Below are 72,089 nucleotides of genomic sequence, written 5' to 3' on the forward strand. Positions count from 1 at the left end.
GAGTCCTGTGTTTGAATGCTAGTAAGTTGCACTCATTCCCCAAAACCAGTAAAATGTTGCCACTGGTGCTTAGTCTAAATATTTCTGCTTCAGCTGCCATAAATTTTGCCTGTTTTGGAAAGAGGCATCTTTTTTTTTCCCAGCTGTATTTACATATGGAAGCCATAATATGAAAATAAATATGTATCATGGTCTTTGCATCAGAAATTATTTTTCTACCTTCTGCACTTATTCATTGCATTTTTAGTTAGTGTAACAACACACAGTGGGAGAAAAATGCATAGTCTTCATAGCAGCTTCTTCTGAAGGGATGTCCCGTCGTTTTAGTAAACCAGATTCTTTTCCAGAAATACATAAAGATATTTTGTAAAAATATGCAAAAAAAGAGAGTTTATGGCTTTTGGAAGAAGGGACAGGCAACTCAGGAGGACTACAAGGATTTCATGAGGTTATGAAGGAACAAAATTAGAAGGGCTAAAGCCCAACTAAAACTTATTTTGGATACTACCATAACAGACAAGAAAAAATGCTTCTGTAAATACATCAGCAACAAAAGGGGGGCTAAGGAGAATCACCATCGTTCGCTGAATGCAGAAGGAAACATAGTGACAAACAATGATGAAAAGACTGAGGTACTTAATGCCTTTGATGCCTCAGGCTTTAGTAGTAAGACCAGTTGTTCTCTGTGTACCAGCCCCCTGAACTGCATGCCTGGAACAGGAAGCAGAATGAACCCCCAGTCCAAGGCAAAACAGTCAGCAACCTGCCACATCACTTCATCACTTAGACACACACACAAGCGGCTGTGGCTAGATGGGATCTATCCAAGGGTACTGAGGGAGCTGGTGGAAGGGCTCACTGAGCCACTTTCAAACATTTACCAGCAGTCGTGGCTAACTGGGGAGGTTCTAGCTGACTGGAGATTAACAGATGCGATGCCCGTCTACAACAAGGGCCAGAAGGCGCATCCAGGGAACTACAGGCCTGTCAGAATGACCTTGGTGCTATGGAAGGTTATGAAGCAAATCATCTTGAGTGCCATCACGTACAGGACAACCAGGGGTCAGGCCCAGTCAGCATGGGTTTATGAAAGGCCGGTCCTGCTTGACAAACCTCACCTCCTTCTGTGACAAGATGACCCACTTAGTTGATGAGGGAAAGGCTGTGGAAGTTGTCTACCTAGACTTTAGTAAAGTCTTTGACACCATTTCTCACAACATTCTTCTGTATAAGCTGGCTTGGATGGGTGTACTCTCTGCTGGCCGAGCCCTAAGAGTGAATGGAGTTAAATTCAGTTGGCAACTGGTCACAAATGGTGTTCCCTAGGACTCAGTATTGGTGAAAGTTCTGTTCAATATCTTTATCAAAGATCTGGATGAGGGGAGTGAGTGCACCATCAGTAAGTCTGCAGGTGACATTGAGTCGGCTGGAAGTGTTTACCTGCTTGAGGGTAGGAAAGATCTACAGAGGGATCTGGACAAGCTGGATCAATGGGCTGAGGCCAGTTGTATAAGGTTCAACAAGAAGAAGTGCTAGGTCCTGCATTTGGGTGACAACAACCTCATGCAGTGCTACAAGCTTGAGAGGGAGTGGCTGTAAAGCTGGGTGGCAGAAAAGGATCTGGAGGTGTCGGTGGACAGTGGGTTTATAATAAGCCAGCTTGTGCCCGGGGAGCCCAGAAAGCCAGCAGCATCCTGGCTTCTATCAGGAATAGTGTGGCCAGCAGGGCCCCGGCAGTGATCATCCCCTTGTACTTTGCACTGGTGAGGCTGCACCTCAAATCCTTTGTTCAGTTCTGGACCTCTCTGTAAGAAAGACATTGAGGTGCTGGTGCGTGTCCAAGGAAAAGGGCAACAAAGCTGATGAAGGGTCCAGAGCGCCAGTCTGATGAGGAACAGCTGAGGGAACTGGGGTTGTTTAGTCTGGAGAAGGCTCAGGAGGGACCTTATCACTTTCTTCAGCTACCTGAAAGGAGGTTGTAGTGAGGTGGGGGCCAGTTTCTTCTCCCAAGTAACAAGTGATAGGACAAGAGGTAACGGCCTCAAGCTGTGCCAAGAGAGGTTTAGATTGGATATTAGGAAAAATTTCTTCATCGAGAGGGTGATCAGGCATTGGCACAGGCTGCCCAGGGAAGTGGTAAAATCACATCCCTGGAAGTATTAAAAAAACATGCAGATGGGGGCCCTCAGTGACATGCTTTAGTGGTGGACTTGACAGTGCTAGGTCTACAGTTGGACTTGATCTTAAAAGTCTTTTTCAACCTGGTTGATTCTATGATTTTCAAGATATAAAAAGAATTGATTTGGGAATCTAGCTCCCTATATCCCCTAGCTTTTCAGAAATAGGACTCTACCACGTTTTAAAATGTTACATATGTAAAAACTGTTTGAAATACTGACCAGGCTAGGATGTGTGTGGGTCGGGTGGGGATGGGACCATTCTAAACTAGAATGAAGCTCAAGGGATTAAATCTTCACTAGTCAATGTTACTAAAGTAGAAATCTGTACTGCTACCTTTGCCTAACAGCAAAGCAGCTCTGTTCTGAGCTGTCCAAGAGCAAATGTTTTTTTCCATCCTGTTTCTCAACAGAGAAAAGACTACTCGGAACACCCAACACGTATTTGGCACCTTGTCAAAATGTGAAAAGATGGAGATCTAACTGCAACTCTTAGTTTTGAATTGAAAATGATGAAAAATTTCAGAGCTTACAGAAATGTACCAAGACATCTTTAGCACCTCTATGAAATAAAGAATGAAATGGCGAGATGGCTTTTTGAGCATTGCAGTCTTCTCTCTTGACACTGCGGTGCTAATGCAATATATACTTATGCAAGTGAAGACAAAACTGGAGTAACATGTTTCAGTTACCCCTGAACTACTGCACCTTTATATTGCTCAAAATCTCCTGACCTAAAGAAACCAAACTATAAATCCTGAGTACTGTACTGTGCAGTACAATATTGATACAGGGGATCAATTACAAAAAGTACCACAGTAACCTTACTGATCTCTCTCTGTGCTACACACTTGCAAAGCTACTTGTTGGTTGTACAGCTTATCCCACGTAACGCTACAAATGAAAAAATAAAGTGTAATTATCATACAGCTTAGTGGAGCCATTTTCAATTTTATTTTTACATTGTCTTGCAACAGATTTTAGTATTCTTTTTCTTGTGTCTTCTTTTATAAACACGACATTTCCTAATACATTTCAAAAAGCTGAAAAATGATCAAACATTTTTTTCTCTGAACAGTAATTTTTCACTTATTGATGCACAAACATCTATTGCCTGATTAGCTTTTTGTTTGTAACAAATTCTACCACCCTCATGTATTAGGCAGCTGAAAATTAAATATTTTTTTTACTTCTTAGCCTTTCTATACATCTACTTAATGTTTGTTAGCATGAATAAAAAGTGCAGTGCAAGCTCCTTAAGAAGAGAACAACTGACATTTTGCAATCTGAGACTGCTTATTACAAGGCTAAAGAAATGAAGCAATTTATTCACTGGGTATTAAGATCATACGTAAGGGTAGTTTATTTATAATGTGAATTGAATGGGCACTGTATGTATCGCCCATCTGCTCTGCGCTCTGCTACCAGTGGTGCAGTACTGTGTAACTCTGATCAGATTTTGCATGGTCACCCTCCCAGAGCTATTATGGTTCTAATGGAGTTTAATGTGGAAATGGTATGTAATTTTTTTACGGGTTTCACAACTGCCAAGACATTTGGCCAAATGACCGTCATGCATGGCAACAGCTGTTACTCCACAGCCTTACAAAACTGGGAGTGCATTGGGTGTGTGTGGGGTGTAACAAGCCTTCAATGCACACAGCATATTTAGGACACATTGAATGAAATGCATCTCCTTCGAAAAGCAGAAACAGTAAGATAAGCTTTGGGAAAAGGAAGTTCAAAAATATAAACTCTATTTTTCTCTCCAGAAATGTGCATATCTTTTTTCTTTGCTGATGCAGGTATCTTCCCCCTGCCCCATACTTTTCTGTTTTGTGAACAGCTGGGTTCCCACAGAAACATGAGGCAAATCAGAGAGGGCTGGACAAGCATTGATTTCCCACCTTTAACACACAAGTCTGGAGGAAACAAACTAGCACTTGGTCCTTGCACCACCTGTGGAGCTCCCCAGTATTCTCCCCACCTCCAAAGCCACATCTGCAGTCAGGGCACTAGGCTGCTCTTCCCGTGATGTCAGAGCCTCTTGCTCCCCAGGCAGCATTGGCTCTTGGAACATTTCTAAAGTAGTGGTGTCAGTACATTAAGTGCCTGATCCTATTTCCACTGAGGTCCGTGCTGGCCTTTTGCATTCATTTAAATTAACCTTGGATCAGGCCTTAATGTAGCAACATTCCTATGTGGGATCTCTAGGAGAGACCTGAAAATAAATAAAAAAAAAAAAAAAAAACAACAAAAAAAACTATTTCTACTGTGATTTTTTTTTTTTTTATTAAGTCTATGAGCAGGCTCTTCACTGAAGGCCCTTAATCTCCTGGGTACAAAATAGGTACAAAATAGCAGTACATACCTATAAACATAGATGACTTGGTAAATTTAAATATCTGACTTCTCAAGTCTGTTTTATTAGCAATCTACTTGAAAAATACAGTACAATATTTCCAAATTGTATTAAAACAGGTTTCCCAAAGTTTATTACAAAACGGAAAGCGCTATCGCTTCAAAACTTGCCTCAAAACCATTGTTCTTCTCTCTGATTTTCTTCCCAAATATAGCAGTGCCTACAAGCGTATGCCAGAACTTGTGAGAGTATGAGGGAAAACCAAAGATCCTTCTAAAAGCTACCCCCACCATTTTTAGCACCACCTACATCTTGATTAAGTTCCTTTGCTGCACTGTTAATTTGGGCACTATCCTGGATAACTGTTTGCCATGTTAAAAAATATTAAGAGTTACAAAAAGTACTGTTCTGCATTGCTGTTGGCTGCGGAATTATGTTGTGCCTATATTGAAAATTTGTCTGGAGTACTAAGAAGACACTCCTTGCTTTGGGTCTGAAAAAGCTCCCTTTGTTGGGACAGAATATTTCAGTATAAATGTTCGTTGGGGGAAAAATGACAACTATGGCATTTCAGCAAGGAGTGAACAAAGTCATCAGCGTTCCTCAAGAAATTCGTAACATCTCTTCTGTGGTCACAGGTAAAGCAGAGACATAAACTCTCAGCAGAAGATCGAGATGCAAGACTGTCACTCTCATAAATAAAAATCATCCCCACGGTGAAACAGTTACTGCTATGATACATCAGCCTAATAAGGTTCCCTGAGAAACAGTTTGACTAAAAAGCTGGCACCGCTTCACTGAAATCACTGACAGTTAACTAAGGCAAGTTCCCAGGAGCCAGAACAGATTCTCAGTGGAATTTCCATATAAAACCTCTTCCCAGGGCCACAGGTAGAAGAGACAAATGAACTCAAGCTAGCTGGTGCATGAAATGCAGTTTTGTTTCTAAAGGATAAAGCCAAGACCTTACTAGCGCGACTTCTCCATAGTGGAGGACCTTTCAGATATAAGGGTGAAGTGGTCTCCTAAAACAGGAGCCTTCAACACAAAGACCCTGTATAAGAATTATAAGCTTTCAACAATGAATTTTCCAAAATCTCTGAATTTGGAACAAAACTGTCACAGAACATCTTGCAGCTAAATCATTATGGCATTCTTCTAAGAGGCAAACTCCACAGTCAGGAGGGTGAGATCCAGCTGGATATTCTAGCTGCACACTGCAGATGAGAAGTGGATGCCATGCTGCTGCCCAAACACATCACCCTGCTGGTGTTTCCTGGAAACACTAACCTGGCATAGTCACTCAATATCATATTTCATGACTAAGAGACTCAGATGAATGAAAATGTGTCTTTTAGACTGCAGCTGGGTGCTAAATACCTCCACTGAGGTTAACAGTTGCTACTGCTATGACCCTTTACTACTTTGGCTTAGGAGAGGTGCTTTATTGTTTGACATGGTGACTTTTCCTAAACTCATTTTTAGATGCTCCTGGCCTTGTAATATTCATCCTGACATAAGGCAGCATTGTAGAATTAAGCTTGCAATCTCCCTCATATGCCTAGTCTAAGTACTCGCAACCTTATTAAAAAAAAATTGGTTATTAAAGCCAAAGTTGCATTTTTATCTGGCAACTTGTAAAAGAGATTGTTGCATGTGAAACTCAAAAACTTACCTGAGAAATAGAAGTCCACAGACGTTTTTTTTGAAACACCAAATAGACATATGAAACAAAAAGCTATTTTTAGAATACATTACAGAATACTGGCATGTTATAAAAATGTAATTAACCCATTGAAATTTAAACTAAGTTACATTCAAGGCACCTTATTTATAAATAGTTTTTTTTTAATGTTCATTCTACATTCACAGTAGTTTAACCATGTAAACAAGTCTGTGAAAGCTCAGATTAAGGTCACTTTCAGATCTGTGTGCCAAATAGTTCAGAAAAATATCATATTACATTGCAAAACTCAATAAAATAAGACAGGTCCATCTGCTGCCCAAACAATTCAATAGATGTTAAGGGGTACATTTTTAACAAGATTAAGCCTAAAAGAGGTTTTAAAAAATGAAAGATAAGTAACATACAATGCATTAACATTTGACTATCACTTGAAAGTCTACATAAATGCTGAAAAAATGCAAGCCACTATTCCTAGTGCTATTCTAATTTTAAAGGGCAAATCTTTGGAAACAGTGTTACTGGAAGTTTAAAAATATCCTCCATCTTTTTTTCCCCCACATTTGATCTTACAATACTCTAGTACATACTTTCTCCACAAGGAAAATGTATAAAATTAATCTTACAATATAAACACTATAAACAACTCCCTTGAGACATCTTCCGGACTCAGAATTCCTGTAAAGATTTAAGTATAACAATTCTAGGATAATTATGTGAAAATATGTACATTCATTCCAATGTCCTAGACCCAAGAAGAAACCCAAGTAAGCTCTACAAAAGTTGCCCACCAGTCTTGTCCAGTTAAGATTATACACAGCTTTGCTACTCTTGCTGTACTTCAACATAATCAACAAAAGTTTTACTTGTTTTTGTGTAGGAAATTCCCAAACTTTTGCATAAATCCTCTCAGCTTATTTTCATTAGGCTGCAATGGATGGTAAGCGGTTGAGTTGTAGCTGACCATGTGATTGCTCCTGCCGTAATTATTCCCTAAGGTCTTGCTTTTGATATCTGAGAGATGTAAACTACTGTTGGGTACATTTCCTGCAGGTTGGCTAGAATTTTCCAACTTACAGAATGGCTCAAAGCGACTATAAACACGCCTTTCACTCAAACGAGATCTTAGCTCCTCTTGGCATTTTGAGCTTGCCAGCTGCGGTGTCACTGAACTTGCTCTTTGAAGAGCAGAGACAGGAGCACTTTCAGGAGTAGTATTTGTGGTGGTTTCTTTTACATCTTGATACTGAATCTGTTCTGTATTAAATCTTGGGGTAGATGGATCTCCTGCAGTTTCTATGAACTTACTTTCAAGGGGGCACAAGAGAGGACACTTTTTATTGCTTTCATCAGATGGAGTTTTTTGAGGTTTTGGTGACTTTGGAGACTTTGGAGACTTTGTTGGGCTCCCGGTAACATCTTCTTTACTTCTGTTCAAGCTACCTTGAGAATTTGATGATGTGTTTCTCTTTCTCCTTGGGGAAGAATCTGTCTTATTCTCAGACATCTTTGGTTTTTGATTCTCTTCTTCAGAAACCAATGTATCAGAACTACTACACATTCTATAAAATGCAGGACCTTTGTTTTTTGACAAGTTTTCCTTCTTGTCTGGTGTGAGATTAAGAAGTGACCGCAGTTTCTGGGATCCTTTCTTTAGAAAACTTGGGGAACTCTTACTTTCTTTCTTTGATGTGCAGTCCTTACTAGACTCCTCCTTGCTAGGATCAGTGAGAGCAGCCATAGAGACTGCCTTGCTAGCAGTTGGGCTCTTTAGCTCTTCTTTGAGGTTTTTTTCCTCCTGTGGCAAGTGGTTTGTCATACTGTGCAAACTTTTAGCGCTCTTCAGCATGTCTTCTGGAAGTTTTGGACTAACTGGCTGCTTAAGTCTATGCCTAGTTAATGTGCTGTAAACATAATTGGATGCATGTTTGTTGGCACCAGGGTCTAAAATGGACTTTGAATTAAACATGGGAAAACTTCTCCGTTTCAGCATATTTTCATTTTGAAGGTTCTTCAAGTTTTCAGCATGTTTGTCTGCACACAGTGTAGTGTACAAGTAGACAGATGAGTCACCTGCTGCATTTGAATTTACACTAGGTTTTGTGTAGTCTGCAATATGAATTCTGGGGGGTATTGATGTATCTGATTTAGGTGGAATGTTTGTGCTAGGCTCTTCTGAAATATTATCTGTCCCATTTTCCACACTTGGAGCATGATTAGATGTCCCTTTAGGTGTTGCACTTCCCTCTGACCCAATTATAGTTGAATTTGAAGAACTTGCACAGCTGCTTACTTCCTGCTGTTCAGGTAAAGTTGGCTGAAATACCAATGATGATCGTAAACGAGAATGAGAATACAGTGCATGAGCTTTAATATTTTCAGGTGTGTCATAGCTATCATATCTGTCACCCAAGGCTGACCCATTAGACTCTACTGGATAATCTGACTGATCATTCAAATATGACTTAATTCGCCAGTTACGTAGGAATGATTTTGTTGTGTGTTCGAGGGTTGGCATCCTTTGCTGCAGATGGCGTATATGGTTATCTGTCCCATTAAAAGACCTCCGTACAATTGAGTTTCTTTCTGCAAGATTTACCTTTGGTCGTGAAAACTGATCAGCAAAACTTTGCTGGGGTGTATTGTAGTTATTTGCATACCCTCCTCGTAATGAAGAAACAATACTAAGGCTATCAGATGCCATTTTCCAAGTATTTGATGGATTGTTGGCTCTATTAATAGCTCTGTTGAGCAATAGGTAAGGTGTTCTTTCTGGTTTCTCCCCAGCATAACTGTGTCTCTTCCAGTGCTCATTTTTTTCACTAGGTTGATACTGCTGGATTGGATTTTGCATATTGAAACCTGGATGGAATGGCTGTTTATTATAGGACTGATTTCTCAAACCATATTTATCTATTTCATTTACTGCATATCTTCCACGAGTTTTCCAACAAACAGGATCTATCTTGTGAACTTTGTCTTGCCTACCAAAAAGGTTTCTTTGGCTAGAAACTGAAGCCAAGGAAGACACTGAGTGTTGGTATGTATCACTATCCCAAAGTGTCCTGCGACTGTTTACCCGCACTAATTCTGGGGCAAATGAACTAGGAACAGAAGAACGAGCGTATAGTGTTCTGAACTCTTCATCAAAGGATTCAACCAGCTGTCCTGTGATAACCTGAACCATACTGAGGTTGGTTTTTTCAAATGACCACATAAAGCTGAAAGAAGAACAAATGACCATTAGAAACAGTTCTCTTGAACTAAAGTGTTACACTGGTCCTTCTTGAGAAGAAAGCTTTCACTTCAGTGGAGGTATTTAGGCACCTAACTTTCAAAGACCTGTTTTTTTTTTTCAAATACTTCTAAATAAATAAATAAATTGTGGTCATGATTCATGTCATTTGGATTTTGAAGGTCTAATTGAACACCAAATTCAGCTGGAGACTTTCCACTGCTTTCTGTGAGAGCAAAAATGAGTCTCTAACTACTTAATTGCCCTTAAAAAAGTGGATATTGCAAAAACGTATTCACAAACGTAGAACAGTGGAGTACAAATACCTAATGGAGCAAAATTATGTCTACAAAAACTAAGCCATGATTTACTAGACCCACTGTATTTACTCCTGAGTCAGAAAATGCTACTGTGTGATTGTTGTGAAAAAAAAAATTGAAATTGAAATAATATCCAGAACTGCTTCAAGAGCTCTGAATGTACTTACATTTTCAGTAAGATGCACCTCAGAATTGTCAAGAAGTTTACATTTTTTACTATGCACACCAGATTGGCTATGAACATTTCTTTTAATTGCAATAATGATATTCTGATGAAGGAAATTTTCGTATTTTCTATTGTACTTAGAAAGGCTGAACACATGCTCAAAGCTAAGTAGCTATAGCTACTTTACAGCTACAAAATGAGATAAAATAGACTAACATGTATATAAGGGGTGTTTCAACAAGCCTAATATCATGGTGACAAAAACCATAGAATTTTTATATTACAATGAAAAAACCCACCCTATTTTGCAATACTCTATTCATGAAAAAAAAAAAGTGAAAAAAATTAAATCAATGATCTTGTTTTATTTGCATCTGTCTTCTGGATGTTAGAAAATAGGTTTGTTGTATTCATGTAAATGGCCTGCTAAATTTGTTAGTTTTGTATTTTTCAGGAAATAATGGTGTCCTGAGATTGAATCATGTTGCATAAGTTTTTTTATATTAATTTACACAATTAATAATAATATACTTTGTAATATTTGAAAAAAAAACCTAAACTTTAAGTTGAGTTGAGAGAGCAAGATTTCCGAAAGAGTCATCGTTCTTGTTATAATCACTATATTCTTTCAGAAAGCAAGTTTAATTGCTACAGAAACTGGTGATTCCAGTCCCTGGGGTGCTAGGTCTTAGAGTGATGTTATTTTTCAAAATGAAATGAGAAAAACTATCACATTCTCTACCACTGTGTGTGGATATCAAAACAGGCAGACTCTCCCTGGACTCTTTTATACTTGTTCATTTATGAACTTGTCACTTACCTCACTATCATTTATATACATCAGTTGGAATTTGGGGCTGGCTGAATCTCAGAGGAAATAAAAAGCCAGATTTTCAAAAGCTTACAGTGGTGGAAATCTGTGAAAGTCAGTGGCTGTGGATCTGGCATCGAGGCAGTGCACTAGCAGAAACTATTTCAGTAGGCCAGAGAAGAAAAGTGTAGTATGAAAAGAACAAAAATATTTCAGAATGTGTGAGATAAAACTGTCTGTGCTTTAACTTAGGTGTTTTTTCCAGCTCTGCAAAGCTGTAAGTTCTTCCAGCCTATGCTTTGCACACATACACTGGAAATAAATGGAAAGCAGAATAAAGAAACTTAGCAAAATATAAAGAGAAACTATGTCAACTTAACTTTGGCAATTCTGAATTTGACCATGATATACTACAGAGTGCCACAGAAGAGGTCTATGTAAGCTTTAGAATATTATTATAAGGAGGAACTATCCAAGAAAGCTTATGAAATAATTTTGGCAGCCATTTCCACAGTGAATGTTAAACAAGAATAATTCAAACAATACAAGACAACACAGGATTTTTCCCTCTTAGCAAATCTCCAGCTATGGCAAAAGCTGTATCTTTCATTTCTTGTTTGTGAAAAACTAACAGAGGATCTCAGAATTTGGCTCTGTGTTAGGCTAGTTAGTAATAAGTATCTATGACATCTTGTTAAACTGCAGAAAATATAATTAAATTTGCCCACAGAGTTCTCTGGAAGAATATTCATAAACATTAGAAAAAAAGAATTTGCAGTAGGAGAGGTACTGAGATAACAGATTTTCTGTGGACACCACAGCGACTGATCTTACCTGTAAGAACCATATATGACTTTCTTACAGTCAACAAGAATAAATTTTTGTTCCATTTTTCCATGGAATTTTGCTCCTGTTTTAGAATAGTAGTCTTGTCCTTTCACTGTCCGCACCCTCATGTTCTGAAAAAAAAATTGAAATGCTTTAGTTGGTATTTATAGAAAAAATAAAATTTATATTCAATGCAAAACAACCTACAGCATATATCTCATTTGTCTCTGGGATACAAAATGCTTCACAAGACATAAAAATTGTTTGGAATACAGCTGTGAATAATCACAGTATTTACTTCAGTTTCTAGCCTTGCAATACTTGTTCTAGCAATGTTAATATGTCGTAATTTACAAGTATTGCAGTGGGAGTGAAATCCATAGTTTAGCATTGGCAGAGAGAGAACAGAATCTGTATGATTATTACATAGATTGTATATATGGAAATAGGGCAATATAAGGCTTGTGAATACAGAGGAATGTTTTGCTTCATGGGACTGCTACAGTGACAGGTTGAAAATCACAGCAGGTATGTGCTCTGTAAAGGTCAAGGTAGATGGATTAGGGCTGTTCATGAAGCAAAATGGATTAGATTGTGTACAAGGTAAATTCAGCAAAAAAACCCAGGAGAATAAAGGGAAGGGAAGGGAAGGGAAGGGAAGGGAAGGGAAGGGAAGGGAAGGGAAGGGAAGGGAAGGGAAGGGAAGGGAAGGGAAGGGAAGGGAAGGGAAGGGAAGGGAAGGGAAGGGAGGAGAAAGGAAGTGGGAAGGGGAAGTGGGAAGGGGGAAGGGGCAGGAGGAAGGGGCAGGGGGAGAGAAGGGAAGGAGAAGGGGGAAGGGGAGGGAAGGGGGAAGAGAGAAGGGGGGAGGGGAGGGAAGGGGGAATGGAAGTGGGAAGGGGAAGGGGGAAGGGGAGAGAAGGGAAGGGGAAGGGGGAGGGGGAGGGAAGGGAAGGGGAAGGGAAGGGGAGGGAAGGTGGAAGGGAAAGGGAAAGAGGAAAAGAGGAAAGGGAAGGGGAAAGGGAAGGGGAAAGGGAAGGAGGAAGGGAAGCGAAAGGATGAGTCTATTTCATTTGGAAGGGACCTACAATGATCATCTAGTCCAACTGCCTGAACACCTCAGCGCTGACCAGAAGTTAAAGCATGTTATTAAGCGCATTGTCCAAATGCTTCTTAAAACACTGACAGGTTTGGGGCATTGACCATCTCTCTAGGTAGGCCGTTCCAGCATGTGACCATGCTCTCAGTAAATAAATGTTTCCTAATGTCCAGTCTAAACCTCCCCTGGCATACCTCTGAACCATTCCCACAGGTCCTACCACTGGATATCAAGGAGAAAAGCTCAGCACCTCCCTTCCGCTTCCCCTTCTCAGGAGGCTGTGGAGATGTTTAAGCTTACAAAAGTATTTAAGATTCCAGTCTGTAAAGTATGACTAAGTTTGCAACACAGTTAAATAAACCTTTAACGTCTATGGGGTCATTTATGCATTTACCAAAAACATATGAAGTTCTAATAGCCAGAGGTTGTGGAAATTTTAATCATAGTGTCTACTAAGATCCAATGAACTGTATCTTTCCAAACAGAGAAAATCTCCAAGAAATGAAAACATATTTCCAAGTAACTCATGCTTTCTAAATCAGTATATATTTTCACTGTTGGTTTCTTAAAACTTTTATGAAAAGAAAAATCAAATCAAAGAAGCAAGAGTTACATTTAAAAGCTGCTGACTTGGTAAATTATGGTTTAACTGAAGCTATCCAAGTTCTTTAAATTTTATTTATTAGCTGAGTTTTTACACAGCATTTTTGTCAAGCTGTGTTCAAACAAAAATGCAACTCACCTAAAAGATACAAAGACAGTATTTAAAAATTAGTTTTGTGGACTTTTGTAAATATGGTAGAAACATGAAATTTCTCTCTTAAATAAATAAAAGAAGCAGTGTCTAGAAGCGCTCTAAAATTTTTAAAGTTAAAAATGTTAAAAGTGAAAACACAAGTTGATGCTCATCTATTTTCAAAACAGCTAAAAAAGAATCAGTGACAATAAGAACCCAGTTTGCATTACTGAATGGGAGGGTGACATAATTTTGCATTTCTACCTGCTAAGCACTTTTGGCAATCTAGCACTGTCTTTCAAGTTTTCTGCACTTCAACTAGAAATCTTCTTATCAATGAAAGTCAATTTTCCCACTCTTCCAATCTGATTTTGTTGAACTTTGAATAAGTCAACCCCACTGAAGAAAAGTGTTCTTTCTCCAGCAGCTACCGAAGCTTTAACTAAAAGTATTTACATAAAAAGCTTTTAGTTGTGTGGAGAACAGTGTGGAAAATAGTAATTCCTGAAAAAGAAAAAAAAAAATACAGGAATTTACCCATTCTAAAGATTATCATAATAGTAAACTTTATGTACTATAAAATAATATGTTGTAATTTAGTAATGAAATTTGCATTTACCTAATGACCGTTTTACCCAATTTTATATCCCATATTTGTATGTCAGATTTATATTTAATTATACTAAAATATATGTCATTATAATTTGAAAAAGGTAACTTGAGAGGCAGCTTATACATTTTCAAATAACCGTAACAAGCAATGCTGGCCTAATGACATGACAGTTGAACACATCAAATCTTACTGAGATAAGGTCTGATAGGTATTGGACAGGATATCACTTGGGAATCTCGAATGCTGGAGGCACAAGCAAGGCTAATGGCCTGCAAATTACTATACTATATGAAAAAAAGCTTTGCCTTAGGTACTCATAAATTGAAATATAATTTCAAGTAGGCATATCTAAAAAATAAATTTACATTAAATTTCTGGTTTTTAGAAAAATCATAGTCACTGCTTCCTCTTGTTCTCTTTTTTCTTTTCCTTCTCCTCAGTGTTACTCCTCCTGCAGCTTTTTGATCTTGCTTCCTTAATCCTGTACTCATTCCTTGTCTTGGTAGGTCATCCACTAACAGAAAGGAACATTGCATTACAAAGGCATGTTCCAGTGATCATGTTCCCTTTTTTCACATCACACTTTCTTTTCCTCTGCAGTTAATCTGTCATTCTTCACCTACTTCAAACCCTCTAATAAGGTGCCAGGGATGCATACCTTGAATCATTGCCCAAAATACAGACATTTAAGAATATATAGTAACAACGCGTTCCATTGAGAATCATAGAAGGGTTTGGGTTGGAAGGGACCTTTAAAGCTTATCTAGTCCCACTCACCTTGCAATGAGCTCTGACACCTTCCACTAGACCAGGTTGCTCCTACCTCCCTGGGTAACCTTTTCCAGTGCCTCACTACCCTCACAGTGAAGAATTTCTTCATAACAGCAAATCTAAATCCCCTTTCTGTCAGTTTAAAGCCATTCCCTCTTATCCTGTCACTACATGCCCTTGTAAAAAGCCCCTCTTCCAGCTTTCTTGTAGGCCCCCTTTAGGTATTGGAAGGCTGCTATAAGGTCTCCCCAGGACCTTCTCTACTTCAGGCTGAACACCACCAGCTCTCTCAGCCTGTCTCTATACGAGAGGTGCTCCAGCCCTCTGGACTCACTCCAACAGGTCCACTTCCTTCTTGTGTTGGGGGCTCGAGTGGAGCTCCTCATAAACCAACAGAAGCAGTTTGATTAGAAGCAGTAAATATATACATACTGAACTGCAAGCCCCATTTAGTATGAAATGCTGTGTTTTATCCTGAGGCTATAGGACTTCCCTGCTAATGGTAGTATGTCACTGATCACTGCATCGCTGTGGGTAAAGCAGTAGCTCATTTATGAATCCTGAGAGGAAAATCCTGGGCAAACCAGAAACCAACAAACTCACGCATCATGAAGGAACCAAGGTAGCCTGACAGGACATGCAAACGTAGATACAATCAGCCACAGTGAGTCAACTGGAAAGTCAGTGACTGCTAGGGGATGCATATGGAAGAATACTTTAATCAAGGACTTGATGTTTCAGAGGTTTCTAAAGTCAGACACAGGATCTTCTCCCTCCTCCAAGACAGGCTGTAGGACACTCAGGGACATTGCTGTCTTGGTGCTGCATTCTGCAGACCAAATCTATTTCACAGTTTGCTGCAGCACCTGTCAGTAGCATTAAAAAAAAAAAAAAAAGGCAAAAAAAAAGCGCATTTCGAAAAATTTAGCTATTAGTTTTAGAAAATTCACCTGAAAAATGTCTGAATCTGTAAGGACTCACCATCTACCTATGCAGATGAACTGCTGACCAAACAAGTCAGACAGTGACAAAATCAATCAGAATTCCTACACAGAATTCACAGAATATGTAGTCTACCTGTTTTTTCAGCTATATCTTTCAATAAAGAGGGAAACATGCCCTGATACACAGCCATGCTACAGATGAGGAAAACAGCCTGTACAGATATTTAATGTAGATTTACGAATAAAATCCTCCTTTTTTTCATACAGAATACTACTGAATTGTAAATTTGAATCAAAAAATACAGTTTTTCTCATCACTGCATCTCATTCTTTACTGATTCAAAGGAGCAGAAAAAACACCAGAGAAAGTGTTGAATCAGAAAAGCTTTACAGAAACTCCTTATGAGTGCATGGCATGAGGAACATCTGCCATACTCCTGCAAGATTGAACCAAATCATGCCAGAGAATTACAAGACCAGTGCTGCTGGTGCTACATCTTGAGGAAAAGAAACGGATCCATATATCTCTGTTCTCTTTTTGCTTTCACTGAACAGAAGGGAAAGACTGAAAGCCAAGAGCACAAAAAGCTGAAGATGTTTCTTTGTTTTTGTAAACCTTGGGCTGATGGGAAAAAGGAAAGGGAGAAACATTCTCCAAAGTACTGACTGTTCCCTGATAGTCACCTGCAGTTTCCCTTCATCCTCAATAAAGGCACAAAAGACTTACTATGGTAGGGAGCACTTGGATAAAAAGACCATTAATTTCAAGAGACATACCACAAATCAAATGGAAAACCACCACACAACAGGCATACTGTTTAGCTCTTTGGGATATATTTTTCATGTTCTGATAAAACTTGTAGCATTCTAGGCAAACCTCGCAGAATAAAGATGCATTTCTCCTAACGTTACTGAACAGAAACATATAAAAGATAACTTGACTGTCTTCAGTGGCCAAGTCCAAACTTCTCCAATCCACACTAATTCACACAAAATCCACTTGTATGTATGTTAATTCTTTCAACCACAGTATAAATGCCCATAGGTCTATAAAAGCGTATTAAAAACGCAACTTCAAATCCATCCAAAAGAAGTTAACCTTTTGAAACAGCTATAGACCACATGGAATTACTCTGAAAATGGCATTTTTTGAGCTATCACTTGAAATTCATAGAATCATAGAATAGTTAGGGTTGGAAAGGACCTTAAGATCACCAAGTTCCAACCCCCTGCCATAGGCAGGGTCACCTCACACTAAACCATGTCACCCAAGGCTCTGTCCAGAGTGGTCTTGAACCCCGCCAGGGATGGAGCATTCACAACTTCCCTGGGCAGCCCATTCCAGTGCCTCATCACCCTTACAGTAAAGAACTTCCTCCTCATATACAGTCTAAACCTCCCTTGTTTAAGTTTGAACCTGTTACCCCTTGTCCTATCACTATAGTCCCTAATGAAGAGTCCCTCCCCAGCATCCCTATAGGCCCCCTTCAGATACTGGAAGGCTGCTATGAGATCCCCACGCAGCCTTCTCCAGGCTGAACAGCCCCAACTTTCTCAGCCTATCTTCATATGGGAGGTGCTCCAGTCCCCTGATCATCCTCGTAGCTCTTCTTTGGACTTGTTCCAACAGTTCCATGTCCTTTTTATGTTGAGGACACCAGAACTGCACACAATACTCCAGGTGAGGTCTCACGAGAGCAGAGTAGAGGGGCAGGATCACCTCCTTCGACCTGCTGGTCACGCTCCTTTTGATGCAGCCCAGGATACGGTTGGCTTTCTGGGCTGCAAGGGCACACTGCCGGCTCATGTTCATTTTCTCGTCGACCAGCACCCCGAGGTCCTTTTCCGCAGGGCTGCTCTGAATCTCTTCTCTGCCCAACCTGTAGCTGTGCCTGGGATTGCTCCGACCCAGGTGTAGGACCTTGCACTTGGCATGGTTAAACTTCATAAGGTTGGAATCAGCCCATCTCACAAGCATGTCAAGGTCCCTGCTGATGGAATTCCTTCCCTCCAGCGTATCATCCGAGCCACACAGCTTGGTGTCATCGGCAAACTTGCTGAGGGCGCACTCAATCCCACTGTCCATGTCAGCGACAAAGATGTTGAACAAGACTGGTCTCAACACTGATCCCTGAGGGACACCACTCGTTACTGGTCTCCAGCTGGACACTGAGCCATTGACCACAACTCTGTGTGCAGCCATCCAGCCAGTTCTTTATCCACCAAGTGGTCCATCCATCAAATTGATGCCTCTCCAATTTAAAGACAAAGATGTCGTGTGGGACAGTGTCGAACGCTTTGCACAAGTCCAGGTAGATGATGTCAACTGTTTTACGTCTGTCCATGTTTCTAATTTTTTTTGTTTTAGGAAGGTAAAACTCATGCCATAAAAAGACATATACCATTTTTGGCAACCTCTATGGCATAGCTGACCCAAGTACTCAGCACATGGTGGTATCTCAAGTTCCAGAGTATGGAAATACTGCCAAATACTCACTTCGCGAAGGCAATCACGACCATCTGTTTACAGATCCACAACACGGCTTTGATATTTTCTTTCTGAAAGTCCCTATAGCTCTGCCTATTAGGCCACCAGAGGGCAATCCCACACACACATACACAAGAAACAAGAATGGAAACTGGTATGGGAATACTTTTAAGGACCTAAGTCAACATTCCAGAGCAAAAATTGATATAAAATACAGGTTCGATCAAAAATACTATCAAAACCTGCTTTATCTTTACTAATACACCACATGTCTCTCTGGTTTTTAGACGGGACTCTTAAACTGGATGCTGCTAAGAAGAGCTTTTATAATATTTCTTTTCTTGGTGTGAACATGACCTAACTAGCTACAAGAAACTGCAAACAGAACTATACAGAAGTTCAGCCAAGGCAGCACTCATAGCTTTGCAAAGAGACTCTGGCAGCATCTTTGCAATTTCTTCAGTGCTATCTACAGTACAGTAAATCTAGAAGTATTTATGAAGCATTTACTTTGGGTCAGTGAAGCTCATGGTTTATATTCTAATCCCTGTTAAATATTACAGCAGTACAGGACATCTTGTGAAAAATGTAAGCGTTAGTCTTCTCATTCTTAGAGGATAAAATTACATTTTTCATGTATAAATGTAATACTCTCTAGTGACACGGTTTAGTGGTGGTCTTGGCAGTCCTGGGGTAATGGCTGGACTTGATGACTTAAAGGTTTTTTCCAACCTCGCTGATTCCGTGATTCTATGATGTAGACAGACATGATATTATGGGTTTTCAGGAAAACATTAATAAAATAGAATAAAGTAGAATTGTTGGCCTTTTAAAGTACTTTAATACATAACAGCTTCAAAGAAAAAGATCATGAAGTCTGCAATTTATTAATTTACATAAGCTTTATGCGTCTATTTGCAATCTACTTTAAGAGAAAGCAAAAAAAAAAGCCTAGTTTTTCAAGCAGTGTTCCTAAATACATAATAATTGAAAATTACTTTATAAATAATATACAAAAAAATGTGTAATTCTATTAAATACTCTAGTTTTGACTCATCAAAAAGATAAAAATCTTTCTAAAACATTTGTAGAGAAGGTTCTACTGAGAGCTTACCTAGTTATACCTTATTGTTAATTCAAATAAGCCTATATTTGATAATCACTTTTTAAATAACAGTCCCTGTTCAGTGGGTTGTATAGGAACAAGGAGTGAATATTCATGCACAGGAACACAGGAAGCCTTACCCTGAGCCTCTGAACTTGACAGCCTTGTTTCTCCGTCATTTTCAGAAAGTGACTGAAGTTTGACTCATCAAGCAGGAGATACACTGCAATCCCTCTAGCAGATGCCTCCACAATTTCTCTAAAAATATCCACATCTGTAAACATGTCCATAACAATGGCAATGACCTGAATAAAACAGAGATGACAGAAATTATTATATTGTATAAACACGTAAGTAAAACTCTTCACTGAAGCTTGCACTGGGAAGCTAAAACGAATTTTTTTTTATGCATCCAAAAAGTTCTAATATTTTCCATGTGGTACCAATTAACTTAGAAAGCGTTTCTAGACCATTGGATATTCTTTTTGAGAAGTCAGGTGATCGTGTGTGTGCCATGTACCAAAGCTTGGCAAAAAGTTATGTTGTAGGTATGTATAGCAATTGATTATATGAAGAAAAGGAAAGCCAGCGGAAGAGAAAGGAAGGGGAAACAGCAATGTAAACACATAGTTAAAAAATAAACCATCAAAATATAACTGCAGTGGTGTTCGGTGTGAAAATGTTTTCAGATAACATTTTTGTTCAAGGGGCTTTTTCATCTTTCATCATCTCTAAAGCTACTGGCTCAAAGGCTTGAAGGAGTCAGCAAGCAGTCATTGAAGAGCTGGAGCTGCTGAGGACATCAGGACCCATACTCATTCAGCACTCTTACTGGGATGAAATTTTCTAAGCTGGTGAGAGCTTGAAGAAGATTAGCACGCTGAACACCAGCTACTAATACCATTAAACCTATGGGGATAAGGCATGTATTTCTGACTGGGAAAAACAATGTCTTGATAATGGTATCTTGGAGATGATATACTGTTGATGTTTTGGGCAAGCTATTTGGGAAGAATTAGTTGGAAGCATTAGAGGAGATAACAGAGGGAGAACAGGCATCTGTGTAACTTAAAAATAATATTCTTATCCACTACAGTGTCCATGAAAAGTTTCAGTGAGATGTCTCAGTTGCAAATTCAAATCAGAGGCTCATAGAATAGTTAGGGTTGGAAAGGCCTTAAGATCATCCAGTTCCAACCCCCCTGCCATGGGCAAGGACACCACACACTAAATCATGTCACCAAAGACTCTGTTCAACGTGGCCTTGAACACTTCCAGGGATGAAGCATTTGCAACATCCCTGGGCAGCTCATTCCAGTGCCTCACCACCCTCACAGTGAAGAACTTCCTCCTTATATCTAATCTAAACTTCCCCTGTTTAAGTTTTAACCCATTACCCCTTGTCCTATCACTACAGTTCCTAATGAAGAGTCCCTCCCCAGCATCCTTATAGGCCCCCTTCAGGTACTGGAAAGCTTCTATGACATCTCCATGCAGCTTCTCTTCTCCAGGCTCAACAGCCCAAATAAAGTCTTTCACAGATGTCAGAGCATGCTTGATAGTGAGCTTTACCATTGCCACTAATCTTTAAACTATCTGTACCTTAACCATAATGGAGAAATTGTTAAGTTACAGTCACTCATCTTATTTCAGAATTGAAATACTTACCTCACTCATAAAATTTATTAAATGCTGTTACAAGCGCCCAAGTAAAAGTTATGTCTCCTGTCAGCTGTCGGAACAGTTCAGTTGTTTTTGAATCCTACCTGCTTAGAACTAAAAAAACTCACTTGTGCCAAGCATGTACTTAAAACACTAGAAATATTAATGAAAGCTGACATACATGAAATAAAAGTAAAATAACTATGTCATTAGGAAAGGTAAAAAGCTCCTGAAGTAGCAGAAATGAAAGAATTAAGCCATATTGTAAGAAGTCACCTGGCAATAAAAAGGCTCTTTACAAATCCACAAGTCAGAGAATAACAGAATAGCATGAAATAATTGAATTCTTTCAAATATCTTAGGTAATATGCTCATGCAGCATGTCACTCATTTCACTGACTTTTTGAAAATGAAACCTAAATGTGATTTTTAACAGGACAAATTATATTTCTTTATCTAAATTAGAAAGGGAAGACTGAAACCCTGTTGTGGTTTAAGCCCAACCAGTAACTCAGAACCACGCAGCCGCTCACTCACTCCTCCCCTCTTCTTCCTCCCCCCGCTCCTGGAGAGATGGGGAGGAGAACCAAAAGAATGTAACTCCCACAGGTTGAGATAGGAACAGTCCAGTAACTAAGGTATAACACAAATCACTGCTGCTACCACCAGTAATAATAATGATAGGGGAAATAACAAGGGAAGAGAATACAACTGCTCACCACCCACCAACCAATTACCCAGCTTGACCTGAGCAGTGATCTAGCCCTTCCGGGTAACTGCCTCTAGTTCTACATTCCGGGTATGATATGCTGTGGTATGGAATACCTCTTTGGCTAGTTTGGGTCAGGTGTCCTGTCTCTGCTTCCTTCCCGCTTCCCCTCCTTGCTGGCAGAGCATGAGACTCAAAAGTCCTTGGTCAGAGTAAACATTACTAAGCAGCGACTAAAAACATTGGTGTTATCAGCACTGTTCCCAGGCTGAAAGTCAAAAACACAGCACTGCACCAGCTACTACGAAGGAGAAAAATGACTGCTACTGCTGAACCAGGAGAAACCCACAAAAGTTTCATCTTGACTCTAAGGACACCATCACGTTCAGACTGCACCTTCTGCTTGGCCTTGTATCTGAAACACACAACATTAACTGAACATAGCAATCCTATTTATTCATCTGTCTTGTTTCATTTATGTCTTAGCAGAAATCTGCCAAGACATATCAAGTGTTTTAGGTAAAAGGACCAAAGAAGCAAGTTTGTTCTCAAATACTTCTGTTTCATTACCAGTGTCCTCCTCCCTCTAAATTTCCTAATTTCTTTTTAACCTTTCCTTTAGTTCATATCTCTTAGAAATATGTGTTCATTACAGTCCAGGGTCTATTTAAATGCAAGAGAAAAATCTTGAATGGATTAATTAGCATATGCTGGCATGAATACATGAAATACTCAGAATCAACAGTACAGCCTTCAAAAATCATTCTAGCATTTTCCTAGGGCAGATATCTAAAATGCTAACTTGGTTGCAGCATCTGTGGTTAAAAAAGACTAGATTACTGGAAATCCAAAGAAAAGAAAAAAAAAAAGAATTAGTAACAAAAGCTAAAAACCAACCACAGTGGCCATATCTATCTTTATGAAGAGGGAAGGAGAGAAATAAATAAGAAAGCAGGCCAGTAAATTGGTGGCAAAAGAAGGATGCATGAGCACTACTATGTAGATATCTTGCAACTTGCAAATGAACAGGAAGACTCTCTTTGTCTTCACTAGCAGAATTCTTCTTAAATCATTTACCTCGTTAATTTTGGAGTTAATTCTGCAAAGCATCAAAGCAGCCTTGCAAGAAATAGTAGGTTTCACTTCCAGAGTTGGAATAGGGATTACGTTTTGAAACCTAAGGCATCCACTAGCTGAAAAATCCTCACCAGATTTAAGAACATGTATGGAAAGCCACAGTTGTATCTGACAACCAACTGGACATCTGTTTTTTCATTCCCTGGAAACCAAAGATGACTCTCGTACTTCCTCATTAGCTTGCCCATTCACTCTTAGCAACAATCTATTAATCTAGTCAACACAAATGTAATTAGACTCAATTGCTGGAGGAAGAAGAGTGCCAAATTTGAACCATTCATATGATATACATTCATTAGTAAAAAGTCATTTACAGTGATAAGATCACTTGTGTATACTAATTTCTACAAATTAAGAGTAGTTGTTTGACCACACACTATAGATTTTGATGCAGACAGTGGATTCCATTAATGTCACAGAATATTCTGGCTTTTAAATTAAACTTCCTTCCATATTTTTCTTTTTTCTTGGGGGGGAAGTGGTAGGGTTATGCAGAAAGGGTACATTTCCCCGTGCATTTGCCTACTTTGCAGAAGGGAGTATTGAGCTTGGGGAAGGAAAAAGCCCTATATATGGTATTCAGGGTCCCAAGTTTTGATTATTTAAGGAAAACAAGACTAGGAAGTCACCTCAAAAGAGGTATTCTATAGTGTGTATGTACCTTTCATTAAAGCTGTAGCAAAAGCTGCGGGATTAGTTACTTGCTGCATCACTTTGGAAGAAAAGATTTCACTATTATGTTTTTTACATTTGTTTTTGCAATTGCAAATTGCAATTTGCAATTGCAGACCTGATTTCTACCCTGACACTTACAAGAAGCCACATAACAGTGAAAATCCAGGAGGAAAAAAAGATTATAGAATTCAAATTGCAAAAAATAGGTCAGAAAAATACAGTTTGCAATAGAAAAGTGTCACACTTAACATTTTAAGTACAGGTAGAAAAGTATAATTGTGTTGAATAGGGCTACTTTTATGCAAATATTTTAAAACACTTATTTTTTCCAGTAAGCGGAGTTATTTAATTTGCACAGTATTAAGTGACCTAACATTTTAAAAAAATCATTATCTCTAAACTATATATCATATACATCATTATAATTTGAAGTTCTTTTCATTCTTTAAAAGTTTTTAATAATCTCCAAATTCAGGATATGACTCACTCCTACCTAAAATACTAGTGACAAGATTCATGAAAGACAGACACACATATCTTGAAAGTTAAAATAAACAGCTATAGCTGAGATATCCTGCAAAAACATGCAGATTCTTGCAAAACAGGAGCTTAAGTACATGGTAACATGACACCAGACTGGATAATATGAGACTCTAAATGGAGGCTGATGCTCAGTTCTGTTCAGCTATCATATTACAGGGCCAGTCATTGCTCACGAGTTTGGGCCCATCCACAGGCATTAGATAGGTTTAAATGTTCCTCACCTTTAGAAATTAACTCTATTCAAAGGCTTATATAGAAGAAAGTTGCCAATCCCAACTGTACAAATGCATCTATCACTAAACATCTCCTGAGCATATCCAGAGGAGTGTGACCAAGATGCTCAGAGCTGGAGCACTTGCCCTGTGAAGAGTATGTGAAGGAGCTGAGTTGGTTCACTCCAGAGCAGAGATAGGTTCAGGGAATCTTACAGCAGTCCCCAGTGCTTTACAGGGAAGGTCTTGAGGAGATGAAGCCACTTTCCTCATAGTGGTGGCAGGACAAGAGATAATGGTCAAACTGAAACAACAGCAGTTCTGACTGGATATAGGGAAAAACCCCTTATTCTCTCAAGAACAGCCCAGCAGTAGAGCAGGTTGTCCAGTCTCTATCCTGGGAGGTTTTCAAAACCCAAATGGATAAGGTCCTGAGCAACCTAGTCAGATACTATCAGTCACCCTGCTTTAAGCAGGAGGTTGGACTGGAGACCTCCTGAAGTAGCTTCCAATTGACCAAGTCTGCAATTCAGTGATTCAGAGATCTTCACTCCCATCATTGTCAAAATCCAAATGAATTTTGACATGTTTGGAAGTAATTATAAATTTTGCTGTGGGACTTACAGAAAACAAAAAAAAGACTATAAATGACACTAAGAAGGAAAGCTTTTCTGCTTTACTTCTTCCACTTTGGATAAGAATTTTGGTAAGAAAAATCAAGAGATTGTAACCTTCATAGCTCAGTTTTAGAATATCAAAATCAACCCTTTCAATGGGTGTGTTCTGAAATTAAGGCATGGAAGTAATGAAAGTCCTTTATTGCTAGTGTTCTGTAAACCTATCTTGTGAACTACTGAGAGTTTCATTAATCCCAATATCTTCACTTCTTTCACAGGACTGATTACAATTCCTTAAGGTATATCTTGCAGAATATGTCATTTAACACCTCCTGTGTTATCAACAGTAAAAAAGAGGAATTCTCCAATGCAGGTGTTTTCCTAGGTCAGGCTTCACTAAAAAGACACCTACCATTATATCAATAACCCAGTAGGAAATAATGCTAAAGACCTATCCTACACTGCAAGAGTACTGATTTCTTGTAACCTATGTGAGGCTTACTTTGGGCATGCTGTGACAAATTTCCGTATCACTGTGCAATGCTTTTGAATGCCACTACCCTTCCTCACCCTGAGATCGAAGCAGCACATTTCAGATAGAAATGTTAACTCTATTTTCGTTGACCTTTTCCCTGGCACTCCAGTCAAATTCCTTTTCACAGATCTCTATTTTGCATAGAATCTCCTTATGGCACAAGCTTGGTGTTATCTGAATCTGGCCTTTCTCAGAGAGCAGGCATATCACGATGATTGCAACAGTGCAGGAAGAAGATAGGTACTGCATACCTTGCCATTAGCAACAGGACACAGGAAGAAATTTGACTGGGTGGGTTAAAGCACCATAAAAGAAAGTGAGACAAATTTTGCGATCAATGAAGAGAGCCTTCCCATAGTAAGCTACATTATACATCCCACAAATTATTATGGTTTTTTTTTTATCATGTTATGCTCTTGTTTATGGTTCAGGGTGTAGATTCAGTTTATGCTTGCTGCAATTCCTACTAGCAGAATCCTGATAAATCATCTGATATCCTCACTGTTGCTAACAACAGAGTGATTCTAAAATGATAGTACATTAATTTCATATTAATTTTCAAAATTGAACACAGCCCTGAAATGCTTTGCATAACACATCCTTCCACTGCAAAACATACTTTGAAACCATTGTGATTTGCACCTGAATATCATCTCAGGTCACCTTTGGGCTGGCTGCTATTGCTGAGGTCTCCCACAGAAAATGTAGCAGATCAGAAGTCCTGAAACAAATGACCAAAGAGCAGTATAATGGCGGGAGGCCTTATCTGAAAATAGAGCCTAGATACAATGATAAAAATAGTAATAAAACTTTTGAGTGTGACCCATTCTTCTACAATTTCCGTGGCAATGTAATGGAATAAATACTGAGATGATTTATATCTATGCAACTGCCATGAAGTTAACGTCACTGCTTGTAGTATATTATCACCAAGATTGGCTCCCTGAGATCGTATTTAATTTATTTAACAGGCTTCTGCATTCAAAGAGCAAAAGACCAAAACTATACCGTGTACTTTGAAACACTGTCCCACTATAGCACTCTTTAAAAGCAATTTAATTAACTAAAGGGTGAAGTCTGGCACTTAACTAAAACAGGCAGCTACACTACCTCAGAACCACTGAGGTATGGTTAGGATTAGGGTTAGGGAACCCTAAGGTTTTTAGGTAAACTAAAATCCTAGAAATCTCCTGCAATACAATATGGAAAAAAAACAAAGCAAACTATTCTCAGAAAATAACAAATGCAGGCAACCACATAAAGCACTATATAAATAGTTTAGCCATATAGCCCACATGGCAAAGCCTTATCTGTCAAAAACCTTTAAGAAAGATGTGTGGTAGGAGCTATCAGTAATAAGGAAAAATTTGCTGATTCTAGCAGCACAGAATGATATAGCATTAAAAACAGGAGCTACGAAGAAGGACATGATTTAACTTTGAAATATACCGGGAAGATCAATTTTTTACAATGTACCATCTTCTAACAACTACCTCATGATTTTGCCTTTTGCTCAATTTGGCAGCTTTGGTGCAGTTTACCATGTCTCTGAAAAAGCAGAACAGAATATCAGGATTACCTCTTCTACAAATGAAACTAAAACCAACACAAAATAAAAGTTCTCTGAGATGCAGATAAGATAAAAAGGATGTGGACCTGCTGAAGTGAGTCCAGAGGAGGGCCACAAAGATGCTCAGAGGGCTGGCGCACCTCTGCTATGAAGACAGGCTGAGAGAGTTGGGCTTGTTCAGACTGGGGAAGAGAAGGCTCAGGGGAGACCATACAGCAGCCTTCCAGGGACTAAAGGCGGCCTACAAGAATGCTGGAGAGGGACGTTTTATAAGGGCATATAGTGATAGGACAAGAGGGAAAGGCTTTAAACTGACAGAGGGGAGACTCAGATTTGCTATTTGGAAGAAATTCTTCACTGTGAGGGTGGCGAGATGTTGGAACGGGTTGCTCAGAAAAGTTGCGGATCCTCCATCCCTGGAAGTGTTCAAGGCCAGGTTTGATGGGGTTTTGAGCAACCTGGTCTACATTTCAGAGAGATTGGAACTAAATGGTCTTTAAAGTGCCTTTCAACTGAAACCATACTATGATTCTAAGATTCTATGATTATCTTTCAGAAAGCTACTGCACGCTGAGCTATCAAGTCACACATGTACCACCTTAAAATGACCCCTTCTGGATTACATCTTCAAATTCACCCAACTAAGAATTTTACAGGTGACCATCTTGCAAAACATATGGGAGTGAGCTACATTAATTCTCTAAATGTGATCTGTATCTACGGGTTTTGTAGTTGTTATGCTGGCTGAAGGATTAATGAGAACTCATCTCGAACTGACTGAATTGCAGGAGACACCATATCGCTGTGGCTGGTAGCAGAGGCAATAATTCCTCTGAAGCTTACTTTTGCGCATGCAGAATCAAGTTTAAGCATGTCATGGAGATAAGAGGAGGGAAGGGGATATTCTGGGGATTCTTTGTGGGGACTTTTCAAGAAGCATTTATAAACCTAACCCTTGGAAGAAGGGATCTGCGAAGAGACAGTTGCTGCCCAGCGACTAGCATATCACAAACAAGAAAAGATTTATCTAAATCTGCAAAGAACTGTCATGCAGGGTTAAAGTAACAAGCTTTCAATGCTTAATTTTAACACTTTGCTTTCTGCTTGCAATGCTCGCATCAATGACTACACCAGGTTTGGTATTTAACAAGAAAGCTGCATGCTGTCACTGTGAACCGAAGTGAGCAGAAAATCCTTGGTATGATTGAGGGAACATGACTGGGAGCTTATTCTGCCCTTTCTTCTCTTGCCACTGATGTCGTTGCTCTATTCTCGGTGCCATGTGGACTGCAGCTGGTTGGGTAGCAGGATTTTTATATTTGTATTTAGCTCTTCAGAATGTTCTTACTGTGTTGTTATTTTGGAAAGCTGCCAAGCTTTTCCTGAGAAAAGCCTAAAGAAAGGAAATGCCAGGATTTCTGACAGCCTACGAATCAGCTATACCAAAATGGAAATTCATGGCAAAAATAAAAGGTACTTCTGTAGCCTCTGGCTTTTTGTACGAAGGATTTCAAAGACTTGCTGCTTCAGAAGTGAATTTTATTTAAGTGTACTAGCAGCTTTATATGTGGGTTCTCACTGGATCCCTTAATATTTAGTGAATATTCAGGCTACTTGACTTACTATTATAATGTTATACTTTCTATTTTAAATTTGTTTGTAAGTAGAAGTACTTATTTATTCATGTGTGCATTACTTAGTGACTGCCCAAAACCAAACAATGTACAACCATGTGATAAGCCTTAATTATTTTTGTTGTTTTTAAGTGCCAACATTAATTAGAACTAAACTCTTAATAAACTTTTCTTCTTGATCTACCATGTGAAAACCTCACAGAGCAACCTCAGAGACCAATCTCAGTTCTGAGACTTCCTCCAAATAATTGGAGCACTAGCAAGAGCAGTAGATGCTGTTGGCTAGCTTCTACCTGGTCAAGGAAGCTATGAGTTGACCACTGTACAGTTAAGAACTCTCTCAATATTTGAAACTATGAAGGGCTGCCATAAATTGCGATACACAGTTAAGAATATGGGAAAAGGCCACCTCAAACTATCAGGAGCGGGTAAGCGGCTGGGGTGGAAGAACGCAAAGGAACGAAGACATTATGAAAAATGTGCTAAAATTGTCCATTCCAATTCCTCCTGCTTACAAATATTCTTCATGCCAAGGTAAAGTAGACTGGATGCCAACATTTCTGAGGGCTCTTTCCAAGATTTTCTTCAATAAATCTTAAAATAATTTGCTGCTTATTGAAGAGTCAGAGTAAACGTCTGACATTCTGACATTTCAGCTAACCTGGATAGCAATTCTTGAAAAAATTTTGGGGTTTTGCCACCTTTAAGAGTACATTTTTGGTGAGGTTTCTAAGACTGGGGATGGAATAAAGTTACACACTTCCTGAGAGTTTAGCTTACATACTGAAAAACACTAGGCAATGTATAGAAACCCACAACATTAATGAACACTTACACGCTGTAGCCTTTAAACTATAAAAACAAGCAACATTTCTTTAAAGTAGACAATTTTGTTGGCATTTGTTAATTAGACACTTGGAAACAATGAAAGATTCTCATAGTTGAAGGCTGATTTATAGGAACATGAGATGATTCAGACCCACTTTTCCAGACTGGGAAGAATCACTTTGCTTTTAAGTTTGCTTATACAAGAGCAGTGCACTGTCATCTTTGAGGTCTTCTTGGTAAACATGTTTCTGAACTGAAATGAAATGGGAAAAGCTGAATACCTAATATTCATATTTTATAAATAAACAACATATTTAAAATATCCTGCACAGATTTCAATGTTGCTGCTAGTATACATAGTTCAGACAAAAAAAAAAAATCCAATAAAACATAACTATATTGTTCAATTGTATAACACTGGCAGAAATCCCTTGCAGTTACTTACACGAATGAATATGTAATACAGATACATTGAGCATGTAAGAAAAGAATCAAAAAAGAAAGGCAGGAACTTAAGAAAAAGATGGAAACAGGGCTTCTGTAGTACACCTTGTAAAATAATGGACGTAGATGAAAACAACTGTTTCAAAAGTATGAAACATATTTTCTGTGTTTCTAAGCACATGAAGATTTTGGTGGACCCAAGTCAGCACACAAATCTGATGTATTTGAGTTGCTTATGATTCAGAAAAATGTACTTTTGAACACCTACGTGCAGTATATCAAGCACAGTCCACAGGGATGGCCTATCAATCATTTTTTGTATGTGGAAAAATAAAAACATGCTGTTGTGAAAGACTTGTAAGCCATGTACTGTTAAGTCCATGAGCCTTATACCAGGGTGACCTTGCAGCAAGTAAGAGAACTTAATTAGAAGATTATTGTTTTCTAACATAAAAGACATTACATCCAAGAGAAAACAAATCTATTTTGGATGGCAAGGCCCAATTAAAAAAAAAACAAATTAAACTGTCAGATTTTAAATTAGTGTAAGCCTACAGATCAATCTGCATGACCTGATTATAAATACTGAGATGAGCCCTAATTATATTATTAATTGTCGGAGGTTACTTGTCTGCAGACACTCAAAAAAACTTCTTCTAAAAGCTAGATTTCATAATCCTAAGGAACCTCGCTAGTGCAAATGCCTCAGAGATAAATGTAGAAAAAAAGAAGAAATAAAAAAAAACTGGAAATCCTTGCAGAAGACACTGTTAGATGTCCAGAGAACCTCAACCGAGACTAGAACTGATTCTGGTTAAAAACCTCCCCTAGCTCATAGTATTGTGAAGCTAACACCAAAGTGGAAAAAGCAGATCTCAACAGAGGCTCCTGTTAGCCTTTGGAAAGAAGTGGAATGAAGTCCTTGTTTTATAAGGTTAAGAAGGAACTCTACACTCCATTGCAACAGAGTAATTTTTTTTTACCACAACTGCCATTAACAGACCTGGATTGTTTACGCCTAAAACAGCAAAGGAATTCCTTGCTCTGCTGTTGGTCATTCCTAATTAAACTTTTGAGTATCAGGGAAGTAACGCTTATGCCCAATATTAAAAAAAAACATCTTGATGATCAAATTGGTTGCTCGGCTTTACTTCTGAAAAGAAAACCAACACGGGACAATGAATACAGACATAAAGATTAATCATATATTCAGGGAAGGGGAGGAGGAAAAAAAAATCTTTTAAAATACGGCTTATTTCATCCTTCTTTCATGGTAACAGCTTTTGTATTCAGCTTCATAGATGTGATGCAGAGTCAGTAATTGACACATAAGGTATATACATTTCAGGACTTGTTAACAGCCATATGTTTAAAGCAATAATCCCATGAAAAACTTTTGGTTGTGTGTGAATATTTCTACAGGTTGTAGGACTCAATGATACTAAAGATTTTCATATTGCTGTTACAAAAGTGCAAGTAAAACCACTATAATTTACAGATTATAACGGCCTACTTGTGTTACCCAACTCCCTCCCTTCTCTTACTGCCTTCCATTCCTACTCCTTTCCCTTTCCCCCTTCGTCCCCTTAATTTTTTCTCCCTTCCTGTCCCTCCCTCCCTACTTACACCAAGCTGTGTGGCTTGGTTGATAGACTGGAGGGAAGGAATGCCATCCAGAGGGACCTCAACACGCTTGTGAGATGGGCTGATGCCAACCTTATAAAGTTTAACCATGCCACGTGCAAGGTCCTACACCTGGGTCGGAGCAATCCCAGGCACAGCTACAGGTTGGGCAGAGAAGAGATTCAGAGCAGCCCTGCGGAAGGACTTGGGGGTGCTGGTTGATGAGAAAATGAACATGAGCCGCCTTCAGTGTGCACTCGCAGCCCAGAAAGCCAACCATATCCTGAGCTGCATCAAATGGAGCGTGACCAGCAGGTCGAAGGAGGTGATCTTGCCCCTCTACTCTCCTCTCGTGAGACCTCACTTGGAGTATTGTGTGCAGTTCTGGTGTCCTCAACATAGAAAGGACATGGAACTGTTGGAACAAGTCCAGAGAAGGGCTACGAGGATGATCAGGGGACTGGAGCACCTCCCGTATGAAGACAGGCTGAGAAAGTTGGGGCTGTTCAGCCTGGAGAAGAGAAGGCTGCGTGGAGACCTTAGAGCAACCTTCCAGTATCTTAAGGGGGGCTACAAGGATGCTGGGGAGGGACTCTTCATTAGGGACTGTAGTGACAGGACAAGGGGTAACGGGTTCAAACTTAAACAGGGGAGGTTTAGATTGAATATAAGGAAGAAGTTCTTTACTGTAAGGGTGGTGAGGCACTGGAATGGGTTGCCCAGGGAGGTTGTGAATGCTCCATCCCTGTCAGTGTTCAAGACCAGGTTGATCAAAACCTTGGGTGGCATGGTTTAGTGTGAGGTGTCCCTGCCCACGGCAGCGGGATTGGAACTAAGATGATCTTAAGGTCCTTTCCAACCCTAACTATTCTATGATTCTGTGATTCTATTTCAAGTACTTCAAACTCAGTAAATTTGAGACTGGAAAAAAATATCTGATTTTTTGATACTGAAAGTGGTCCTAAAATAGATTCCTACACGTTTTATGCAAACTTTAAAATATGTCACTTTCATTGTACATTTTGTGACTATATCATGACGATATTGACAATAACGCTTTTGCTTCCTGCTACAAATGGTATTTACTTCACTGACACTAATTTCAAACCCTACAGATGCACTTATTCTGTTTAAGGAGCTCAGTTCAAGCAGCAATATGGTTAGGGTAAACCAGAAAAATACAGAATCCAAGCTGTTTAAAATTATTGGTCACAGGTCAGTGATAGGTCAGTATGAAGGAAAGCCAACAATCCCCCTGCATAAATGAGCACTTACCTCAGGGATTTACTCTGAAACATTCTCTGTTCACCTTATATATGTATCTTTAGCAATTTCCATTTCAGCTACGTGACACAGCAATATGTATTTATATGTAAAAAAACAGTGCCTAGACAAATACCCCTAGAAACATCTAAATTGCTAAAAAAAGCATCAGCAATTATGTCAGGTAAATACAATATATATTGCAGACGTAGTCTGTATGGCACATAATTACATCTGCATGTCAGGTAAGCAACACAGCCAGACGATTTTAACTACTTTTTTTAACATGGTGCCACTTGAGCAGGAACCTTCTCTGATGCTCAGGAGAAACGGATTACATCACTTGCTTACAGAGCAGTTACAGTAAATGGTGCAACATGTTCCTAATGATTGTGTGCTGGCAGCTTGCATTTCAATTTCACCTATTTCAAAGACAGGTTGTGAAACTAATGAATTAATTATTGTCTGCAAATCATGTTGAGAACCTCAGGTGAAATCCATTACCCTGGCATGCTAGATTATTTATGCAGATTAGATGAAAAAGGCAAAAAATAATTGTGGACTAGTCTGAAAGCATCAGCAGAATGTCCTAAAGATAAGAAAAGATTAATCTCGTTAATAAGGAATTATGTACAGCTTTTCAGGAAGAAAGCAAATTCAAACTTTTCAAAATGCACATTACCATACAGAGGAAGATGTTTGAAATGGTAGGGAAGCAATTAAAAAAACCCTGCTCAAATATCCTGTAGAGCAAACTGAAACGAAGCAGATTAGTAATTCTACAATTCCTGTAGACCCCAGAGAAGTGGATAATGAATTGGAACTAAATAAGGCATTAAACAAAATTTAATTCCTGGATTAAGTGAAATATTTCAAATTTGAAACCATCTAAAAGGTTTCTAGGGGAAACTTGACAGTTCTTGTTCAAAGATTAATCTTCCAGACAGTGAGACATTTGAGGGAGTAGCAAGCCAATGCATAAGAAAGGAAATTAATAAAAACAAATTTTAAAAATGAAAGAAATATTTCCTTCTGATTATTTTCTGCCAGTTTTTTTGCAAAACTGATCTTTCAGTCTTTATGTAAGCTGAATTTTGAATACACATTTTTGTCAGATAACAGCAAGCCATACAACTTATGATCTTGGTGACACGTACTTTATTTTTTTTGTACATGCAGTTAGCATCAGCTTTCACTGATCTGCATACAGCTCCTCAATAAGGCCACAAGAGAAGTATTAATTCATCAGTTTAAATTTGATACTGCAATTATGCAAAATCACAGGAAAGATCATCTGGTCTCCGTGATAAAGTCAGAACAGATAATTAAAATGCTTCATGTTTGATATCTACTAGTCTTTCAATTTAAATGTAAGCTTGTTTTTATGGCTAAAAGTTTAGTCAGTGTACTCATAGTATTTTCTTAAGTGCAAGCCCTAGGCCACTTCCAGGATGTGTCCGGGAAGGAGGAGACACATAGCTGAGCTGCAGGATAGAGTTCTGCAATCCAGATTCCATTGCTTTTCAGCCATCAACAGGCACTGTCATCCCACACTCATGGTCTGTTCCTCTTATTTTTCTCATCCTCACAATGATAATGTGAAGCACTCTTTCATGAATAAATAAAACTAAGAGTTAGTCAAATAATGAGTTACCGGTGTGCAATTAACTGAATTCTTTATATTCCACGGAGTTTTTGACCAATATGGAAAGTTAATAGGGTTTTACTACCAGGTAGAAGGGAAACATGTTACCACAAGTCTTCCACTGTACAAATTCATGTATGTGAGATCATTCCCGTTCTACAAAGTATTCCTCCTGATGTGCACTGCTTGCTGGTTCACACACACCAACCCCCACCTCCATTTGGGTAATGATAATCAGAGATCTAATCATGAAGCATGCTGAACACCTGCAAGAAATGCAAACCTCCTGCTAGGGCAAGGGGGTTTCTTCCAAAACATCACAGCAGGCATCTGGATTTAAGAATGGGGGAAGAAGAAAATCAGTCTCAGAGCACCCACTGCAGCACTTCAGGAGCTTTCTTAGAGAGATTCACAGCCTGTTTGTGCGAGTGAGGTCCCTGAAGTCGCAAAACTTTTCCTGTGATGAATAGGGGAATACCTTTGGGGTATATATGCTAGCAAATGTAAGGGATAAAGAGGATAATTCACTTCTTTTGCCATCGAAAACAGAGCCCGTCTAATCAAAATGAATAAAAGGCAGAAACACCCCTGACCAACCCACCCATACATTATGACACATTCTGTTGGAAAATTTGTTCTTGTAAAATGTACCATGCATGCCAATAACTTAATATACCATCTGACTTGAGTTGCTTGAAATAAGGATGGAGACGAGAACCTGCAATACCTCTGTGGAGGAGAGGTGAACATTTTATTCCAAGAGCACTTTGGAAAATAACTGCTTTTTGATGCAAACTAGTGCCTTTCAAATAAGCATTTGTTCTTATGAAGTGCCTCTCTGATCTCAGGAAATATCTTCCCTTGAGTAACCTGTGCACTCCAAATTCAAGCCAATAAGGCTCTCTCTACCAGACTGCTATGGATCCTGTGCATGTGTGCATACGTAGAAACCTTTACCTTGTAGAAGACTGCACCACATCGAAACACATTGACTAAAAAAGAAATACTCTAATATTTGCGTCTTCAGATAAAAAACTTCAAACTAGATTTGTATTGACAAAACTGTGGGAAAACCAGTACTTGTTTCAGATGTAATAACAGAACAGTTTTAAACTTTTTTTTCTTCCTCGCTTAAAAATGCATATATCTGTATCTTCAGAATCTTCCCTTGTAATTCTGAACCTGCTCTTAGATGTCAGTACAGTCCGCACTCACGAGAGAGATGAGGTGCAGCTGTCAGGAAGGAATTTTTCAGGGAATTTATAATTTTTGGTTATCTGTGACCAGTAGTTGTTAATTAAAAGATATTCCAGTCTCTTATCAATCACAAAAACCACAATATGCATCACCTTAATTGTCACAGGGACAATTTTTGCAATGAAACAAGAGTCAGGTATGCAACAGGTAAGACTTCCATGATAGTTATGTGTGTCACTGAGCATTTGCTGAAACACATCCTAAATCAGAAACACTACTTCGACTGAACAACAAAAAATACATTTCTTTTCTTGTTTCTCACAGCTGTACAGAGGAATACTGTGGAAAAAAGTAACAGCAGAACAAGGACAGACAATGGATAAGTGAACAACTCTGCTTTGTATTTGGATACGACTAAAATATTTCTCCTTGAACACTCTAAAGCAAGCAATCTCATGGAGTAGAACAAATACACAAAAGATTGATGTAAAATACAAAGTTTTAAACCTGAAAAGTTATATTCCAGCTTAAGCTCTTGAAACTGTGTTCACTACTTCTAGTACATGAGTACCCCAAACTACGTATATGTCTTCAGAAATCACCCAGAGCTAATATTCACATTTATAGATGAGGAGCCTGTGTTCTACAATTTCCTACAATTTTCTGCAATTTGTATACAAGTCTTCCAAATCCTAGACCAATACACCAATGCTTTTGATCACAAGACTCATATTGAGCAAAAATAAAAAGGTACAAATAATATGGTTTTTTTGGGGGGGGGATATAAAAAGTCTTTGAATCTACACAAAAGCATGGAACTAGAAAAACATGTGAATCACTCTAAAACAGGATTTTAGCTAGTTCTAGAAGATATTAGCATAGAAATATATTTTAAATAGACTAATGTTATTAATGGCCTTCCAAATCGTCCATGGCATAAGTAAAAAATTCAAATTTATTGAAATCTGCTACTTGTCTCTCATAAAAGACTCAGAAAAATTACCAGGAAAAAAAAAGAAGCAGCTTTTAAAATCCATCTTAAATTACTTACAATAACACTTAAGTGCATAGAGAAAGCTTTTCATAGGTAAAGCACAAACCATTTCGTAAATGTGGGAATAACATTAATGCATCTATTTTTATCTGGGAAGCTGAAAATACATAGGGTGTGTGCATGAGTGTCACACCACTGTCCTGTGAAGGGACATCTGAGTCAGCCCACCACTAATTAGGTTTGTTACTGGAAACAGCCTAGTCATGCTAATGTGAAAACACCCTGCTCCTTGTGAATGTCGTCACTGCACTTCACCATGCCATGCAAACAGATCCTCAGAGGCTAACGTCCTGTATTTACAGAGACGCTGAGCATCCCAAAGTCCCTCTGAAAGCAATCCCCGCAGCTACACAGCAGCCTGAGCCTCACCTCGCCCTCCAGTCCTGCATTTAAAATTCTCTGCACCTTCTATTTTGGCTGACTTGTCATGTTGAGTGATGAGACAGACAAGCAGAAAGCTCAGGCAGGCTTGGTCCGGGCTTGCAAAATGGGTTTCTTCAAGCAAATTCCATCATTTAGAGAGAAGTGACTGTACAAAAATTTATCTGATCTCCTGAGCAATTATGAATGAGTTACCCAGGAGAGCTGACTGTAAGGCTACCACCCAGGTGGTTTAAGGTCAGATTTATTCTTAGTATCATATCTTTCAAGATGCAACACTGTCAGGCTTGTGTGGGGAAGGGAGTCAGATTTCATTATCATAATGGTCCCTTCTGTGAAATCCGTGAATCTCTGAGTTTTATCAATCCCTGCTGATTTGTCAGTCTGGAAATGGCTGCAAAGAGAACAGGGAAGGCCTCAAAAACTGGTAACAAACTACAAGTTTTTAAAGCATACAAACATTGATTAGGGGTTCATGTTTACCCAGCTCTTTTCTAAAACAAATTCCAATAAAATCAATTAGAAAATCATATCTGAGAAGAAAGCAATGGAGAGGACATGTGAACCCAGTACAAGAAGCAGCATATAATCAAGGAGAAAACTGAATTAGACAAAAATATCATATTCACTAAAATATCACAATCCCTACTAATCTTGGAGGAGACGATTGTGTCTCTATGAACTGAAGTTTCGCCACTCAGATTTTGAGGGCATAGGAAGTCTCACTGGAAGCAGTGCAGAAGACTCATTCACTTCAAAGCCCCAGGCATAAAGTACACAAAAGCATGCTTGAAAACAACCAAGTAAGCAAAACCTGCAGATGAACAATTCTCTGAAACACTGAGGAATATTTGGCATTTTTTAATTTGAAATTTTTCATCTGAAAACAAATGAAACATTTGAGATTTTCTTGGGTTTGTGGTTTTAAGCAAATTTGAGAAAGGAAGGAAAAAGGGAGCATAGTTTATGAACATTAAAATGCTTCCGACCAAATTGCTGACCTTCAAGAGCCAACTATGACTTTGAAATGAATTAAAATGTCCTAATTGACATGCAATTCTCAATTTTCATAATGTATTAATCTAGTTAAATATGTTAATAATTACCATGAAAGATTTTTCACATACATTATGTTCCTAGTTGTTCTGCCTTTCAGCCTGTGTGGTGCAATATTTACTGAAGTAGCTGCTGACAGCATGCTTTTCAATGAAATTCCAGAGTGTGAGTGTGCATATTTATTTATATAAATATTACATAACCTGTTTGTACAGATAATTTGAAAATTATTTAATGTCTCTTTTTTCCTTTTTTATAGATGAAGAGATATCCCCTACTGAGTTTATATAGTTTATAGTCATAAGATTGACTAAGCAGGATGCTTTAAATTTTACTGTCTCAGGCTAAAGTCCCATCCGGAACCACAGATAAGCAATTTAGAAACAAAAGCAGACAGATCAGCACTTGTTACTTACATTGTAATTGCTATGGACTTTATTCATAGCTGCTCAAAAACAGATATACTGTGTTGTGAAAGCATAATTCAGTGTACTCTTGTTGTAACTCTGCACTATAGGATTTAGGATCAATGGAAGACACTAATTCAGGGACAAAAAAGAAAAAGAAGTACTGGATTATTTTTAGTTTGTATGTTACGCTGGTCCCTATATTTTTGAAATTCTCCTCACTAGAGAAATACCTCAAAGACTGGTCAAAACAATTTCTTGCATAATTTCCACATTTCCAAACAGGAGAATACTTAGCATAATAATCAGTAACACCCCCACCGTTAGGACAGTGATGCCTCCAATAGGCATCAATATGAAATTTTTGCAGTTCTGTGACATATTGAGGATTTTCTTCCTATACTTTGTGATACACACTCAGACAAGACTGATGGAAGAATCTGTCCAAACTTGGATCTACTGAGCAAGAAAAAACTATGCTTAATTCTATGTCCATTTATTTTTGCACACATTATACTACAGATCCCCATACAAACTATAGGGAAACAAGCAGCTTCAAGTAAATTCCATTTGGGTTTTTACAGAAACTCTACTTAAACATCAAAGTGAACTGAAATGCATTCACCAATATTATCATTGTTTCCTTAAAACAAGCAGAGAGATTTTTGTATTTGGATTTCAAATGCTACAATATTTTGTTTCTCATTCAGTACAGTATTTCCACAAGAGATAACACTATATAGCTGTGCTGCTAGAAAGTTTGAGTCAATGTACTTTGCTGAAAATCCCCCAAATTCTTTAAACACCTAGCTTTTTGTGTTCTTTTTAAAATAATTACATTCTATGGAAAAAAGTCTGTCAAAGATCATCTTCTAATGCTGATTTTGAATACACTACTGAGCTTGGTAATTTCAACGCCTTCACTTAAGTACCATTATTATATATTTCAGAAATTAAATCTTTTCCCTTTTATATCTGTACTGTTGACACGTGTAGTCTACTATCTTAAAAATACACAGCTGAGTTATGAACTAAAGAGCAACATATTAAACTGAAATGCTTTCTTCTTTTATTTCTATCTCAAGAGGGACTACTTTACATAATTAAATGTAGAGAGTCATCTCCTCAGAAAGTATAAGCAATGTCTCTCCATAAAATTTAGCAGATTATGAAATCCTGATCCTTAGGATGTTTTGAAACACCACTAACAAAACTCAAAAAAAGCATATTTACCTGTGTGCACGTAATTTTGTATCAGCATAGTGCCACAAATGTCCATGAAACTATTTATCAAGGTGCTTGCTTGTTTGTTTCTTTGTTTAATTTAAGAATATGCAGCACTTACTTAAAAAAACAAAATCAGTAAACTACTTTGGATAGCTCTACCACAATAACTAAATTCCACTTCTTAGTGTTTTTAGATTCATTGTGCTTTCTTGCTAACTTGCAGAAAAAAGTGCACTTTGCAGTCATTTCAAAAGCCTTAGAGTACAAATTGAGAAACTTCTCTTTGGAATTTTCCTTGCACTATATGTGAGCTCAACAAGCATGTGTAATGTGGCAGAAGATAATGAAGCCTTTATCCCCAGTACACACTCTTATGGTTTTCTAGCAGAGGACTCAGGTCATTTTGGCTGAGGCCATTTATAGTAAGCTAAAGGAAAAAAAGTTCTTTGATTGACATTCTATGTTGGCAAAAACTACTGCTCTTTATGCATCAACATGATAAATTAATCTGGCTCTTGAATTTCTTTCTAAGGGACCGGTCTGTCTTTTACAACATTTATAGGTGCGTCCATTCCTTTGGTTTGACGTCTGCGGGACCTGGGCCTGCTTGTGCATGCTGGGATCAGTAAAGGTGGACTGTGTGGTGATTCCATCACCAGCATCAGGGGAAGGGAAAACCTTCCACCAGTTTCAATGCCTTGCTTGGGCTTCAGATACTCAGTTATTAAAAAAAAAAAATTACATCAGTCTGCTTTGGACACGTTATTCCTTTTTTAGTTGCTGTCAGTGGATGCAATCAACTGAAGATAAATGCTCATTTTGTACTACAAGTGTACTGCGGCACACTTCAAGAGAGATTAATTAAATATTTAAAATCAGATACTTAATGATACGTGGTCACATACCTAGGCATCAATTCTGCACACATGTATGCTTGCTAAGCTAACGGAACCTCTTGTGTACACAAATTAAACTATGTAAATTCTCTCAGGATCAGGCATCTGATTTTGTCTGAAGAAAAAAAGTGTCTTCTTTGAGTGGGTATTGTATTTTTGTCTCTCTCTGACCTTTACTAAATACCTGAAAAAAATCTTTCCAAGTTTTATTAGATGTATTGTTTGACAAAATGAGATGAAACTCAATTGTGTATACAAGTCAATTTTGTTATTAAATAGCAGATTGTGATTGTTGATATGCAAATGGTCTATCTCTGCACTCCACCCTTGTTGCCAAAAACTTCAATTGCAAAATAAAACAGAGCAAATAAGACACTCTTATTCAGAAAATATATCCCCTAATATTTAATCTGCGATATCTACAACTGATAATAAATATCAGAAATCTGTCAATAAAATTGAGTGATTTAACTAGCAATTCAAGAGCTTTGATGTACTTCTAACATCACGATGGCATTTTACTACTCCTTATGGGGAGAGACAGAGAATGGCAAAAGACTCAAACTCCTTACTGCAAGCACTCGCTTCAGGTGTGCTAACTGGCATCCATCAAAGCACCTATGTTTCTCCATTGAACTAAGGAGGGAGCTCACATTCCCAGATGTCATGACTGGAACTGCATTCAAGAAAGATGCCCAAGGTACCCAGAGCAAGCAGGATATGCTCATCTCTGGCTGAGGAGTTGCACAATGAAATGAGAAAAGGCAGAGGAGCAGGGACTATGAAAGGGGAAGAGCTGGAGTGGGGTTGAAGAGGGAGGGGCAGGAAATTACAAGCAAAAATGTATAGGTTTCTTATTGTATTGTAAGTATGGTCACTTCAGGGGGTGAGAACAGAAATGCCTGCATATTACAGACACTACACAGAGCTTCCACATCTTCCTTCCATTCAATACCAATTCTCATGGAGTTACTTCTGATCAGTGCACAACAGCACAGAACAGAGCTCAGCCGAATCAAACATTAGTCCATCTGCGTTTGTCTTAAGTTGTCCTTTTCTACATGTTCTAAGACTTAAGTAATCCAAAGCTCCCAGCATTTTCACACTGGGGGCAAGCTCCAGAGTGTTAAGACCCCCAGGAGGCCTAAACAGCATTTAGTTGCTGCACTAATTCCCAATAGGATGCCTTTCATCAACTGAAAGGACTAACAGAGATCCCTGCTCCTCTGGCATGCCTCTTCACAAGCTTGCCTCTTCCCAACTCCCAAGAACAGCACATCTTTTCCATCCTTTTTATTCCTCTGAGAAAGCACTCAGAGCCCTGGCTTTTCAAGGCTCTGGCATTTACCCAGAAGAGCTTCCTGGGCTCTCAAGAGCTCATTGCAAAGACACTGTTTAACTACTCTGAACTTCAAGACAAAGTACTGAGCTTTTACTTGAGACAGAAATCCTGTACAGGAGATTGCAATCCTGTATTGCAGCACTTCAGATATGGACTGCACTTCCATCATTAAATTTCACTTATGAATAAGAAATCGCATCATCTGAATAATTAGATTTCTGGCACAAGTGGCTTACTGTCATTCAATAAGCCTAGAATTCATAAACAAAATAGATGATGGTATTACTGCAGTCATATAGTGCATCATAAAATCTACCACAAAATACGATGGTATTACTGTGATCATGTAGTATTAAAACATGAAATAAGGTAGTATCAAATAAATAAGCAAATAGAAGAATCAGTCAGAATTCCCAGTTTTAATCTCTTCACTTAGTTTTGCCATTTGAAAAGTATCTCCTTTGGGCAAAATAATATAGTTTTTGTTACATTTTAAAGCAGCTTTCCATAGACTTATAACGCTACATACTACTGTAAGTATTAGATACTTTGATGTTTGGTATTTTGAGGCCCATCCTCAGCAAAGTCAGATTACAGATCTCTATCAAACAGCTACTGTGCAGCCACATATACCTGGCTATTATTTAAAAGAAACCCGCACCCCTGACAGTGACTTTTCAGGCAATTATTCTGTGCCTGTGCTAATCCACCATTAAGCAATGCCAAGAAATTATCAGAACAAGCAGATAGCTTCAGGTATTTCCATGCTCTGTCATGCTGGACGGAGACCTTGTTGCTTTGACAAGCAGTATCCCCCGGCATTTGAGCAAAATCAGATTTGCTGGCTGACATTGCCACTTCTGTTTGCTGCCTCTGATGTCTCTGATCAGGAGGTTATAGCTCACTAGCAGTGGATTCTGCACAGCTTAGAAAGGGCTGCTGCTTGGTGGGCATTTCTCAAGAAAGGTCCCGCGGAGAATCTGCAGGCAGTTGCTCTTCTGTGCCGGTTATTTCATCTCATTCTATTATTCCTGGCTTACTGAACATCAAAAGCCTAGCAAGAAAATACTAACTACAATACCTTCTGTGGGCTGATGCCACTCAGATTCACTGGCATTAGAAGGTGATGTCTAGTGCTTAAACCATAAAGGGAGTGAATTGAGCTGAAATGCAGCCTGCTTGGCAAAGAGTGCCTGCAGCTCCAGGAAACAGCAAGAAAATAAGGCTGAGATGTTGAATCTGCTGTTTGAACTAAAGGCACGCCCATTTGGCTACTTGAAGACACAATCCTGTGCTACTGTTCAAGCCTGATTGCTAGCAGATAAAGCAGATATCAAAGTCTTCTTTTCATCTCTAAGAGATATGGTGCATAACTTCTCATATTATCCTATCGCCCAGCTTCATCTCTTACAGCAGGCAGAAGTCAAAAGGCCTGTGATTTGGTGCTGCAGTTAGCAAAACCCCCTGGATAAAAGATGCATCACAGTAAGTTTTCTGAAGGCAGCTTTGTGCCCACATGCCTTGCTGGCGAGAGGATGGGTCACCATAGATTCTGGTTTTGAGGAATCTGTTCTGGTTCTTGTGCATCTTACATCTTCTGGACAGTCAGTACAAGCACTCCAGACCAAGAGAGTAACCAATTAAAATAATCTGCTCTTAGCTAAGGTACGAGAACACTCTGTGTATGTCTTGAAGATACACCCTCTTTATCTGAAGATAAGAAAGGACTTTATGGTCTTACAAATATTTGTGAAAAGTAAGCACTACAAAGCCACAGTTACATACTAACACAAACTTTTTTTGACATACTGATGTTCCTCAGAAATTAATTTTCCTAAGTGTACAACTATAATGTGTTGTTTTTTTTTTAGCAAACTAAAACCACAGAGAGAAGAAAATAAAACTTGCTGTCTGGCCCCCACTTGCTCTAAGTACTGTTTGCTAACATATAATACTCTCAGGCTTTAGGTTTATAATCTCTTTTTGAGCTGTGATACATATTAATTCTTTTGTGGCTCAGTATTCTCATCTGTAAAATGGTACACACTTTGGTCATGGTCTTTGATGGCTAAGGATAAAGCAGAGCATATGAATTCTGAATCTACTGTTTATAATACAATAGTGGTTTGTCTGTACTGCCTGGCACCAATCAGGAAGATGAAGGGGCCAGTAAACTGTATAATATACAGTCATGCAGCAAAACATAATGATGTTTACAACTTTAAAAAACAAGCATCTTGGATATGGCAAAAGTTATCAAGAAAAGGCAAGGAAGGGAGAGATGTCTGATTTAGTTGCTTCCACTTCTATCTTTATAATGCAAATAATACTGCTGCAAATTGAACTGGCTTACTGATCAGTGGACTGTACACTGAACAATTATTACCTTTGTTGATCAAGCAAGTCATACCAGATCTTGCAATTACTTATTCTAAACAGCTCTATTGAGGTGAGTCATTTTATGGATGTCTGCAGATCACAGTATAAAATAGCAAGCTCAGTGCCAGTTACACCCTGTTACTGTTGTGATGGCCATTCTTTCTCAGATGCATAAATTATGATAGGACTTTAAAGAGTTAAAGTCCTCTGAGGTCTCAGGCATGCTGACAGCATTTCTGAAAATGTGGATTTTTATTGTATAATATAGTATCTCTTTATTAGAAATGATTATAGACATACCTTACCAACCATCTAAAAGGAAAGGCATGAAAAGGAAAAGTACCAATGACAAGGTCTGCACTTATTTTAGAAAAGTAAATACTAAAATGTACTTTGACTCCTCTGTCACCTGCACTGGAATAGCTGCAGTACTCCTTAGGGAAAATAACACAGTGTTAAGCAAATTGTTTGAAATAATTACAAGTGAAGTAGACACTTGCAATCAGATCTGATATATGAGGAAACTTAATACACATAACTCAGCGGCATTCAGTACTGCTCCTTCCAAACAGGAGAACAGGGAATTCTAAACTGGCAGCTCACCTTGGATTTTTGTGCTTTTTGGTTTTGCTCCATGTCACCAGTTCTCCACTTTCCATGTAGTTTCTACTGTGCTGTATTACACAAATACTGCTGTAGCATTGCAAGTATCTGTATACCAGGCTATGCTCACTTAAAATTCTACTGCAGACAGTATAATACTTTAGTTTCCAAATTATGACACATAACAAATAAATTTAAAGTTTAAAATCCCCCAAAATGTGTCACAACATCCACCAAGGCATTGCTGGCTATGGTGCAAAGCTATTAGAGATCAAAAGTTATGCTAAATCTGCAAAAAATGAAAAAAGGCCTATGGCAATATGAATATGAATGAAACCTATAGTCCTTCAGGCAAGACTGTTCCCTGGCTGAAAAAAAACCTAGCAAAGCTCAGATCTCTTGAAGATGGGTAATTCAGAAGAACAAAAAACAGCACTTCAATATTATCAGGATTTTTGACAAGTGGGAAAAAGAGAGGGACAAAACCTAAATACACTGGACTGGGCACTGAAAGAAGCATTCTGCCTAGGAAAAGGTATTTTCAATTAACACTTGTATTTATAGCATATTTTGGCCTAGAATTACTTCAGCATATTGTAGTGCAAACTTGCTGTTTAATATGATAAAGAACATTTTAATCTACTGAATATGCAGAAAGCATAAATGACTTTTTAGTAGCACTTTTGTTTTGACTGACAGATTTATGTCAATGGTTTTAACGAAAAAATCTTGCTACAAAACGTGTATGCTTACTTCTTACAAATACTTGAATGAGACAGACATTTATAAATACAACTGTCTGTAAGATCTGGCTTTTCATTTTCCCTATTCCACATCATGGAGGCATGATATTTTGATAACGCATTAGCACAGTTGTGACATAATGGCAATACCTACAAATTAGTTATATATTCTAATTCGAGTATGAAAGGTCAAAATAGTCTTGCAAACATTTGACCTGATAGACCACGTGGTGGATACCACCACATTTGATTAACAATTATTTTATCAGATTCCCACTCCTCAGGCTGGCCCTAGCCTCTGCTTGCTTTTCAGTTTTGGATCCTTCCCATCGAATGGAAGGGCTACCAGTAAAAATTGTGGGTTTCTTATTTAGAGCAACTGCATATAAAAAATGCATTTCACAGAAGTACCAGGCTTTCCAGACTATAAAACTGCTTATAGACATGTCCCATTGATGGCAGTCCATTATAAGTGCATTATAAGTGCTCTGTGGTGACTGCTCTGGGACTACCCTTACACAGAGGATGGCAGTGGGAGAAGGGGACAGGCAAGTAAAATAGTGTGAAGACTCTGAAGGCAAATCCAAGCAGATGAATTACCTGAAATGATTACCTGTTGTGAGTAGATGACAGAATTGATACTGGGTCATACAATAATAGCATCAAGAGCAAGACACGTGTTCTCTTCCAATGCACGGCATGTGCCCTGCACAATTAGAAAAGCTGCAACATGACCTCACTCTAATAAATCTACTAAAAGCTAAAAATCCTGTTTCACCTGGAAGCCATGTGGATGACTACCATGCTGGTTTTCAATGAAGAGGAAGTCCTTTAACAAAAGGGGAGTGGAAGTGAATGATGAATGCACCCTTCAGCACAGCAGCTGAATCAAAAAGCAATTCCTGAAATCCTTGTGAGGTAGAATATTTTGGCAGGAAAAATGTTGCCTATGTGGCTTCAGCTGGGAACTGAGTCTTTCTACATGTTACTCTCAGCTTAAAAAAGATATCCACTGTTTATCAGACACTCTACAGATAATGTAGAAAGCTTCTGAGTGGAATGACTATTGTATTTATCTATTCTCTCCCCCTGAATTCAGAAGATTGCTCTAGCTTTTATGAACAAACAAAAAAAATGTAGCCTCTTTCTCATCTGCTTGGACTGCTGCAATTAATGAGCTAAGACAAGCATTGCCACAACTGCAATTCATTATTATCGTTTCAGTCTGTGTTCAAATTATATTTAAAATAGTTGACAAAGTATTGTTGGGAGAGTAAAAAAAGATTGCTCAACACACCCCTGTTCTACAAATTTCCTTCTGTATAGAAACATCATTTTCCATATAGGCATGTAAATAATTTTACTTTCTTTCATACTAGACTGCAGCTGGTACTAGATTATTATTATTATTGTATTAGATACATAAGCAAACAAGATCAATAGTGAATAATAATTTTTTTTCTGAAATAACCTCTCACTTTCGCCTGAAACAAAACAAAATGGAAACAAAAGAGCCCAATCTGTAACAAAATATTTTTATTTTTATATGACTGTAAAATTAGTCAACACTTTGTTTATTTGGTTAGGTCCACTGCTCTAGAAGACAGCACAGGCATCAGATTTTGTATGTAACTCTCACAAGAATTCAAAGGAAGTCTTTTTTGACTTACTATAGACCTAACTACAGTGGGTCTGGCAAAACTTACTTTAAAGTGTAAATTAATTCCATCCCAAGGGTCTAAGTTTTGCAGCCCTTTCTCATGTTAGAAAGCCAACCATGAGTAATTCAGCAAAAACTGGGGTTTTTTTGGTTTTATTTTCCAAAACAATAACATACTAACCATCTAAATTTCTACTTAGGCTTCTAAACAACTAACATTTTTAAGTCTTACAACTATCACAAATTTTATAAATCCAGCCTTTAGACTGTTAGTCTATTTGAGTAAAATAAAATCAGTGAAAAGTATTGCATATTTATTGAATAGTGTGCAGCTTCATACATTCCATCAGAAATCCCAAAAGTATGTCAGGAAAGTCTTTCAGTGATTTCTGGCTTGTGCTGCAGATCAGCAATCCTTGGGCTGTCTGAACAACATGGTTCTTTAAGAAAGCTGGTTTAAATTCTCTCCAGGAAGAGCTGATCCTTATTTGGATATCAATGTAAAAGACTCAGAGCTATGCATTCTCTCTAAAACTGTGTAGGAATGTCTCAGTGGTGAAGACAGGAATGCAGTTAATGAAGTAAGAGAAAAACACACTGCCAGAAGGACCCTTTGGTGCTCTGTCCTGTTTTTTCCTGTTGCCTCACCCTGTCAATCATGTCTGAGAAGAAGACAGCACAAGCTGTTTCTTGCACACATGTACAAGCCTCATAACTGATGGTTTTGAGGCAACTCTTATAGAAAGTCACAGTGGAAGAGGACACTTCATTACTGAAGTCTCTTGTGTTACTTTATAGTAAGAGAAGGAAGTTCCATGTTAACCTGACACAGATGAGTAATCGTCTTGATACCATTTCCCAGATGAATAATCTTCTCAGAAAAAAATGCTAAACATCATCAGTTGTGGTTCGGACAGCCCAGTCGGGATGAGTCAGGCTGTAGGAGCACCTCAAGCTTCAGAGAAGCCGGAAATCTGCCGCTGATTAAAGGTAGAAGCCTCCTCCAAAACACACTAGAAAAAAAGCTACTAGCTTGTTTGCAAAAGCCTGTCCATCATTAAGGTCAGACAGCCCTTGCAGTGCTTTTTACCCACATGGTTATATCAGCACCTGAAAAAGACTTGTGTCTCGTTGATACAGTCACGCCAAACATCCTCCTTGTATGAACACAGGTTATGTTGACAGAGAAGGGTGGCTGGCAAGCTGTATCATTTGGAGATGAGGTCTAGTTACGCTGACAGTAAACCCATTTTGTTGACATGTTAGGTTTGACCTAAGGCACTCTGCTACCACCACACCAATCCCACAGAAGTGCTGTAGTATAGACTGCAATGTAATGTCATCCTGTGTACAATACAGTTCCTCTGCTTTAATACGAGTTCAGAAACAAGTATGGACTCATCTCCTCAAAATGGTTAGCTCATTTTCCTAGGATTTAATACTGATCCATTTCTGTAAGGAAACTCCTTATTATATTGCCTATATTTACCATGAAGGTGATGTGCATAATTCTTATGCAAATTATGTATTTAAGAAAAATGTGACAAAATTTTCTTATGACGCTTTTTCATAGTCACTGGTTTTAGTCTAGTATAGCATAGCCTTACAAATTATTTTCCTCTTTAGTCAGGAAAAAATCACTGTCAGCAAGCAAGTTGCTTAATGTTGTTTACAACATCTCTTCCTAAGGTCAAAATTAACATATGTAATAATCATTTTAAGGAGTGACACTGTGATGCACCAAGCATGAAAGAGGTCAGGAGTAAGTCCACTAATCCTTATCCTTTTGTATCTCCAAATACTCAAGTAGAATCTAGGTTTCAACTGGCTCAGCCTCCATGAATTTCTGGGCTAGTATATACAAAGAAATATATATATCAAATGGGCTCTTTCATCAGGTGAACGAGTGCAGAAACACTTTGGAGGACCTTGTAGGAGTTGGTTTCCTACTGCACCGAGTGTTCAGGTAGCCCACAGAAATCAGTGCCTGAACTTAAGCACTGAAGTTTGGTGCTTAGTTAGCTGGTATGAATACTCCCACCTCCAATAGTTCGTTTGTTTTCCCACAAAAGTTTGCTGAAATTCCCATAGATTTTGCTTAGAGATGTACTGGGTAATGTGATTTGCTGAAAAACTTGTTTATTCTTTACAGGTTTCTAGTTTTCATGTGTAACTTTTTCCTGTGTCCTTTGAATATTCTCATAAGACCACACATCTCCACTACTATATAACAAAGAGGCCTGTTTAATATAACTGTATTTTTGTAAGTTGTTTAGCAGAAGTATGTTAGCCTGTTTACAGTGTTTGCCTACTGTAAGCATGTTTTAAATACCTGACTTTATCTTAGAAGTCCTTTAAACTTTTCTATGCATCTGCAGACAGAACACTGTCTTTTAGATTTAATTGCTGTTTCCTGAAGCAACCAACACGTATCACTGTATCAACTGTTATGGTTGTTGCTGTTGAGGTTGTGCTGATCAACTAAACAAACTTTTCAGCTGCCAAATTTGACAGTGACACATCCGTAACACCCTCTTTATGACATACAAGCACTACAAATGCACCAGAGAGCCAATATGCTATGTGCTCAACCTTTTTCCAAAGCTGGGGAAGAATCATACATAATTTTTCCTCCACAGCTGTATTCAAAGGAGGCATGCCTCTTAAAATGGCATTTTACAAAGCAGCACCACCAGCTAAGACAGGTGTTAGAAAGGGACTGGATCGCATGCAGCTAGTCAGCTAGGCACAAAAAGCAGGGCAACTAGCAGGAAACAGCCTTTCTTCATGGCATTTCAAGACCTTGTGGCAAATCTGAGCTAGTATTCACAATAGAGCTAACCCTGTTTTTGTGGTTTCCCTTACACTGGATACATTGGTAGCTAAGGAGCTGCAGTTTAAAAAGATCAGGGAGGGTCTTAGGCAAGTCAGGCTCCAGCCCTGCTACATACAAAAGCAAAAAACATGGAATCTCCCTCTGAAAGGGACAAAGAGAGTTAGAAGTAACTAATTTTCCTCTTCCTTGAGCACAGAGTCATCCTAGACTGTAAACTGCAGGATGAAATGCCTAGTGATAACTCTATTATGGCAACAAATTATATGTTTTATCTAAATAAACAAGAGACATTGTAAAAAGACATTGTCCTTCCCTTCCCCACCCTTTTCAGTCCACTTCTATTGCACACGTTTACATGTACGTTTCAGCCACTGAAGTGTTTATGGATGCACTCAAGCTAGAGCCTGTCCTACTGATTTAAAGCCCACAGAGTCATGCAGAACCCAATTTATTTCAGGGAAAAAAAAAAAGGGGGAGGGTGAGTACTTCCTATTAATACTTCTGAAACATTGTCACATCTGTTTAAAGAGCTAACATGGCCCAGGGACAAACAGATATACATGCTAATACATTTTTGCATGTTTGGTTTGGGGTTTTTTTGCCTTTTAAATTGACACTGGAAAGCAAAAGGTGGTTTGTACATACAGTGCCTTATCGCTAAGGTGTAAGCTGGGTGTGCCTTAGGAAACTCAAGATGCAGTGACCCTAAGTGTAGACAAGTACACTTAGACAAGTGTCCACATTTCTTATAATTAGTCATTAGTCAGAAATGAAGGTAAGGTACACATGCAGAATCTATTTCCTTGTTGCTTAATTATTATTTTTTTTTTCTGAGCTCTCTTTAACACTTTCTGACTGATTTCTGCAAGGAAAGCTCCCTATGATGCAAGAGAAACCTTAGGATATATCCTGAAGTTGGACAGAATAGTATCACTTGATGTATATTCAACTAAAGTCAAAGAAAAGCTGTGCTAATTAGCTATGAATTTCTCATGGACTGGTCAACATTACAGTAAAATGAAAATTACGCTTCATTAATCCCTCCCATTAATCCCTCATCCTTGAAAATTAGGTTAAAAACACTGATGCATCTGGTATCAACAGACCCACCTCAGTAGGCAAAAACCTTTGTGTTTGAACTGTTAGCAGTCAGATTTTTTTTTTGAGAGAGGGGAAAAAAAAAGCCTGTAGTAAAACACAACTAGATTATTATTGACACTTCCCTCCCTCCCCCAATAACATTTTTCATGTTTACCTTTCTTGCATCTCTTATCATCTTCCGAATAGTTTCCTTTATGGTGTAAGGCTGCGCTCGTGGTGGATGGAAAAGCAGATCAATATTTGTGCCACCAGAAATTCCAGGCATTAGGTAGGGCCAACCTAAGTCAAGATTTGGAGCTTCCACATCTGATTCAATGGGCCAGTAGGTTCCCGAGGAAGAGGTGTCATCAATAGCGTGGTTAGAGGAATAAACTGTGTTTTGGGGAAGTTTGTGAACATTATTCAAAATATAATCAATTTCCTCATCTGCTAGGAACTCTGAGCATCTCTCTTTGGAAAGAAATTCTTTGTAGGCTTCCAAACCTCCTTCAATCAGAGCATCAATAGCTACTCGGTACCATTCCTTGTAATGAGGTTCAATATAGTTGTCTGATCTGCATTCATCATGTAAGGACGATAGCAAAGATGAAGTTTCCATTTTCACATATATTTTGTATGAAGTCTTTTAAACATCCGTTCATGAGCTGATGAAATTTATCTGTAAAGAGAAAAAAGAAAACAATCTGAATATTTGTAGAGATGTATGATGCACACAGATACTATTCAAAATGCTTTTCTGGTAATGTTGCTCCAAGTATTTCTAGCACCTTCCAAGAAATTTAAAACGTTTTGAAAAGGCTCAGGGATTAATATTGCCAAATGAATATTAAAGATCTAGATAAAGAGATGTTTCTGCATAAGGCAAAACAAAACATAATTAAAAGTGATTTGATGTTCTTACGTTAAAAGCTACAGCAGAGCAAGTAACACACTGAAGATCTGTACCACTAACACAAATACATACCTAATGCATGGTCCAATATGCTACCATAGGTTATGCTTCAAAACTCTTTATAACAACTGACAGAGTGGTGTTCAAATAAACACTTCAGAAACCAATTACATTTCCTACTTTTTGATGCATTACTTTTTCTCTGCAATGCATTCCTGTTTTCTGTCATCTTTGAAACCATAGTCATTCAGGTCCTTCACCTTATTATCTGTTCTCCCATGCTGATCTAATCCATTTGCTCCTCCCAAGCAGAACCAGCCTACCTCATTTCAGTGAGTTATGAGGAACTCCAGAAAGATTTATCCTCCCACATCTGGGATCAACCTCTGAATCAGCAATCTCATGTCTAGTTTCCACCCTGCTTATTCCTTCTGCCAAAAGGAGCGGCTGCTTTAATATTACCTTATTTCTTTTTTTTTCCAAAACATTAATAATAAGTAAATTGTCTACTGACAAACTTATAAATCCATTCTTACTATTTTTTAAATTTCATTTAACAAGGACTGATAGGGTTGGTTCATGCTGCAACAATTTGGGATTTAAGATACAGAGAGGACAAATGGCCAGCTTCTCTTCCTTCATGTTTGTGCAACCTCATGGGACTTCTCTAACACCTAAACTACAAGGAATTTCTGCACTGGACAGGTAAGCCACAAAAGAACCCCACAAAGGCGTGGGGGAGGAGGGGAGGCTTCATGAGCGTGGCACGTGCCTGGCCATGTACAATAGAAAGATGATACATGGTAGTAGTGTTTAATCTTTCAGGACTAGAGCATGAAGCTTAGGAGAATGCAGAAGTAGGAAGAAGTCCAACAAAGACAGAATAATTACAAAAAGCATACATGACTTATGGCTTGCAAGTTAACACTGGGTTTCCCTACAAGCCTAGTTACTGGAATAGCAGTGTAATGGCAAGCAATAATCATTCAGAGCTCTGATTTAGTTTACTGGCATGCAAACGCAACACAATTCTCTCTTCACATCAAGAACTTTCAGAAATTTTCTGAACAGTGCATTTACTTTCCACTGTCTGCTGGGAAGAGTTTAAATCTTCTTGAAAGGAAACACAAATTAGCCACATTAACCTAAAGGAATGAAAAGCAAAATCTCCATACGCTACTGATAATCCAAAATTCAATTATGTGTTCAATTAAACCAAGATTTCTGAGGAACTTGGGAACTCTGATGTTAAAAAAAGACCAAGAAAGAAAAATCCAGATCTGAGGCTGGCATCAGCATGTCATATGAAATAATTCCATTTGAATCCTGTCTCTCAGCCAAGTAGCAGGGTAGATCTTCCCAGATAGGACTGCTTTCGAGCCTGAGGGAAAGGAGTGTTTCTGGCTGCTTCCAGAGTAGCTCTTTGTGGCAGACTGGAAAGCACAGAGCAAAAAGGGATCCAACTGCTCTCCCCTGGTCGAGAATTACATGTATTCCTGTGACAGATATTCAGGACTTCATTCTACACTGCTCTCACAGGTGGAAATAGAACATTATAAAATAAGGGTGATACCATTTTACTTTGGCCAAATGCAGATACAGCCTGTGATGTAATACGACAGAGAACTGAGCACACAGTACAGACAAGACAGACAGATGCAAAGGTCAAAGTCTTATAATGTTGTAAAATTAAAGCATTCATCAGTGTCCCATGGAAGCCAATCATCTGGAAAAGGTTTTCAAGACATTTCAGATGAAGAATGAAAACCATCAAGACTAAAAATGCAGTTACTCAGCAGAGCTGTTCCTAAGAATCTGAACACTAACACAGGTGACTTTACTGAGAACCTAATAGACCCCTCTTGTAGGGCTCTCCAGGACAAGTCAGTCTCAAAACAGTGTAATAAAACAAAAAATCTTATTGTGACATTTAAGACTAAATCTGATTTTACAAAGGCAAATGAAAGATATTTCTAAAATCCTTACTACTTTGGAATGATGTGTTTCTAAAATAAGAATCTTGCCACTGATTGCATATATACAGTTGAGAAAGACTTAAGTGTTTACTTCAAAAACTTGTCTAAATCCCCTTTTTCTTCTCCTCACTCTTTCCTTTGAAAATAATATAGGGGAACAAGACTATACTTAATATGTAAAGTTGTTCAATATAAAATATTGAATGTTATGAACAAATAAAAGTCAGCATTAGTATAGTATATTGTTTGACATTTCATTGAAAACAATGAATTAATTAAATGTGGCATAGGTCAAATACAGTAACTTATGCTCAGACTTATGCTGAAAGCAAGGTATAAATATCCTGTAAACTTCAAAAGGTGAGACGTCTAGTGTAGTCTTCCAAACAAGAACAGTTATTTTGCAGTGAACATCTTTGATGTTGATCTTTTGATTTGTAAGTGCAGTTTACAAAAGAAGCTTCAAGCAGTGCACACTTATTTAAGAAAGTAAATGTAAAATCTTGTCAGCACAGAAATAAATCACAGAACAGATGAGATTCTAATTCTGGTTTTTGTCATTAAAGACATCAGCATGCCATACATTCATGAGAAGAAACAAAAGAAAACTCCCAAATAAAAATGGCAGCTTCAGGTATATTTAACAAAAGTTCTAGATGTCTTGACACAGGTATTTTCCTTCTTAGAACGTAAGAACTATGTTGTAGAAAATGTACCTATGGAACCAATACAATTTTGAACAGAGTGGCAGGGGTTGACAAAATTCTGAAATAAACATTTTGGTGTCTTCTTCAACTTCGTATAATGATTCTGCATAATGAACTTGATTCTACTCCTGAGATCAACAATTCTATAAGCAGAATGAAGCACATCTCTGGAGACGTTCAGCGCTTTATCAGGCTTCATATACATGATTACAAATTTTACTAGCATCAGGAAAGCTGCTCTTCATCCTCTGACAAATAACTTTGACTGTTAATCCCAGCCCAGAGTATCAACTATATTCTCTGCTTGGACTTAAAACTTTTTTATTGAGTGCCATTAATGGGTTTAAATAGAATTTAAACTCCAATGCAGCTGATAAAACTGAATCTTTCTGCTGCAGAACACAAATTCTGAATCCTGCACTGATGTGATCATCTTGTCCTTCTATTAACAACACACTCAGACCTTTCCAGTGCCATTATCAAGAACCCAGCAAGAAGAGAACTTTTCTTTGAAAGAAAGGTCCATGTGCCTTTCTATAGCAAGATCCCAGCTTTCACAAAAGCAGCAGATGACAACTGCCCACTGAAGAAAATGATGCAACATTCTGTGGTGGTTCCAGGAGTACAGTCCTCCAGGCTAGAGCTAGAGACAGGCAACTTCCCTGACTTACTAATATTCACAGGATTTGAAAAACTTCCCATTCAGCAACTTCAGGCTCTAACCCCAGGCTCGCACAGCCGGTCTTTGGCAAGGCCCTGGCCATGGTGCTCTCCTTCGGATATCCTAACTTTTCCAAAGGGATTGTGATTCCCTTGACAGTTTCTGCATAAAGTTTCAAGTGGTAAGTTAAACCATGGGGACGTCTTGTCACAGTCCCTTCTCTCAGGCATGGCTTTTGGGGACATCCACCTGAGGAGGTCTGACCCACGGCTCTGCTGAGGAGGCTTCCCACCGCTCAAGGGCCTCGTGTGACCGAACAAACAAGTGTTTTATGACAGCCGCCTATCACCAACCTTCGTACGAAGGAATTGTATCAAGAATAAATAATAATTACCTATAGTAAGCAGTGACGGGCAATTATTTCATTATAAACGGAACTACACTATTTTCCGTGGATGCAAAGGGCATCAGATTCAAGTGAAAAACAACGCCCCAAGCGCTCCTGCTTCTTTTTCTTTACTGTCCAGAAAGTTAACTTTCCGAGCAAAGCGGAGGCAACCAGCCCCGCGCTGGCTTCGCAGCGGGCACGTCTTACCCTGAGGACCGCATGCCCGTGGTACCCCCGCCGGGCCCTTCCCCTTCTCCCGTCAGCGCCCCACGCCGCTCGGCGCCGGCTCGCCTCAGGTGGCCGCGGCCGGAGCCGCGCCGCCGCACCCTCAACTTCGCGATCCCCGCGCCCCTGTTTCAAACGCCCCGCGGCGTCGAGCAGGCCGCTGGAGGGGCGGAGAGGAGAGAGGGGGGCGGCCGCCCCACACGCCCGCCTGCAGCCGGGTCAGACCGTGCCCGTGCCGCTGCCTCTTCCCGTCCAGGAGGAGGCGGAGGGCAGACCCACTTACCGCGCCGGTGCCCCGCTGTGGGGTCTCGCCTCCGGAGCGGCGGGGCGGTTCGACCCGGCTGCTGCGATCGCGGCGGCGGCGAGTCAAGGCGGCGCTGGGCTCATCGCAGGTACTTCCCGTCGCTCTCAGGCGCGGTGGGTGTGGAAACCAGTTACAACATGTCAGGACGGTGTCGCACCAAACCCGCCGCCGCTGGAGCGGGGCAAGGGCTTGTCTGAACTGGGGAAGCCCGGCCCTCGCGCGGAGCGAAGGGCAGCGCCTTCCCAGCGCCGCGGCGCGGCCCCCCGCCCCATTCCACCCCACCCCATCCCATCCCGGCCCATCCCTGCCCTCCGGGCCGGACGCAGGCGCCCGCGGTCCCGCGGGGCAGGGACTGTCCCTGGCCGGCAACACGGGTAGCCCCGGAGGGGCCCTGGGAGCGCGGTGCTTGTGTGCGTGGGGGATAAAGCTGAAACAAACGTTGGCTTGGATTACAATATAAACCCGTCAGCCTGGAGTCACGGTTTCCAGGTTAACTCCCTGGGAGCAAGTCACGGCAAGGGAGCGGTGCACGTTTGAGACCTTTAAATCGGGTTATGTGGGTGAGCCCCCTTTCCACAGCTCAGTTACTTTAAAATTATCTTTTGCTCGTTTTTTCTCAAGTTGGAGAAACGAACCTGAAGGCAGAACCCCCCCATCCAGGCTGCAGTGCCAGCATCATCTTCCTCAGCTGCCCAAAGGCTGGAGATGCCAATTTGGCAATCCTATGTTGGGAAACCCTTGAGAGCTTTTCTGAAGGCGCTTCCAGAACACAGTCATCTTTGTAGTAGGATCATGCAACTGCCAATGCATCAGTATGTCACATATATGCATGATTTAAGCACACCGAGGTGTAAGAACACGAGTTTTCTTTGTCATTTTAAATTAATGGCAACAGATGGAAACTTTTTATAGGTTTTGCCCATAACCTGTAGTGTTTTGTCACCCTGTAGTGAATAACTGCAGGCAGCTTTTTCACGAGCCATTTAAGACAGTGCAGTGTAACCCTGACAATTACACTTTATTGGCAATAGTTTGTCTGGTCTGGGTTTAAGCACTAACTTTTTTTCTAACCTTTACTGCCGGATAGCAAGTGCAGGTTATATCCTATTCTGAAGGTAATAATGTTCTACTGTGACTTTTTGAAGAGGATTCTTTGAGGGAAAAGAAAAAAAAGTAATATCTATACAACAATATATAAATGTATAAATCTTGTAGCCACCAGGCAACACTTTTTCTGTACAGTTAATTCAGGTAGTGTAGTGCAAAAGAAGAAATAGTTGATGTCAGTATACTCATGGACTACTCTCTGCAGACCTAAGATCTCCTGGTTTATATGGTTAGAATCTTCTCACACCCAAAAAAGAATTTCCCTGGGTTTGATGAACCATGAAGAGGAAAAACTGCTGTAAAAACAAACACACTGTAAAAGTTTACTTAGTATTTTATAGTGAGTTAGAACGCAGCACTTTTTATTCCGTAAAATGTGTGGTCCGAAAGGAGAATGTGTTTCTGTGGAAACTTGTCCATCAAGAGGTGGGGCCATGTAAATTTTTAGAAGAACAGATCTATTTTCTATAATTATTTTTGAAAGGGTAGGAAGGCAGATGGATGGTCACAAAAGCACTTTTAGCCTTGACTGAATCAGTTGGACTTTCATTACATAAAATTTACAAGTACTACTGGGTCTTTCTTTTAGAGAAATCCGTGGTTGAGTACCAGCTTAGCACAAACAAAAAGGTATAATGAGATCAGTTACAGCTGTCTAAATAAGGAAATCTTCATGGAAAAGGGACCTAGAGTTTTCTTTCTGCATTAGTATCTGTACAATAAGTTGTTTGATCTGTGCCTTTACAGGGCTCAGCTCAGTGGGAAACCAATCAAATACTGAGATCTTCAGCAACACACATGCACACATGCAATACAAATGAACAATACAGTATAAAACACTGACAATCATATTGGTAGTAATAAGGCACTATTATTGCTGTTGTTACTGAAGAGAAAAATGCACTCTCTAAATAGCCAGTACACCATACCAACTTTAAAATTAATAGGTAAACAGAACGATGAGAAGAGATGTAGAAAACTTAAACAGATCTTTTTAAATACTGAGAAAGCCCTTGCATAAAATATATAAAGAGGAGATGGCAAATGATGCTGGAGATTCTTCCACACAGTTGGGGGTTGCCTGAGTTTATCAACTGAAGCCCTCCAGTAGCTATACCAGACCAGACATTTCATAAAACCTAGCTTGGATAACATGTTTTGGAAACCAGCTACCCGCAGCCATCTGTCAAAATAAAGTACATTTTTATTCAGCAGGTAATAAACTTCCAGGTCATAAACTTCCAGATCTTACAGCCACAAGAGGCAATGGAGGCAGATGGTATGAGCAAGCTCAACAAGCTGTAAAACAAATTCTTAAACAATACATATAAAACTGGATTATAAAAGGATGAGGCAGGGATATACCGTTTAGTATCCTTACTCCTAGAGTTGTGGAGCTGCAGCAGTTTGAGGGGAATGGACTGCAGAAACTGGCCAGGCTCTCATTTGCTTAAACAGCCCTTCCTTTTGCCGTTGGAAATGTAACACTGGGCAAGCCCAGTTGAAGCATCATAAAGATTGGAATAGTTTTATTGGAATCCCACCAATTCGTGAAGCCTCAAAACTACAGAAGAGGAAAAAAAAAGAAAAGGTTATTCTAGACCCAGCTTGTTCATGGGAAAAAAATAATTAACTCCGTATGTTTGATACTACCATGTTGAGAATGTAATCAGGAAGAAAAATTATTGTCTTAAGTGACCTGAGTACTCAGATTATGGTGCTGTTGGATTGTCATCTCTGACTTCTATCAGCTCCCATTTGTCAGTTCTGAGACTTTTTAGTATTGACTTTGACATTTGCCATGTACAGGTCTAGCAGAATGCAAGCAGAACACAAAAGATTGTTATCACATATACGGTGACACTAGTCAGAAAACATAGAATCATAGAATAGTTAGGGTTGGAAAGGACCTTAAGATCATCTAATTCCAACTCCCCCCACAATGGGTAGGGACACCTCACACGAAACCAAGGCACCCAAGCCTTCATCCAATCTGGCCTTGACCACTGCCAGGGATGGAGCATTCACAACCTCCCTGGGCAGCCCATTCCAGTGCCTCAGCACCCTAACAGGAAAGAATTTTCTCCTTATATCCAATCTAAACTTCCCCTGTTTAAGTATTAACCTGTTACCCCTTGTCCTATCACTACAGTCCCTAATGAAGAGTCCCTCTCCAGCATCCTTATAGGCCCCCTTCAGATACTGGAAGGCTGCTATGATGTCTCCACACAGCCTTCTCTTCTCCAGCCTGAACAGCCCCAACTTTCTCAGCTTGTCTTCATACAGGAGGTGCTCCAGTCCCCTGATCATCCTCGTAGCCCTTCTCTGGACTTGTTCCAACATTTCCATGTCTTTTTTTATGTTGAGGACACCAGAACTGCACACAATACTCCAGGTGAGGCCCCACGAGAGGAGAGTAGAGGGGCAGGATCACCTCCTTCGACCTGCTGGTCATGCTCCTTTTGGTGCAGCCCAGGATGCGGTTGGCTTTCTGGGCTGCAAGGGCACACTGCTGGCTCATGTTCCTTTTCTCGTCGACCAGCACCCCCAAGTCCTTCTCCACAGGGCTGCTCTGAATCTCTTCTCTGCCCAACCTGTAGCTGTGCCTGGGATTGCTCTGATCCAGGTGTAGGACCTTGCACTTGACATGGTTAAACTTCATGAGGTTGGCATCAGCCCACCTCACAAGTGTGTTGAGGTCCCTCTGGATGGCATTCCTTCCCTCCAGTGTATCAACCAAACCACACAGCTTGGTGTCATCAGCAAACTTGCTGAGGGCGCACTCAATCCCACTGTCCATGTCAGCAATGAAGATGTTGAACGTGACCGGTCCCAACACCAATCCCTGAGGGACACCACTCGTTACTGGTCTCCAGCTGGATATTGAGCCATTGACCACAACTCTTTGTGTGCGGCCATCCAGCCAGTTCTTTATCCAGCGAGTGGTCCATCCATCAAATTGATGTTTCTCCAATTTAGAGACAAGGATGTCGTGAGGGACAGTGTCGAGCGCTTTGCACAAGTTCAGGTAGATGACATCAACTGCTCTACCCCTGTCCATCAGTTCTGTAGCCCCATCATAGAAGGCCACCAAATTGGTCAGGCAGGATTTCCCCTTAGTGAAGCCATGCTGGCTGTCACCAAACGCCTTGTTGTTTTTCATGTGCCTTAGCATGCCTTCCAGGAGAATCTGCTCCAAGATTTTGCCAGGCACAGAGGTGAGACTGCCTGGTCTGTAATTCCCCGGGTCATCCATTTTCCCCTTCCTGAAAATGGGGGTTATATTTCCTTTTTTCCAGGTGATGTTGGGGACTTCACCTGACTGCCATGATTTTTCAAATATGATGGCCAGTGGCTTAGCAACTTCATTTGGCAGCTCCTTCAGGACCCGCGGATGGATCTCATCAGGTCCCATGGACTTGTGCACGTTCAGGTTTTTAAGATGGTCTTGAACCAGATCCTCTCCTACAGTGGGCCCAAGGTCTTCATTTTCAGTCCCTGCATCTGCCTTCCAAGACTTGGGTGGTGCAGTCAGTGCCTTTGCCAGAGAGGGCCGAGGCAAAGAAGTCATTCAGAACCTCGGCCTTTTCTAAATCCTGTGTAGGCAGTTCTCCTGAGAGCTTCCTGAGGGGGCCTACCTTCTCCCTAGTCTGTTTTTTATTCGCGACGAACCTATAGAATCCGTTCCTGTTTTCCTTAGCATCCCTAGCCAAGTTTAATTCTAACTGGGCCTTAGCTTTCCTAACCTGGTCCCTAGCTTCCCGGACAACATCCCTGTACTCTTCCCATGCCACCTGTTCTTGCTTCCACTTATTATAAGCCTCTTTTTTCATTTGAATTTTCCTCAGCAGCTCCTTATCCATCCAAGGAGGTCTCCTGGCCCTCCTGCTGCACTTCCTTCTAGTTGGGATGCAACACTCCTGAGCTTGTAGCAGGTGATCCTTGAATATAAACCAACATCCTTGGGCCCCCTGCCCTCTAGGGCTGTATCCCATGGAACCTTCCGAAGTAGGTTCCTGAAGAGGCCAAAGTCTGCTCTTTTGAAGTCCAGGGCAGTGAGCTTGCTGCACGCTCTTCTCACTATCCTTAGGATCTCAAATTCAAGCATCTCGTGATCACTGCATCCAAGGCTGCCCTGGAGAGTCACATTTCCAATGAGCCCTTCCCTGTTGGTGAGCATGAGGTCAAGCATGGCACCTCTCCTTGTCGGCTCCTCTATTACTTGCAGAAGGAAGTTGTCTTCCACACAATCGAGGAACCTCCTGGATTGCTTGTGCCAGGCCATACCATCACTCCAACAGATGTCAGGGTGGTTGAAGTCACCCATGAGAACAAGGGCCTGTGAGCGTGAGGCTTTTCCTATCTTCCTATAGAGTGCTTCATCTGCAGGTTCTTTTTGATCAGGCGGTCTGTAACAGATCCCCACAGTAATGTCTCCCATAGCTATATTCCCTTTAACCCTGACCCACAAACTCTCTGTGGACTGCTCACCTGTCCCCAGACAGAGTTCCATACTCTCCAGCCTATCCCTAACATAAAGGGCAACTCCCCCTCCCCGCCTGCCAGGCCTGTCTTTTCTAAAGAGCCTGTAATCTTCCATTCCAACACTCCAGTCATAGGAGCCATCCCACCATGTTTCTGTGATGCCTATTATATCATATCCCTGTAGACATACACACATCTTTAATTCCTCTCGTTTGTTCCCCATGCTACGGGCATTTGTATAGAGGCATCTGAGCCAAGCTCCAAATGAAGCCGGCTCATTGGCTGGAGCGGCTGGAAGATATCTACATTGCTCCGAGCATTTATTATAGGTGCTGGCAACTGACTGGGTGTGTTGGGATGGAATGATGCCCTCCTCCCCCAGCACATCTAGTTTAAAGCCTCCTTGACCATTCTGACAAGCCTCCTACCAAAACTGCTCTTCCCCTTTAGACCAGCTCCACCAGCCCCCACTAGACCTGGCCTACAAACTTGGGTCCTGTGTTCAAGACACCCAAACCCCTGACTATGACATCACCCTTTTAACCATTTATTAACCTGGCTAATCCTCCTAGCTTTTTTAAGGTCTTCCCCTGTATCCTGGAGAATTGACGAAGAGACTATCTGAGCTCCAGAGCCCCTAACCGCCTCTCCCAGGGCTCTGTAGTCTTTCTTTATGTTCCCTAGGGTACTACTATCTATATCCCTAGCACCCACATGTATCACCAGGAGTGGGTAATAGTCTGTGGGACTTACTAGAGCAGGCAGCCTCTCTGCCACATCCCTGATCCGTGCCCCCGGTAGGCAACACATCTCCTTTGAGACCGGGTCAGGCCGACAGACGAGTGCTTCTGTCCCTTTCAAAGTACAGTCCCCTACTACTATGACCCGCTGCTTTTTCCTGGCAGCACCAGTAGAGATCTTTACCAGTGCATCAGCCGGCTGTTTCTGGCTCAAGTGTGTTTCCTCATTAGCCCCCTGCAGGACAACAAAGCGGTTCTTGCGGACAACAGATTTAGGAGGAAGCCCCTTGCTTTTAACTGTTCTCTTCCTCCTTTTTTTGTTGTTTTTTTTTGTCACTAATTCCCAGCTTCCCGGGTTAACGGCCACCTTCTTTCCTTCATGAGCTGGAGGTGAAGCTTGAGGCCCCTGCACAGTTTGGGCCTGGAGCAGGCATTCCTCCTTCCTCTCAGCTTCCCTGACATCTTGCAGTCTATTAACAGCATCCCGCAGCTCAGCCACCTGCTGCAGGAGGACCTCCACCAGGGAGCACCGAGTGCAGCCCTGCCCGTTGTGCACCCTCCCCTCACCAGACCAGTGCAGGCACTCGCTACACCCTGAGCTCTGCACTGCAGCTTCCCCTCTCATCGGCTCTGTCTGGGTGCCTACGCTGGCCACCGCCAGAGCTGGTCATACGACGAGTGCTCACCATCCCGCTCACCTGCCCACGTGAACTGCCACCCAAACTGCCTCTACCCGCCCTGTTTGCCCACTCTGCTCGCTCTGTGCCCCTGGGGAAGGATGGCTGCACAGGTAGCAGCAAGTAGCCCAGTTTCTCTGTTTTCTTCATGGCTTGTCAAGTTTTTTAGTCACACAGGTAGGTAGCTTCTTCAGGCTTACCTAAATATTCATATTTTCTGAGGTCTTTGGAGATTTTACATGTCCTTGTGATTCAGGCTCTGTCTTAGAAGTCTTTTTGCCCAGATGATATTCATGTAGTTGTTGTAATTTCCAAAATACTCCTGTCATACTCTTGGCTGACTCTTGTCATTATTTTTTCCTTTGTCACTTGCCTTTACTTGAACATCCACTTTTGCCTTACTTTGGAAATGGTAGTCATTGTACTACTACAAGCAGGTAGTAATAAAAAATTGATCAGAAAATAAAAGAAAAATAGCCCCAGTAACATCCTTCCCCCCCCTTTAGTTGGAAAACTCACATTTTGCTCTCCATCTGCTCGCTTTCCCAGAAAACTAAACTTTCTGAAGTATCTTTCTTAATGGGCTTAACCTGTCCTTATCATCACATCCTCCCAAGGGCTGTTGCATTGCTGGAGTTTGAATGACAAAATCTTAACCATATTTTTTTGTGATCCAGTTTTGGGGCTTAAGGCTTTAGAGATTAGGGATGAATACTCTTATCTCTTGAAGACAGGCATACTTTGGGGTAATGCAGAGATCAATACTGAAAATTTTATACTAATTTAAAGTATAAATTTATATTTATTAATTTTATTTATATTACAATTTAATTTTTAGTAAAAAAAATTTATATATTCGTATACTACAAATATATAATGTCTATAAATTTTATACTAAAAAAAAACTAGTGAGATTTTTTTATAGTATACATTTTTAATACTAGAGGAACTATTATATACAACTATGCATTGTGTATAAGTAAGAATCAAATTATTAAAAACTAGCCTTAAATCTGGGATACCCAGTTGGACCAAAATCTTGAATAAATCCAAGTCCCATCTGCTGTTGATACAGTAGTAATAGAAAACACCTCTTCCTGTTTGTGCTGTTTGTACTCAGTGGAATGGCAAGCTGTCTGTTGGTGTTTGATCTTAATGTTTTAATGAACTGTAGATCCAATTCCTGCATTAGGCTATGGCCAGGAACCTCGAACAAGTACATGAGGTTTGTGTAGACTCCTACAACATAGCCATAAGGATTTTCAAGTCAAAAGGAGAATTCACAGCTCCCAGGTTGTTTCTGACTGAGAAAAAAGGTGAGACCTGTAAATAAATGCATAGAAAGAGAAAAATGAAACAGGGCTAGAGGGAACAAATTGCTGCTCAATTTGCACATGGTTTATTTTCAAAGCTATAACCACTTTGAAAGGCCTATGTTGGCACTGACAAGGATCCACTTTTGGCCTAATATTCAGCTCCCTGCTTGGAGGTGAGGTTGGCAAAAGGATGAAAGGTCTTTGTCTCCTTCCAATCCCAGAAGTGCCTGAAGATAGTTTTCTTCCCAGGGATGGTTATAGTGGATGCTTCAGTGGAACATTGGAGCCTTCAGTGTTACCCTAGTGTTCACTTGAGTACTTGCGGTCCTAATGAGCTTTATGAGCCCAAGACCGTCTTTCTTTTAACCATTTTCTAATGCTAAAATCTGGGAAGAATTAAAGGTTTCACAATGCTTTTGGGAGGTCTCTGGCTGTCAGTAGTAATACTGGCAGAAGCAGAAGGGAAAAATAAACCAGGGAATAGAGCAGCCTATATGAAATCATAAAATCACATAAAAGTCTCAACAGCATAGAAAGCTGGTTATATTAATATTCCAAAGTATCAACATCACAAGTCTGAATGCAGCTGCTAGAAATGGCAGGATATTCTTTTCTAGGTAGATTCATAAACAATGGCAGGGGGGTTGGAACTTGATGATCTCAAGGTCCTTTCCAACCCTAACTATTCTATGATTCTATGTTTCAAGTACAGAAGAGAAAGAACTAACAAATGCAGAAGTTGCTACGCCAGGTCCATCTAATTCAACATCATGTCTTATGCTGAGTGGTTAGAACTAAATATGTGGGCAGGTTTTTAGTCTCCATCTTCAGCTGCCAGCTTTTTCAGAGAGGCATATGTGAGTTGGGGATGATGGACAAAGTGCGTTGAAATCCCAAAAGTAATTGAAATCCCAAGTGAAGAAAATAGAGAGTCACTTGTTTCAATGTTTCTAAAAACTCTTGCTGTAAGGTTGTGGGAGGAAGGAAATGCATTGTGATGGCACTTAGGCAGTGCTCTCTGTGACTATGAGACAACAGGGTGCAACAATCACAAGTTGCAGCAAGGAAAATTCTGATTGGACACCGGAAGAATTCCTCTCTGTGAGGGTGGTTAAGCACTGGGATGTGCTTCCCGGACAGCCTGTGGGATCCGCCTCCATGGAGATTTTCAAAACATGACTGCGCAAGGTCTCAGCCATCCTCTTAAGTTTTCAGTTAGACAGTCTTGAAGCAGGAGGTTGGACTAGATGACTTCCAGAAACCATTTCCAATCTAATTTTTCCATGATACTGTAATTCTATATTTATTCTCCTTCCTGTTACAGATGTAATTCTTACAGATTTTGCTCCATACCTAGAATGGTAAAGTCCTAACCAAAGTTTTGCTAAAAGGCAATTTTCTTTTATGATTCTGTGTTGTGTGTTATAGTCCCAAGTCTTGAACTAAAATTATATGGTGATAAATAAAATTTTGTTTTCACAACCTTAAGTATTTTGTATTATCAGAAGGTAAGAACACTGTAGAAGTTACCTCTAAGAAACTAAGACTTTTGCTGGTTCATAAGAGAAGCAACCAAGAAATTGTGAAAAGTAAGAGCTTGAGATTATGAAATAATTTTATTACCCGATGGCGTCTACTAACATTATCAGCAATGGAATGGTGAAATTCTCTGGTACTGGAATTGGCATTGGAGTTAAAACAGAAAGAGTAATGGAAACATTTACTCCCAGTGCTGGAGTCTTTAACTAGCTGTTAATGTCCTTAAGGTCTGTCTTGAAACCTATGCAGAAATAGGTATTATTTTTTAAACACAAGCTTAGATCTGAAGCCATAATTCCATGATGCTATGTGGATTTCTTATGTACAGAGTATACGCAATTATCGCTTATGAAACTGCAAGTCAAGCAAAATATACACTGTGAGATTTTAGTGGTTGCTATTGGACCATCTCATGTTAGAGAGCCATTTTATGTCAGGTATTTGCAAGCAAAAAAGCTGAAAAATTTGAGTACTTTATCAATAATAGTTATATGGCTTCAAGAGATTATGCTGTGCATCAAACCTTGAAATAATTCAACACTTTGAGTCCTCTGTAATATTTCATGGTTAATCTGAAGCAGTCAAGTTCCTGAACAGTGTCTTGGGCAAAACATGCTTCATAAAATTCAAGCATTTATGGATTCTTTCCCTTCAGCTATCTAAAATGGAAAATTATTAACATGTGTGACAAAGGCCCAAGAGGTGGATTTGAGCTATCATCTTACATTTACCAGTTATGAGACATCGTGCACTTCCAATTCATTTTGATCAGATACATTAACATTTAAGTGGCAATCCTAATCTGACTTGTACTTAATTAGTAAATGAATAAGGATGGTTTAACTGAATACAAAAAACCTACATAGACTAAGTAGTAATTCAGTAAAAATAGCTGGCTTATGAACGTGGAAATTGGGAGTTTCACTTGCCAAGAATTAAACTTGTTTTAAAATGGAATAATTTATAAGGGGGAGGGGGGAGGGGCTGTGTGCGTGGCGGGGGGTGAAATGTGTTTTGAAGCTAGAAAATATCTAAAGTTCAGTCATGCTGAACTATAAATGTACGGCGCTCTAGAACGAGGGAGACAATTATAAAAATGTAAGACAGCATAAACACCTTCTCCAAATGAAGTAGATGCTATTCTGTAATTTTTTATTAAAGTGCAATCAATTTCTGGATCAAGTAGTCAAAATTATTTCAACTTTAATAAGGGACTTTGGTGATTAACACAGGACCTGAGGCACCTGTTGAAAATTGCTCATCAAATAAGCCCTTCTCAACTGTTATTTAAAGTGACTCCACAGGGTCTTACTTTTCCATTTTGAAGCTCCAGGGTGACGTGCCTGTCACCCTGTGCCTGTGTGTACACAGATCTTGGCCCCTTTAGGCACTTTTATACCTAACTCATGAGCCTGATCAATATCCAGAAGCTTTGAATTTCTCCTCTTGCATTTCATGTGATGATCAGATGAAAAGGTTTTAGGTACTTGGGCTCTTTGTTGGCTTCAGTCCTCTAAGCTATATTTCAGGTTTTATTTACAGTGATTTGCAGTGAAATGAAAGAGGATGCTCCCATTTTAATTTCCTTCAATCAGCTTTAGTTCAGGACTGTAATAAAGAGTGCAAATCTCAGTGGAGATTTGCAGAGTGCATCAGAGAAGACTGGTGCATAGACTGCAGTGAGTAAGGAAGGCTTCCCGTGACCTCAGAAGCATGCAGTACTGGTGACCTTCTGCATTATGAACCGGTATGAAACATGTCCACACCCACAGGAAGAATAACAACTACAAGTTTATGTCCAGTTGTTATTATGTATATCTTAGTAGTAGGAAGCAATAAAAGAACAGTGGAGTTGGAAGACAGGTAAGCAACACCGCCTGGATTCGGTTAATAGCCTAAAAAATGGCCATAATATGAAGCATTTAATTGCTATATTACTCATAGCAGAAACAGGGTTGGTTTCTTTTGTAAAGGATGGTCAAAACAAATCATGGTCTGAATTTGGGACACTACTGCCTATGTGAAATCTAATACAAAATGAGAGACAAAAGAATAAGAAATATCATTGACAAGTAATTGCAGATGTGATAAGAACAAAAGTGTTCCTTGAGGGCTGTTTTATAGGTAAATGACTTAATAGCCTCTTGTGTATTCTCCCTTATCCCCTAACTTGTACATGCATACTGTTGTAATATACCTTCTTAACAAAGTAGTTTTCACTGTCAGAATTTTGCTCTTTTCTTTGTCATCAAATTCCTGATAAAGTCTGCTTTTTCCTGGAAGAATGAAATTTTAATTCTCTGTTCCCCATGGATTTGTGCATTATTGTAGAGTGACATTCCTCCATAGACTAATAAAGTGTGAAAATGTACAGAGCACTGAGGCTTCATACCTTGTCTGTAAGTTTTGGTTTAATTTAGTTTCAGATTGGGCATTGCAGAAAGCCAGGTACAACAAATATCGGTAATATTTATGGTAAGAAGTGCTTGAGTGACTGTGTTTGACTGAATTCTTACTCTATTGCCAAATATAGATAGGAAATAGCACAGAGATTAGCATGTTGTCAACTGACACAGGAGTCACACTATCCCCAGAAGAAGGGTGATCTTGGCATTTGAGGCGGAAATGTGGAGATATGGAGAAGGGAGCTTCATACAATCCTGTATTATTTTAATCCTGTGTATGTAAAATTAAAGTTCAAAATCTGTGTTACAATTTTTACAGCTATTGCAATCTATTTTATTAGCAAGTACATTCTGGACATGCATTAATCAGAATGCTGAGAAGTGTGTAGGAGTGACAGGCAACCTTGAGGACAGATATCACAGTGGAACTGAGTAGATTACTCCAGTGAATTGCTGGCATCATAGTAAATGGAAGTAGAAATAATCCGTGCAGAGTTTAAAACATTCAGGGTGGAGCTTAAATTACCCAGTTCAGCAAATTTAAGACAAAAATGAGGCACATAGCACATGTATTGAAAAGGAAGGGAAAAAAAACAGAAATCATATGACCATGGTGGTTTATTCCATAAGAAAAATGAATTCATTTATTCATTGAAATAAATGAGCACATTTGTCCAGAAAATGCTGGTGCTCTTACTTGGAATATAGTTATTTTTCAAATTAAATTTAGTTATTGAGAGGAGAAACAAAGATTGCAATGCAAGAAAGATTGTACTGAGTTAAGGTCAATAATTCTATTTGTTTATACTGGAGAGCTTTATATTTTGGGTATTGTAACCTGATTGTAATGGAATTTCTGTGATAGTAAATGACATATAATGACAGTAAAAACATTTAAGTCTTAATGCATATGTACTACAGTCTGCATTAAATACTCTTAAATACAGTGAAAACCATATTCTAATCAATACACATCTTAATTCTTATTCTTTACCATTTTATCTACCACTCCTCCAAGTTTTAGCTAAGCCTTGCTGATGGTATATGAAAGAGCACATACAGTTGCCTCTCTTCCCTCAGAAGGAAAGTTGTTTACATTTTATTTACTGCTTGGTTTTGTAGGATTTTTCCCAGGAAGAGTTAGAGTAGTTACTGTTTTTACGATAAAATTTGAGGCTGAAGAGACATGCTTTGCATCTGAAATGCACATTACTAAGCATGCTGTGGTTATTATTTTCTGTCCAAAATGATTTTACACTTCTTGGAATGACCAACAAAAAATTAATTCTCTTGTAGGCTCACTTTACCCTTAGGCAGAAAGGTGGACAGCACACATAAATTCATAAGAGCATGGTACTGAACAACAAATCTCATTTACAACTTTTTTATACCAATTGGATCTTTTTTGAGTGAAAGGTGTTACTTTAATAAAATTTGAGAATTCTGTTTTTCCATAAATTTAATTGATTCTACCTACTTCGTCAATTATGTAATTTAATGAAATGTTAAACTTCCTGATAAGATTTCAGTAACAACAATGAAAACAATAAATTATTTAATCATAATATAGAAATACTTACAAAGGAATCAGAAGTACACAGTAAAGATAAAAAGACAATCAAATGAATTTTAATAGCATTCTGTTTGAAAACCAGAACTTCAAAATTTTTAAGCTGCTTAACTAGTTTATGCAACAAACTCTAATAAAACTAAAATACAGTTGCCTACAGGGAGAAACCATACACAAAGAGTGATAAGAATTGCAGTCAGGTCCTTAAAATGTGAGGAATGTGAAAATAAAGGCTTCCTGTGTGAATTTCATTCTGCCCTTTTTGTGTATACACATTATCAGGCAGTTTTTAATTACATGATTGTATAGATTTGGGTTTTTCCCTTTTTGGGAAATCCTTCAATAAAAGGGTAGTTACTCCATATTTCTTCTTCCTTCAGTATTTGATATCAGATCATACTCAATTTCCAACAGGCAGATCCTGCATCAAATGTAAAATTATCAAATATCTTTGTGGAACATTGTGCTGTGCTCTTCAAAAAATTAGCTAATCTATGGTTCCCTACAAAATTAAATACCACTTTTATTTTTATAATTGAGAAATTGAGACACGCAAAGATGAATGTCAGAATTGTCAAAAGCATTCCCTAATTTTGGATGCCAAACACGAGATGTCTCATGCTTCGTTTTCAAAGCACATAATACTTTATCACACTTTTTTATCTTCAAAGCAGAGCTTTAATCGAAGTTGATAAACTTTAGGAACAGTATTGCATCTGGTCTCAGTCTGGAGAGACCAAGATTGGATCATTAGCAAATGGATTTATGGCTCTGTATGTGAGAGATGAGGTACACTGAGTGTCGTAAATACACCTTGCCAAAAGAGGAAAATGATGCTTCAGTTCTATTCTGGGCTTTGGAAAGGAATGTGTGATAGTTTACAGCACACATTTGTTTGTATGGAGGGGATTATAGGGATGCTAAACTAATGCCACTTGAGCTGAAATGTCCACATGATGCTATACATATTAGGAAATGCAAGTACAGTTCCCATACTATCAGGTAAGTGGTATTTTTATATCAGCATGCTGACACACCTCTCATAAAAGCCTCAATTTTCAGATGGATGGATTAGCTCACACACAGTAACTTAATTGCAATGTTTGCCTTGTTTTGGAGCCAGCTCATTTGTCTCACTCCACTAACAGGGTAGGCTGTCCATAGAAATATCTGTTCCTGCTTTCTCTAGTGGTGACTGATGCCACTCTTGTTCCTGTTTTCTCCCAGCAGTGTGTCTGTAGTCCTGCCTCCTAGTTTTCCATCAGTCCCAGAACTGATGCCCATCTCTACCCTGACTGGTGATCAGAGTCTCATCAACTTTATTTTCTCTCAGTGTGACTTACTCTGTTTCTGGTCTCAATTTTCCACTAATGCTCAGTGGCACTCCTTGATCCACTCATGTGGAGCAACCAAGTCCAGCCCCTGTGTCCTCTCCACCTTCTCCCTCTTTCATCCTTTCCTGCCCATTTCTTCTGGTTGTAAACCAATTCCTTTCCGTTGGTGTTCTGAAAGAATCCATGTGCTTTTACTCACAACTTCCATTTGACCTTCCGGCTCGCCAGCTCTGTCTCCTTGCCTGAGCAGCCTGGACAGTCAGTCAGGGAAGCATGTGCTGATCTTGTCCTGACAATGTGCCCTGTGTGGTAGAAAAACTTAAAAGCATGAGTCCTTGAGAAGGAAGATGAGGTTATTGCATAAGATGGAGTCCCACACAGGACATATGTAAGGAGCCTTACAGGGGATGCTCATTCACTAAAAAAATAACAGTTGTTCTTCATGGGA

At 39.4% G+C, this 72,089-nt stretch overlaps 1 protein-coding gene across 3 annotated transcripts; it reads right to left on the minus strand.

Annotated features, from left to right (window-relative positions):
* Positions 1-5,086: 5,086 nt before the first annotated feature.
* On the minus strand, positions 5,087-56,747 carry FAM83B (family with sequence similarity 83 member B). 3 transcript variants are annotated; one of them, XM_061460598.1, is made up of 5 exons: positions 56,448-56,747; positions 51,470-51,973; positions 19,477-19,641; positions 11,590-11,714; positions 5,087-9,444 (listed from the first exon to the last, which is right to left on the minus strand). In XM_061460598.1, exons 2-5 carry the CDS (start codon positions 51,911-51,913, stop codon positions 7,086-7,088), a joined length of 3,093 nt encoding a protein of 1,030 aa, XP_061316582.1. In that variant the 5' UTR covers positions 51,914-51,973; positions 56,448-56,747; the 3' UTR covers positions 5,087-7,085. The 3 variants fall into 3 exon arrangements, with proteins under 3 accessions (XP_061316582.1, XP_061316583.1, XP_061316584.1); XM_061460599.1 differs by lacking the exon at positions 56,448-56,747 and adding an exon at positions 55,946-56,067; XM_061460600.1 differs by lacking the exon at positions 56,448-56,747 and adding an exon at positions 37,054-37,459 and having other exon boundaries at positions 51,470-51,576.
* Positions 56,748-72,089: the final 15,342 nt, after the last annotated feature.

Source organism: Pezoporus flaviventris, unplaced genomic scaffold, assembly GCF_033815535.1.
Source record: "Pezoporus flaviventris isolate CSIRO_AGI_PZ_B2104156 unplaced genomic scaffold, CSIRO_AGI_Pfla_v1 ptg000031l, whole genome shotgun sequence".
NCBI lineage: Eukaryota > Metazoa > Chordata > Aves > Psittaciformes > Psittacidae > Pezoporus > Pezoporus flaviventris.

Coding starts and splice junctions, on each gene's coding strand:
- FAM83B (XM_061460598.1), bottom strand. CDS start 51,913: ATGGAAACTTCATCTTTGCTATCGTCCTTACATGATGAATGCAGATCA. Junction 11,715..19,476: donor GTCAAGTTCAGAGGCTCAGG/GTAAGGCTTCCT, acceptor TTTTTTTTTCAG/AACATGAGGGTGCGGACAGT. Junction 9,445..11,589: donor GTCATATATGGTTCTTACAG/GTAAGATCAGTC, acceptor TTCTTCTTTCAG/CTTTATGTGGTCATTTGAAA.